This window comes from Phoca vitulina, unplaced genomic scaffold (genome assembly GCF_004348235.1).
Source record: "Phoca vitulina isolate PV1807 unplaced genomic scaffold, GSC_HSeal_1.0 scaffold12, whole genome shotgun sequence".
Lineage (NCBI taxonomy): Eukaryota > Metazoa > Chordata > Mammalia > Carnivora > Phocidae > Phoca > Phoca vitulina.
In genome coordinates, this window is record NW_022589715.1 from 13,626,819 (window position 1) to 13,697,476 (window position 70,658).

At 50.0% G+C, this 70,658-nt stretch overlaps 3 protein-coding genes across 3 annotated transcripts in view; 1 reads left to right on the top strand and 2 right to left on the bottom strand.

The window, feature by feature from the left end:
- Nucleotides 1-25,581: 25,581 nt before the first annotated feature.
- On the bottom strand, nt 25,582-56,637 carry GNLY (granulysin). Its single transcript, XM_032410538.1, has 5 exons — nt 56,313-56,637; nt 28,442-28,545; nt 27,873-27,956; nt 26,588-26,756; nt 25,582-25,677 (listed from the first exon to the last, which is right to left on the bottom strand). The coding sequence occupies exons 2-5, from the start codon at nt 28,499-28,501 to the stop codon at nt 25,595-25,597; spliced, it is 396 nt and encodes a 131-aa protein (XP_032266429.1). The 5' UTR covers nt 28,502-28,545; nt 56,313-56,637; the 3' UTR covers nt 25,582-25,594.
- On the top strand, nt 49,134-54,968 carry SFTPB (surfactant protein B). The gene is made up of 10 exons (XM_032411189.1): nt 49,134-49,197; nt 49,540-49,667; nt 49,924-49,995; nt 50,351-50,476; nt 51,099-51,251; nt 51,495-51,584; nt 52,979-53,156; nt 53,317-53,468; nt 54,334-54,414; nt 54,906-54,968. Exons 1-10 carry the CDS (start codon nt 49,134-49,136, stop codon nt 54,966-54,968), a joined length of 1,107 nt encoding a protein of 368 aa, XP_032267080.1.
- Nucleotides 56,638-66,676: 10,039 nt separating the features above from the next.
- The window catches only part of USP39 (ubiquitin specific peptidase 39), a 30,089-nt gene continuing 26,107 nt past the window's right edge, over nt 66,677-70,658 (bottom strand). Inside the window, exons 12-13 of the mRNA XM_032410539.1 lie at nt 68,495-68,581; nt 66,677-67,193 (exon numbers count right to left, since the gene is read on the bottom strand). Coding sequence (XP_032266430.1) covers nt 67,146-67,193; nt 68,495-68,581 — 135 coding nt within the window. The 3' untranslated portion in view covers nt 66,677-67,145. The remainder of the gene's footprint in view (nt 67,194-68,494; nt 68,582-70,658) is intronic.

Here is a 70,658-nt window from a genome sequence, read left to right on the forward strand (position 1 = left end):
TCCTGTCATCCTTGGGGGTGGAGGATCGTGGTTGCTGTGGGAGGCAAGAGGTGGGCTCAAGGCTGGGTCTCTTCCCCACTGGCTTTGCTGGGTCTTGGAGCCCACGGACCTTGTCAACGGACCGCATAATAACCTCCTAACCACACTCCTCTACCTCTCTCGCCATCTTCCTGAGCCCAGGTTAGTTCCTGCTTCAACTATCCCAGCCTGCACCCTGAACAAAGGACTTAAGAGATGCGAAGTTTATGATTGGTGGAACATTTGATATTCCCTTAGCATCTAAGAGACCCAAAATCCTTCTAGACCAGAGCCTTCAGCCTCTTTCTCCACTTCAGCTCACGGGGAAGATGACTCCTGCAGGCAGGCACGCTCCCTTGGGCTCCTTCCGAGCTAAATGGCTACGTTATAATCCCACCCCTCTTTCCCCCACTTTGTGCTGCCACCAGATTTCCCATGCATACCTATTATTGCACTGTACACAGTGTACCCTGGTTATTATTTACATGACAGTCTGCCTTGGGGGCAAGACCTGTTTTGGTGTTTGGGGGGTTTTTCTCAACCCCAGCACACAGCCCAGCATCGAACATGCCATCTGCAGGAAATGTGTGTCCCTGAAGCCCTTCTCCTTACAGGCCCAGTTGGACCTGTTTGAGGAAGATGGAAAAAGTGCTCTGTGAGCAGGATTGTGAAATGAGAGGGATGACGTGAGGGACTTTCGAAACCCTGGGAAGGAGGACCCATGTGAATTACAGACCCTTGCTATTCTTGGCCCCTAGCGGTTCAGGTTTTGACTGGGGACAGCTGCTGGGAGGCGGCAGTCAGCTGGGGGCAGGGCAGCCCCGCCAGCGCCGGCCTCTGCTGCCCCCTGGTGGCCTCCCGGGCACCGGCCGAGCAGCGTCCCTAAGGACCCCAGCTTCTGCCCTCTGGGAAACTTCCGTATACCCCGTCCCCTCCAACCTGAATGAAGAGGGCCTTTTTTCCCCCATTGGAGCCACACTTTAGAGCTGTCTGGGGAATGCCGCTTTGTAACATAGCACCAGGAACAGTGAAGAACAGGGCCATGGATGTTTTTCAACTGCGAGCTTGGTCACTACGGTCTAATCTTCAGTGGCCTTCACCTACCTAAGCCTCAGTTTCCTTATCTGTAAGATGGGGATAATAATATGGATCCTACCTCCTATGGGTTTGTGCCGATTACAAGAGATAATACATGAAAATCGCTTAGCGCAGTGCCTGGCACGTAGGAAAGACCCAAAGAAGTAACAGTTGCTATTAGAGCAGAACCTTGCTGACCCTCCATCTCACTCCTCCTCCTCTCTGCCATCCCCTTTCTCCGTGAGACCCTCTCTCCATTAGTCTGTCTCCCCCATCCCCCAAACCCTGCCCGCCACCACCTCCCAGTGCTGGCAAAGAAGCTGTACCCAAGGAAATAATTATGATGCCCATGGTGGCCTCGACGTCTGCAAAACCAAATTCTGATGACAAGTGAATGCACCAAGGCTGGCCCAATAATTAAAAACTGTGTTTGTACTATGAATGTCTTTTTTTAATTTCGTTTTTCTAGTAATTTGCTTCTATTGCATTTTCAAAAACACTGGAATATGATGTTTGGAATTTTTAAAAATCTGATCCTTCAACCACAGAGAGTTTGAACTCTCCTGCTCTACACGGGAAGTTCCACGCACCCTTCAACCACATGCCCTATGAACCCCTTTGCTCTGCCTTGTCCACCGCTGCACTGAAACTCTGAAGCAGCCACAAGGATTCAGATACTTTCAGTATCGATGAGGGATGGAGAAGCAGGAGTCCTAAATATCGCTGATGAAAATGTCAACTGGTTAAAAAAAAAAAAAGTTTTGAGGAGAATATTGACAACCATGTGAAAATCGTAAATGCACATATTCTGACTTCTTTAAAAGTAATTTATCCTACATATATATTCACACATGTGCACAAAGGCACATGGATCTAAAGTAATCATTACAGCATTGTTTTACCAGCACAAGATTGAAAGCACCCAATGTAACAGGGAACAGACCAAAATAAATTATAGTACATTCATACAATAAAGTACTCTGCAGTCATTAAATAGAATACGGCGACTAGATTTGTATTGAGATGACCAATTGCCAAGTGATATTAAGAAGGAACAAACTAGGGGCGCTTGGGTGGCTCCATTGGTTAAGCGCCTGCCTTTGGCTCAGATCATGATCCCAAGGTCCTGGGATCGAGCCCCGCATTGGGATCCCTGCTCAGCAGGGAGTCTACCTCTCCCTCTCCTTCTTCCTCTCTCCCAGCTCATTCTCTCTCTCGCTCGCTCTCTCTTTCTCTCAAATAAATAAATAAAATCCTTAAAAAAAAAAAAAAAAAAGAAGGAACAAACAAGTACAGCTGAAAAGTACCTATAAGATGCAATCATTTCGGGGCGGCTGGGTGGCTCAGTCGTTAAACGTCTGCCTTCGGCTCAGGTCGTGATCCCAGGGTCCTGGGATCGAGCCCCACATCAGGCTCCCTGCTCCGCGGGAAAGCCTGCTTCTCCCTCTCCCACTCCCCCTGCTTGTGTTCCCTCTCTTGCTGTGTCTATCTCTGTCAAATAAATAAATAAAATCTTTAAAAAAAAATTTATAAAAAAAAAGATGCAATCATTTCTGTACAAAGGACACAGAAAGAGAGGCAGGGAGCATACACATATATGCCCACATTCGCACTGACAATTTCTGAAATGACACATAAAAGACAGGTGACAAGGTTTGACTCTGGGAAGGTGACATGACAGATGGGAGTTGGGGTGGGGCTAAGATGACATTTCCCCATGTATCCTTCCATGCCTTTCGGAATTTTTTTTAAACTAAATTCTGTGAGGCGTTAACTCTGTGACTTAGGCAGTGCGCCCATTCCCGGGGTCCTTGCCTCTGGGAACAGGGGTCAGGATATACTTCACTGTCCACTGAGTTGGCAACTTCTGGGGTCAGGACGCCTGCTCTCTGGGACGTGCCAGGACTCACAGGTACCCCAGGCTCTGGAAGGGCCACAGCCCCTCCGCACAGGCAATGATTCTGCACAGACGTGCAGAGTGGCCTGAAGCAACATGGTTTTGGTAATTCCTTCCCCTGGCAGCTCTTGGTTTCTATGTAAATGGTACAGCAAATACCAACTTCGACACGGGAAATTCAGATTTAACTTGATTTAGGGAGCATCTCTTACTTTCACCACCCAGTATCAACTCATTCTTCTGGAATGTGGGCCTTAATTTTCCTCTGGAATCAACCTCCTCATGAAATGTCCGGGGTCACTGACCCCACCCTTTGCTCTTAGGAGCCACGGACAGCACAAACCAGGCTGGGACAATCAGAGCCCCCGAGTCCCTGGCTCTGGGATTAGTTCAGGCAAAGAAAGAAACATGACCCAATGCAAGCAATGGTAATGCTGCTGAGAGTCCGAGGAATCTCTCTTCCTAGCTCACATGAGGGAAATGGGGCTGAAGCTGAGGCCGCCCTCTTGCCTCCTGAGGGAGGCCTGTCTGCTGAGAGCCAAGGAATGGGGAAGAAAACTAGCTCCAGGGACATCATTTGGGCCTGGAGCAAGCTGCACTTCACTCGAGTGTCCACATATGCCCTATCCACTTCCCGGCCTCCCTGCATGCATTTCTCAACCCACAAACCTGCTCATGTCCAAGCTGGGGGTGGGGGGCATTTTTCTGCCTCATCAGAAAGCACTTCTCAGCCACCTCTCCTTCTGTTAGAAACCCTGCGCTCTCTCGCTGTGTGTGGGCACAGTCCCCTGCTTCCCTCTGGTCTCTCCAGCTTCTCCCCTCCAGCTTCTCCCTTCCCCTCCCCCACTCTCTCATCCTCTCCCCAGCCTCAGGGTGTTGGAGTTCCTGGGGCTAATCCCTGCACCTTGTTATCTGCCCACACCTTTTCCTGAGGTGCGCCCTCGCCCTCCAGTCCCAAGGGCTTAGTCACTACCTATCCCGGATGACACCCAAATTTGTCTCCAGCCCAAGCCTCTTTCCTGAGCTCCTGAAAATTTGCATCATTCAATTGCTACACCTGAGTGTGTCAACTCCCAACATTTCGTCCTGTCCTCCACTCAAAACTTGTTTCACACTCCCGCTTGGCAAACGGGACCGCCAACCACCTGGATGCCTAAACCGCAAACCTGGGAATCATCTAGACTCTTCTCTCTGCTCCCCTACTCTTCACATATAACTCATCAGTAAGACCTGTCACTTTCACTTCCAAAACATATCTTAAACCCACGTACTCTCCGTCTTCACTGGCTCAGCCTGGGTGGTGGCCCAGCTTTTCTCCTCCTGGGAACATGGCAGGATGGCGCTTTCCCTGCCCCGTCTGAGGTCAGGCATGCCCATGTGACTTCCTTGGCCAATAACATGTGAGAGGAAGAGACATCTGTGGCTTCTGGTGGGGAATTTTAAAAGCCAGTACAGTTCCCTTCCTCCTGCCATGGGGATTATAGAAATCATGTTGGAATGGGGACCCTGTCAGCCTAAATCCCCGAGTGATTAAGACAAGCAGAACCCCTCTGCTGACCCACAAAAAACTGAGCATGAAGGAGAACAAAATATTTATTATATTAACCATCGAGGTTAGGGGCTGTTTGTTACTGCGGCACAGCCTAGCCCTTCCTGACTGACACACTAATGTCATCCCATCATCCCACCCAAAGCCCTACGGTAGGTAGCCCCCTGCTTCTACACTTCTCTTCCTCGACACAGTCACAGTAACCTTATTACGATGTAAACCAGACCCCATTACTCCCTCCTTGAAACCTTCTGGCAGCTCCCATTGTACCTGGAATAAAATCCAAACTCCTTCTTCTGGCCATAAGATCTGAGCCCTGCCTGTCTGTCTGAGCTGATCTCCTACCCTCCCTTCCTCGTTAAGTCCAGTCCCCCCGGACTCCTTGCCATCTCTAAGGCGCTGAGCCTTTCCTGCCTCGGAGCTTTCGTGGATGCTCTTCCCTCTGCCTGGAACGCTTTCCTGCACCAGTCACAGAGCTGGCTACTTCTCCTCCTTCAAGCCTCAGCTTGAACGACACCTCCTCTGGGAGGCCCCCTGCCACTCCACGCTGCTCCTTTCCCGATTAGCTCTTACCACAAGTCAGAATTGTATTCGATTTTCACCTTTATTTATTTGTTTATTTGCTCTAGGGGCCCTCAGCCCTCAGTAACTATTTGTGGAGTGGAGGAATGACTGAATAAGAAGGCCGTTGCAAAGGGTAACGTATTTGCAAAGGTAAATATCGCTGACCAATTCAGACTTGCCCTGCGGGCTGGCTTCTCACAGGTGGCAGGGGCTCAAATCCTCTCAAGGTCTATTCTCCTCAGGAGCTGAAGTGCCTCTGAGATACCGGGCTCCTCCAGAGGACCCAGCTGGGGCCCTGCGCTCCCTCTCAGCTCTGACAGCTCACCCAGTGACAGCCCGGCATGGAGCGGGTCCAGCAAGGGCCCACAAGCGGGCAGCCAGCCCCGTAAGGAGGCAGCCAGCGGCTGCCGTCATGGAGAGTGGCCTGGCCAGCTCTAGAAATAGCCCAAGGTCAAGGTGGGGTGCTTCCGTCCCCTACAGATGCAGAAATCTGGGAGACTCCAGTCCCAGATTTCCCTCCACCCTGCTACTGGGATCCCTGATCCTGGTCTGGAACTCCCCAATTTCCTGCTCCCCGCCCCACACACACAGGCCCCTGTGTTCATCACTGCTCACAAAGAATCCCCAGGCCTCCAACCCCCTGTCTTCCCAACACGCTTCGGAAGTGGAGAGGGTGGGCCTTCTTGCATCTCACAGATCAGGATACTGTGGCTCAGAGAAGTCAAGAGTCTCTTCCAAAGTCATATGGTGAGTTGACAGATAAACTGGAATTCAAATTCCATCTCAGAGTCCCATCTCAGACTCCATGCCTTAGCCCACCAGAACTTTCCACACAAGGGATGTGCTTAACAGGGTCCCATAGCTCTGTCCAAGGACAGATCTCATCTGTGTGTCACTTGCTCTTGAGGGCTCTTGGCCTGTGGACTCCGACCCTATTCCCTGGTCTTGGGAGAACAGTTTAGCTTCTTTGGCTGCCTGCCCTACTGACTTCCCCAGGACCCAACTCTTCTGCCTGAATCTGAAGTGTCCATTTTCACCTCCGGTCCTGGGTATTCTGCCCTCTCGTCCAGCTCAGTCCCCAGACCTCACAGCTGGTCCAGTCACCCAAACTGCTGCCCTCACCCCACAAACACTCCCTCCTCCTCTAACAAAGAAGGGTTCCAGCTGCAAGCTTCACTGGCCACTTGTTCCAAGCAGGGCTCCTGGAATCCCTTCTCCTGGAGCTTCTCAGAAGCCTAGGAGAAAGGAGCAGGGAGGTAAATCAGGCACTGGGGAGGCTGGGGAAGAGCCAATGGAGGTGAGTGGCTGTCCCTCTGAATAGGATAGGACACGGTGGGTACCGGTTAGCTTTCTACTGATCAGAGGACAGCAGGGAGAGGAGATAGAGGAACAAGTAAAGAATGAAAGGTGGAATGATGATGATGATGATGATGATTCTAGAAATATGCTTTGTCGGGGTGCCTGGGTGGCTCAGTCGTTAAGCGTCTGCCTTCGGCTCAGGTTATGATCTCAGGGTCCTGAGATCGAGCCCCACATCGGGCTCCCTGCTCGGCGGGAAGCCTGCTTCTCCCTCTCCCACTCCCCCTGCTTGTGTTCCCTCTCTCGCTGTGCCTCTCTCTGTCAAATAAATAAATAAAATCTTAAAAAAAAAAAAGAAATATGCTTTGTCTTTAAAGGACATTCAATAGGTCCAAGTAAAAGCCGGTAGAATGTCCTCAACCCCCTGAGGAACCCGAACAACCCAAACATGGAGAGCACATCAAGGTCCTATGCACATAGGTCCACAAGCACAGTACACAACTCACAACACCCAATGCAGATGCATCCCAGACCTCCAAGCACTCCCACTTTCAGGTCAGTTTCTCCCCTCACATGCCAGGGCTTTGGGCCAAGGTCTTCAAGATGCAGAATGGCTTCTGTTTCCTGGCCTACCCTGACCCTGCCTTCAGGATCTCTCTGCTGTCTGGCTCTGAACTCCAGCTTCTTCTCACCCCATAGCTTTGTGTTCCCCCGCTGACTCTCTTCTCACCCCTGGCTCAGCACTGGCCCACACAGAGAACTCAGCCCTCTTCCTGGAGCCCCCCAAGGCCAAGGCAGTGGATTTCACATGGGGCTCAGAGGTTACCAGAGGAGTTCTACCTCAACACCAACACCAAATAGGATGACATGTCAAGCACAGTGATTCTTAAAAGTTGCTCTGTCTGTTTTTCCCACCCCTACTCAGTCTCAGGCCTGCTTTGGGAGCTCTGTTAAAACAAAGGTCATCTATTCTAGCTTGTAAGCATCAACAGAACGAAGACCTGCCCCACACCTTGAAGTTCACACTTCCTTTCTCCACCCGCCACCGGCCTCTATAGATAAAAAGATTCGTATAGAGAGTGGTTTTCCCACCACCCAGGCATCATCCTCCCTTAGAAGGAAAATGCTGGTATACTCTGTATGTCTTTAATTCTTTTATCCCACTCCACTAAAGTTGGTGCTTGAATTGGATATAACTGGCTCTGAAAAATATTTTAGGGTGGGTGTGTGTATTTGTTATCAATTGCTGTGTAATCAATCATCCCAAACTTAGCTGCTTAAAACAATGAATGTCTTATCTCACTGTCTCTGTGGGTCAGGAATTAAGGAGTGACTTTGTTGGATGGTTCTGGCTCAGGGATTCCCAAGAGGTTGCAATCAGGATGTCGGCAGGGACTATGATCATCCAAGGGCATGCCTGGAGCTAGAGAATCTGCTTCTGAGATGGCACCCTCAGAAAGCTGCTGGCAGGATGCCTCAGGCCTCAGAGTCACCGCATGGCCTTTCCCTAAGGCTGCCTAAGTGTCCTCATGGACATGTCACCTAACTTGCCCCAGAGCAAGTGATCCAAAAGACAGAGCATTTATGATCTAGTTTCAAAAGTCACAACTGTCAGTTCCCTCATATTCTACTCATTAGAGATGAGTCACTAAGTCCAGCCCACACCCAAGGGGAAGGGAACTAAGCTTCCCCTTTCAGAGAGAGGAATATCAAGGAATTTGTGGGTGTATTTTTAAATCACCAAAATGTGAAAAGAGTACAGGATGAGGAGTCAAAATGCTTATGTTCTCATTTTACTTCTAAATGCTGAGGGACTTAGGGGCACCTGGGTGGCTCAGTGGGTTAAGCGTCTGACTCCTGGTTTTGGCTCAGGTCATGATCTCTCAAGGTTATGGGATTGAGCCCTGCGTCGGGCTCCATGCTCAGTGGGGAGCCTGCTTGAGATTCTCTTCCTCTGCCCCTCTTCTCTCTCTCTTCTCTCTCTCTCTCTCTCTCTCACACACACACACACACACATATAAATAAATCTTTAAATGCTGAGGGACTGAGGCACATCCCTTCACCTTTCTGGATCTGTTTCCCCATCTGCAAAACAAGAAGAATGACCTCGATGACCACTAAGGTCTCATTTTCAGTTAGTATGTGTCTCAGTGTTCCAGCACTCAAGACCCTGGCCTTGACCCCAGACCTCAGGCAGTCTCCACCTCCTCCCAGCAAGCCTCCATGGCCCTGGTCCCAGATGCAGGTGCCACCCATCAGCTCCCAAGCCACTCCTGAGTTCATCAGCATCTGTAGGGTGGGAGCCAGGCATCAATAGGCTTTACGGTTCCCCAGTGATTCCATGTGCACAGACATGGTTGGGAACCTCTGCTCTAATTTGAGGGGCCCCTCACATAGAGAATCTTTTCAACAAATAAAATAACATTGCACTTGACTAATCCATGATCTGCCCATTCCTTTGATGTCTATGTAGTTTGAGGGTCTTACATAGTCCAGAGTACAGGTATTTCCTTCTCATTACTTGTATTTGGGGTCTGATTTCTCTAAGAAACTGTTTTGCTCTGTGTTGCTTCAGAGAAATAGTTAGAGAAGTTTAGAAAATTAGAGAAGTTTAGAGGAATTTTTCACGGCCAGGATAGGACTCTTTAGAGTTGTTTCCCTTGCTCAGAGTTTCTAATCATGGTATTGTTTCTGTGGGAAAATCGATCCAATTTTTATCTTTTTTACTTACACCACCTTTTCCTAGAATATAACCTGCTATAAGTTTAAACAATGCCTGCCTCTCTTTTTTTTTTTCGCTTGTGTATGTGCATGTGTGGGTGTGAGAAAAGTCAACATTCTCCAAGACAGGGCAGAGCCTGGTGCTGAGAGACAAGCAGGACTTGGAACACCCTGGTAAGAGACACCTCTAGAAGGCTGTGGGTGCGGGGCTTGGGGGGGTGCTGGAAGCAGTCAGCCGGGCTCTTCTGATCCTTGACTTAGTGTCTTCCCCCACATGTGCTCCACCTCATGTAAGCTGCTGAGCAACATGGCCATCTGTCCCAGTTTGCCCAGGACTGAGGAGTTTCCTGGGATGCATGACTTTCAGTACTAAAACTGGGAAAGTTCCAGAAAACCAGGACAGTTGGTCACCTTACAAGGGCTGTAGACCTATGAGCACCACCTCCACCTTTCAGTACTGCCAGAAGCTTCTGATGCGCAAGATGCTCCAAAGGCCTCCCAACTTGGTGAACGCCTACCAACGACCTGAATGCCTAGTGGAGATGGCTTCAGAGCTGCCCTGATCAGAGGCTAGGTGGCTTCACTGACAGAAATGAGGGTGGCAACAGCACCCCTCTGCCCCACGAGGCCCTTAGATGCCAGGTTGCAGAGCCCAAGGTCCAGGTAGTGGAGCAAGATCTGTCACATTGACTTCCATTAGCCATCTTCAAATATCTGAGTGCCTGTCATGGAGAAAAGGGGGTGACCTGTTGTCTGTCCTGAGACTCTGGATGCACATGGGAATCACCTGGGGAGTTTATATCCCATCCCCAGAGATTCTGATTTTAGCAGTCTGGGGTTGGGCCCAGGTTCACACACACACATACACATTTCTTGACCTTTCCCCACTGGTTTCTTTCTGGGCAGGAAATTCCTCTCCTGGCCAAGAAAAATGTATTGCTCTTAAACTTCTCTAATTCTGTCTCTGAGGTTCTCTTGAGCAAAATATGCCTTCTAGAGAGATCAGACCTTTTTGCTATATCAATGGCAATCAGATTACAGATTCTCTTCAAGGGAAATTCTGACTTATAAAGTTCAAACGTCAAAGACGTCTTCATCGTCTGTGAGGAAATTGTCCAGCTCACGGGTATGGATGCATGGTCTGGATTCCCATTTCTTCCCAGCTCTGTGATGGGCTTCTACTCACCTGGAGCCCCAGTCAGGAAGTTTCCTTGGCCCCTGTCCTCCACCTCCAGTCCTGACCGACCTCCTGGTCCCCATATCTCCCTTGTTTCTGTTGTTTACCCCTCTGGATGCAAGCACTCTCCCCTGCCACGGTTCCTCAGAAATGGAGGACTTCCACATCATTCTTCTGAACCTGCCTCACCTGGCCAACCCTAGGGGACGACTGTGAATCTCTGGCCAGCCTCATCCAAGTACTCTCTCTCTCCCTAGAATCTGGGGCTTACCCACAGGGTCTCTGGGGAGCTGACTTCCTGTGCTCTATCTGGAAGGTCAAGAGCCTCAGGGTCTGTGGTTGCCATATGGGGAAAGATCATTTGAGGCTGCAAGCGGCAATGATCACACTGGGATCAGGTCTGCAGACATACAACAAAAACCCAGACAGCCCAGGGGAGGAGGGCTGAGGCACTGACCTGGAGTCTGACTTTGTTCCACTAGTTTCCTGGTTCCCATTCTCGTCCTCCTGCTACCCTCAGTTTCCATGAGATCTTTCCCCTAATTTCCTCTTTAGCTAAATCAGCATTAATAGATGTCTATCACTTGCCACCAACCAACCCCTGGGAGACTCATCAACGTCTCCTGCCCCCCCATAGGCACCTTCTTGATACATCAATCTGGGCCTTTCCTGCTCCAGACAAGATCCCCTGAGCCCATTACTTTTCTGGCTCCCTTTTGACTCCACAGGAGGCTGGCTCCCACTTCCCCTGAGGGGCCTTTTCCCCCCCGGGGAGTTAGAGGAGCGTCGGCCTCTTCACGAATCCAGGCTTTCTCACCGAGGCTCCCGCAGAGCCCCACATCTCCAGTTCCCATGGTTCAGGCCTCAGCCCCCCCATTGTCCTCTACCTTAGACACATTTTAGAACACACTTCAGTGGCACACTCTTGAAAACCGAGTAAACAGTGGTTTCCTCATGTTCCTGTCAGCCTTTGTTGTCCAAGACTGAAGAGTCTTAAACTGGAGAGCTCCCCTACTTCCCCACACTGCATTCCCAGGCTCTCGGCTCTACCTGGACCTTGAGGGTGTGGGGGATGCTGCTCACGATTGCTGGGCTAGGCTTTCAGTGTCCGCTTCCGCTGTCCCCTCAGCCCTACTCCCACCCTGGAGTGAGAATCCAAGTCGAGCGACAGGCCAGGGCCCTCAGAGTCCCGGGCAGAGCAGAGTGGCCTTGACGCTGGGCACACTCCTACCCACTGCTCGGCCCGGCCTCCTCCTGCCCACAGCCCCAGTCAGACGCCCAGGGCCACAGCCTCAGCTCCGCCACGACTTTGTCCCAACGAGGTCCCAGGGACCTGGCTTCTCTTCTAGGATGTGGTGTGGGCCCCAGGGGAGAGCGAGAACAATGCAGGGCCCCTTATCAACAGCTAATCCCATCCTGGCCGGCTCCGGGACTTCCCTTCTCAGAAATGCCAACTCTTATTTTAACACATGGCGTGTTCACTTCTGAGTCACCTCAGCCCTAATTGTGTGTAGCCAGAGCAGCGACAATCCCTCCCCAACACCTCAGCCAAGCTCTTCGGCGGGACGAAAAGCAAACACCTTCAAGTCCATCCGGAACAGGCCTGGCTTCCTTCTGCCCAGTCACGAGCTCCTGGCGCCACGAAACGCAAGAGCCGGAAGAGACCCTAGAAACCACCAGGTCCCACTCTCTTGTTCACATCTAGGTTCACCAAAGCCCAGGGACAGAGTCCTGCTCAAGGTCACACAGCAAGGTCGCGACTCCTGGTCTATTCCCTTACTTCATAGCATACACTTCTCAGAAGACACGAGGAAGGAAAATGTCGGGGAGGCTGTGGCTTATTCAGGTTTGTTTCTACTCTATACTTGCTCAGAAGGAAGCCCTGTTCCACCTCAGGGGTCAGCACTGGGGCCCCATTTGGCAACAGGAACAGCCTCAAGCAGCCCAAGTATCAAGGACGACTTTGCCCAGAAGGGGGACTATCAGGAACCCCCATGAGTCAGAACCTCCAAGTGTCCCAACTGTGGCACTTAACAGCAGAAAGTGCTACATGGCTAGAAAAATGGCTAATAATCAAAGAGTTGGGATCATGGGGAAGTCCACGCCCCTCCCAACTCTATCTACAGAATGAGAGCCAAGTCCAGAATGACCTCCCAGGGGCCCTGCGGGGGCTCTATCATCACTGATCTTCTGTTCTGAGACTCGGTGAGAAGGATTTATACCAAACCCAAGAGGGATGGGGGGCTAACCCCCAGTAAACCTTGCATTTAGTGCCCCACAACTCAGCCTCTCACCCCTTGCACATTCTCCTTCATCAGGACGTGGGCTCTGGAGGCAATCTGGAGGCAATCTGCCTGGGTCCGTAATAACAGACCCTCCCGGGGTTGGTTTAAGCATTAAGGCATTTGGAACACTGCCTGGCATGTGATCACTTAGCTACATTATCATCATCATTACTCTTTCAAGCCCTCAGCAGATAGGATCTGCTTCCTCTAGCCTCTTAAGTGTTAACACCTAAGGGCCAGCATTGTGAAAGCAGGAAGTTTAAGTCCTGTGGTCCTCAGGATCACGCTAGGTGCAGCTCTGGGGATGTCTGTGAAATGTGGGAACATAAGCCAAAAGCTGTGGTCAGGATATACCAGAACTGGAATGGAGGCTTTGGCCCATCTGATGTGTGTTCTGTAATTTAGCTAAAACAGCTAATGAACATTTATGTGTGTGTTCCTCAGTATTTGCCCAAATATGTCCCTTCTTTCTACTTCTGGGCTGTGATAAACATAGAAGTCAAACGAGATTTTCATCTGATAGACTAAGAGACCGGAAACCAGAGAATTTGGGCTCTGGCCTGGGGGGTTTCAAACTTTTGGTAAGCAGAAAACTGATACACTTTGTAATGCTTTTTTAAAAGCATTTTTAAAGCTATATATATTTTATTGCACACTTATTTTTAATTTTTCGTTTTGAGATAATGTTAGACTTAAAAGACATTGCAAATATAGTACAAAAATTCATGTATACTCTTCACCTAGCTTCCCCAACGGCATCTTATATAACTACAGTATCATGATCAACACCAGGATACGAACACTGATACAACACTGTTAACTTCCTTTCAGCCCTCATTCCAACTTTTTCCACTGTCCCACCAACATACCTTCTTCTGCTCTGAGACAGTCCAACCTAGGATCTCGCACTTTGTAGATCATGTCTCCTTAGTCTCCTCCAGTCTTTGTCTTTCATGATTGCAATACTTTTGACCCATTGTTCTGTAAAATATTCTTCATTTTGGGTGCACCTGGTGTTTTTCCATGATGAGACTGAGGTTCTGTGTTTTGGGCACAAACACCACAGAAGGGACGTTGTGTCCTCCCATCCTCCGTGAATCAGGCCAGGGTCACATGAAGTTCGTACATCTCATTCCTCGTGATACAAATTTTGACCACTTGGATGCGGTGGTGCCTATCAGATTTATCCACTGCAAATTTACTATTTTTCCTTTGGCAATGAATATAAGTATCTTGTGGGGAGGTGGGGAGATAGCTTGACACTCTGAACATGTCCTGTTTCTTGTCATACTTTTACCCACGAATTTGAGCAGTCTTCCATTGTTCTTGCCTGAAACAGTTATTACCGTAATGTTAGCCAAATGGCGGTTTCCTGTTTCCAGCATTCTTTCTGCCTTTATTAATTGGAATTCTGCTGTAAGGAAGAGCTTTCCCTTCTTATTTATTTATTTATTTATGCGATAACTCATTTCTACCAACATGATCTTTGGTCATGGATATTTGCTTCATTCTGAGAGTTGTAATATACTACTACCGTTATTTATTTTGTCACTAAAGTTGTCTCAGATTTGGCCATGGGGAGCCCCTTTCAGTGTGGCTCTTATGTCCTTTTGTAATGTCCTCAACGTTTCTGGGCACCTTTTCTAGCACTGCAAAGTCTTCCAAGCGCCTTTATATTTTGCCTGCTCCAGCCCTAGAATTACCCATTTCTCCAAGGATCCCTGATTCCTCATTTCAGAGAATGGTACTTAGAAACCAAGATCTAGGGGCTAGTATGCTCACAGCTACTGTCACGTCATTATTTCCAGTCCCTCTCACAGGACAAAGCGAGGACATAGACGTCCGTATGCACGCACACACGTATACACCTGTATCTAGTTCTAGTTCTGTGTCTTAGCCTCTGTGTGTATAAAGCCGTGAGTGGACACCAATTTCTCTGCCTCTGATCCAACACACAGGGTGCATGCTAACCTCCCTCCTTTCTATTTTAGTTACTCCTTTCCAACAGTGAAAAACCTGGCTCTCACTATCCATCCTATATTTACTTCTTTGCCTGATGGTGGAATACACTTGAAATATTTTCAGGATTTGTAATGCCTTTTCTTTCGAGTTTGTGTGTTTTCAGTCAAATCATGAAATGCCCGTGATGCAATGTTATGGGCAAAGGGGAAGCAACGCAGTCTAATGTTTAATTGAGCGAGCTCTGGAAGTAGGCAATTATTTATTTCTCTGAATCTCACCCACCTTATGTATAAACTAAAGATAATAACAATATCTAGCTCACAGGATTGCATTGAGAATAAAAGAGTTAATGTTTATGAAGTGCTTAGCACCTAGAAAGCCCTGGATAAATAGTAATTTTTATTAGCTATTAATTGGGAAATAAATAAAATTTTCTATTGATATCTAATAGTTTTTATGAAAGGTTGACCCATAATACCAACTGATATGAGGAAAACAAAAAAGAGGTTGGAAACTTTGTGGTTTGTCGAAATATTTCTCTTTTCATACAGTTGTGATGAAAGTTAATTTTCCTCCAATAGGTGGCAGCACTTGAACCATCGTCTTTGAGCGGGGTCTCGGTAATAAAGTCCTCACAGTGCTCATCACAACACGTGCCCTCCTTAATACCCATCACCCGGCTACCCCATCCCCCCAACCCCCTCCCTTCTGAAACCCTCAGTTTGTTTCCCGGAGTCCAGAGTCTCTCATGGTTTTTTATAAGCAACTAATGAATTGTTGAACACTACATCAAAAACTAATGATGTACTACTATAGGTTGGCTAACTGAACACAATAAATAAATAAATAAATAAATAAAATTAAATGTGTACAATTGGTAAGAAAAAAAAGTCATCGCAGTAAATCGCCCGAGCTGCTGAAGACAGGAAGCAAGCTCTGAATTGGAAACTTCAGACAAAATGTGAAAAATAATCCACAACTTTTTAAAAAGCTAATTAGGGGACCCTGGTGGCTCAGTCGGTTAAGCGTCTGCCTTCAGCTCAGGTCCTGATCCCAGGGTCCTGGGATCGAGCCCCGCATCGGGCTCCCTGCTCAGCGGGGAGTCTGCTTCTCCCTCTCCCTCTGCCCCTCCCCACTCCATGCCCACACTCCCTTTCACTCACTCTCACTGTCAAATAAATAAACAAAATCTTTAAAAAAATAAAAAGCAAATTAAAAATGCCCCACATCTTAGCACACCTGTGAAGGGCCTGCAGGGAATTCAAACAAGTTTGTCCAAACCTGCTATGGGCCACAGGGCACCTCCTCGCCCAGGTGGGTGCCCCCCAGGTCCCCCAGGCCTCCAAAGGCCATCTCTGGAGTAAAGTTGAGGGTGGGGGGCAAATTGGACCGGACTTATTGAAGGTCCTGCAGCCTGGAGAGAAGGTGGAACAGATTCTCAGGACCCTGACCCTGTCTGGGGTCCCAGGGGCTTATAAAGGGATGTGAACCCTCGTGTGCACCCTCACTGCCTGGGGCTAGAGAAACAAGAGTCTGGATCTGAGGCAAGAAACAGAGATGTGCTCGACCTAGCTGAAGAAGAACTGGAGGAGGACAACGGGGCCCCACAGTAGAACCCCACAGTAGAACGCGGGGCTGTCCAACCACAGAAGACATTTGGACTCAGGAAATCAAAGTGGCTACATGGAGTCACCATCTCCTGTCACTAACATGACCAATCCCGCTCCCTTGAGTGGCAGGAGAGGGCAAGACATGGCCTGGGCTCTAACTCCAGAGCTGCCAATTCCCAGCTGTGGGCCTTGACCAAGTTGTTTACCCCCTCTGGGCCTCAGTTTTCTTATCTGGAAACCTCACAGTGCTTTCGGGTTTTCATGAGGACTACATGAGAGAGTATTGTAAAGTATCTAGAATGGAGCCCAGCAGATAGAGACCACGTAACAAAAGTTAGCTTTTATTTTTATTACCACAAATATTATTGTCATTATTTACATGTTCATTAACCGTGTTATTATGGTGTCTGGTCCTCCATAACTCCTGCTCGCTTATAGACATTATGGCTGCCCCAGTCCCAAGACTAACTTTTGGCAGTCTCCTCCCTCTGGGTCTGTTAGGTCCAATTCCAGAGCCAGCCCTCTGATGGGTCCAGCACACGACTGCGCCCCAGGCCACTGGCTAGGCTCCACTCATGTGGGTAGACCCCCTCCCTGGTCCAATCAGATTTGGCTGAGGAGGTTGGAAGTCCCAAGGCCATTGAGGGCAACCAGCACCCTGACAAGGGGCTCCTCCCAAAGAGTAGACCGGCAGACTAAAGTCTTAACCTACATATGAAACATTTTCCCGTGACATGTACATGCCATTGTGAATAAAATATAAATTCATTTAAAGGTGTTATTGAACATAGTAACTTTCTTAATTATTAGTATTACTAATAATATCATTTGTTTTATACAATATTATTTTATTAATATTTTACCTAATATTTACTATTATAATAAATATGAAGTAATTAATATAACTAAAGGTGTAAAATTTACCATGTGATCTCCATAAAATGCTTTGATTGTAAAAAGTGTCCTCCTCTTCAAAAATTTGAGATACAATCTCCCTATAGTACATTGGGCTACTTCAAGTCCACTTTCAAAGCAGCTGACTGAGCCTCAGATCCCTGGACCTGCCCCCTCGCCTGGGGTCCCACCCACCAGGAGTCCATACCCTTCCATGCCCTTGGCCTCTGCACATGAGCACCCACCTTGTAGTGCCTGGATTGAGCTGAGGAGAGAGCCACCGCCTGGGTGCTCTCCTGGAGCATCACCTCCACTCTCACCGAAAGCATCTCCTTGGGTGGGAATGACCCGGCGGTAGAGGAGAGGCATCCAACAATTCTGAGGACACAGAGAGTAGCTGGTCCTCAGGAGGACACCAGGAGGAGTCATGGCATGAGCATGTGGGATGAATCTTGTTCTGCAGGACAGGAGCCCCCCTCTGTGCTCGGGGTTCCAGGAATGGGGGAACAGGGTCGTAGCCCAGCTGCAGCGAGGCAAGCCGAAGGCTCCAGCTTCTCCCCGGGGTACAGGCTGCAGACGAGAACTGTCCTCTGAACTATAGACAATTACAGTTCTGATCACCTCATCATCGGCCTGAAATGTTTCACCGGCTCCCCAGAGCCTTATGGGCAATGCCCCGCCCTCTCAGCACAAATCGAGGCACACCTGTGGTTTATCTTGTCAGGGCATCACAGGCGTCTCTAAGGCAAGACCATTGGTTGCCTGTGTCGGGTGAGGAAGCCAGAAGCAGAGCCGCAGCCGAATGTAACCCATGCCCGTCTGGGGCCTTGAGCTGTGCCCCGGGCCGCAGGCTGGGGCTCGAGCCATTCGGATGGACCCCCCACCCCGGGCCAACACTGGACCTGAGGAAGCCTGAGAACTTTAGTGGGGCTCTGTCCCCTGAGGGGTGTTGCTGGAGAGGAAGATGGGCCCCACAGACAGTGTTTCTGCTTCTGGGAGAAGGTTCTCTCGGAGGCTTGGTTACTAACTACCGAGTGGCAGGAGGGAAGTGACTCTCTGGGGGGTAGAATTATTCTATGCTTGATAGGGATGGTGGGTACTTGGTACAGACAACTGTCAAAAGTCACCTAACAGAGCACTTAAGATCTGTGCATTTCATTGTATGTAAATTGTTTCAATTAAAAAAAAATATTGGGGGGAAAAACTTGATTCACAGGATGCTGGACTAGGGTCCTGAGCACCTTGGCTCCCCAGGGGTTAGATGACTGGGCTCCCTGAGCCTTTCTTTTCCCAGCTGGTAGTTCCAGGCAGGTAAGCAGAGAATTCTTTACTCTGGGAGTCCTTCGGGGTAGGTGGTCGATCCTGGAGAGGCGCAATCTTTATTCCCTACAAAATGCCTTCCTTCATCAAATGAAGCTGGTACATACGGAAGAGGGTGGGTCCAGGGCTTTAATGTCTATAAAATGGAAACAGTATCCATCCCACTCAGCCACATGACCATGATGTTCACAAGCCCAACACATCTCTGAGGATATGCCCAGCATTTCCGGCAGCACGCTTCACCTTTCTTTCCACTCAACACATCATATCATATACAGTGTCATATTTTAGAGTTAACCTTTAAGCTTTTTTTAAAAAATTTAGTTTCTTTTTATTTATTTAAAAAATAATCTCTATGCCCAACATGGGGCTTGAACTCACAACCCTGAGATCAAGAGTCCTGTGCTCCACCAAATGAGCCAGCCAGGCACCCCAAAGCTTTTTTTTTTTCTAATAAATAATCCACAAATTCTGGGACCTCAGCTCTAAGTAGTAACACATCCGTGGGTCCCTCAACTGAAACCTTCACTCACATTGTGCCCTAAAGTCAAGGTTGAGAGCACTGCCCCCAGGATGAGAACCATCTCCTGGGACGCCTGGATGGCTCAGTCATTAAGCGTCTGCTTTGGGCTCAGGTCATGATTTCCGGGTCCTGGGATCGAGCCCCGCATCGGGCTCCCTGCTCCGCGGGAAGCCTGCTTCTCCCTCTCCCACTCCCCCTGCTGTGTTCCCTCTCTCGCTGTGTCTCTCTGTCAGATAAATAAATAAAATCTTAAAAAAAAAAAAAAAAGAACCATCTCCTGCTGGTTCACAGGCAGCACTCTGGATGTCTGTTGAGTAAACTCCAAGGTTCTAGCCAGAGTATATAGGAAAGCACATCTTACTTAAGGGCAGCCAAGCCCCCCAGAACCAGGAATCTGCGGTATTTGACTCTCATTAGTGACACGTCTTTCTATTTGGCAGGACCACAGGGACAGCACCCACCTGTCATCACAAGGTAGGCTGGACCTTTGACACGGTTTGGCCATACAGCATCTACTCCTCTTTCTGACATAACTCCAATTTCCTTTGGGGAATTATCTGGCACCTACTGTGTACAGTCTTGGTGGACAGTAATCCACCCAGGGATCCATCCCCCCCACTTCATTAGCCAAAAAGTTCCTTCAAATCTCCTGCTGCTGACTTCTTTTTCATCACCTCAGAACAACCAAAGGCAGGTGTCTGATCCAAGCTTGGCCAATTGGACTCTCTTTCCTAGGAATTTGGCTTTGCAGCAAAAAACCCGAGGGCAGAGGAATGGAAGTTCGTTCTTCCCAGTGACTGCACCTGGGCAAGACCATGGTGCTGCTCCTACTTCCAAGATCCTCTGAGCTGCGTGGCTCCTGTCTTCAAGCTCAGTTTCAGGCCTTCCCTCCCGCCCTGTGGCACCCGTGGTTGTCCCATCACTTCCCAGTTCTTAAATTAGCCTGAATCAGTTTCAATTGCTTACCATTAATGAACTCGGTTGATACACCAGCTCATCCTAAAGAATTCCCATTTCTCCTCCCTAGGGAAGTCCAACATGGGATCCAAGGCCACATGTGATCCTTCTACCCCAGGGGAAGGAACTTCCCAAGATTCTTAACAGAGAAGAGGGAGGAGGAGGAGGAAGGGGAGGAGGAGGAAGAAGGGGGGGGGGAAGTCGTTTATATAATTAGCTAAACCTAGCCATCTGCCAGGTGGCAACTTCTGATGAGAACATGGAAAACCTGAGTTTACCTGACAAAGTTACGCCACCTGTTATGAAAGGGAGGGGAGCGGTGGAATTTCAAGTGTTTATTCAACTCACAAGAAAAGCCTAATGGTTACCTCCTCTCTATTGTATCATTCCTCAGATTTGTGTTGGCAGCAGGGCAGGGTCAAGCTCACTGCATCAGAGGAGGGAGGAAATGATCGACTCGGTCCACTTTGTTTTCCTGTCCCTGACCATTTGCAGTTGTATGCAGAGCCTTCCAGTTTTGCTGTCCCTGAAGGATGTGTGCCCTGCTTACCTACTATGATTGACATTTACCCCAAGTTATAAGGTGTGAAAAAACAAAATTCAACCAAGTAAATATGAAAGATCTTGCTGGCTTTCCCAAAATATGGAAAGAGCCCAGATGGCCATCGGCAGATGAATGGATAAAGAATATGTGGTATGTATATGCAGTGGAATATTACACAGCCATCCAAAAGAATGAAATCTTGCCATTTGCAATGACATGGAGGGAACTAGAGTGTATTATGCTAAGCGAAATAAGTCAGTCAGAGAAAGACAAACACCATATGATTTCACTCATATTTGGAATTTAAGAAACAAAACAGATGAACATAGGGAAAGAGGGAAAAAAATAAGACAAAATCAGAGAGGGAGACAAACCATAAGAGACTCTTAACTCTAGGGAAAAAACAGGGTTGCCGGAAGGGAGGTGGGTGGGGGGATGGGGTAACTGGGTGACGGACATTAAGGAGGGCACTTGATGTAATGAGCACTGGGTGTTCTATGCAACTGATGAATCACTAAATTCTACCTCTGCAACTATTAAAAAAAAAAAAGATCTTGATTTTATTCAACAATTCATGAATCAGCATCCCATCTAGCAGACAGAAAGGAGCTCCAAAGAGGTGTACGAAATAAAAGACTTTTACAGGTAGAAGGGGGCAGGACAAAGAAGTCACTAGCAAAGAGTGGATTACTTTAGGCGAGGTCACTTTCCTTTGGGCGATGGCAGGCGTCTCTCAGGCAGACGCCCTCAGTAGTGCTGACCAGCCAATTCCAGATTGACTGGTTTAAGTTTCCACTCCTGGGAGAGGTTAAAACTGGAATTAAATGAGGCAGTAAATCTTGGTTGGTGACGTGGGCCTGCTGTCTCTTTTTTAACAAATGGAACTCAAACCCCTATCCCTTGGAGAAAGGCAGGATTGTGTGGACATACAGAAGCAAGTGCCTAGCTTCAAATCCCAAATCTGTCAAGGCTATTGGACCTCCCACATATCCTTTCATCTCTCTGTGCTTCAGCCTCCACATTTGTAAAACTGGCTTCCAGGTCAATATGTGGGAAGCACCTAGAATTGGAAACGTAGTTCCCCCACATTGCCGTGACCCTGACTTGCCATTGTACGGCAAAAGCCAACCTTGTGCTCTGGAGCCGAAATAGCGAAGCAAAGACAGAGTTTAGGATAAAGAGGAACAATAGCTATATTGCTTTGCCAGGCAAAGGAGGCTGCAGCAGGCTGTGGCCTTCGAAACTGCAAGCCCACCTGAAGGAAAGGGGCTGGGGGGGGGGGGGGGGCGGAGTTAATGGGGAAATACAGGATCTAGCTGGTTTTGACAGGAATCGTGTGCTTGCCGCCAGCCTGGTTCATCATGTCTTCAGGGTGGTACCAGGTTCCTGAAACAAAAGGCTAAGAAGGGAGGAGGGGAGGTTTGCAAAAGAGGAAAAAGGTGACTTAGTTTAAAATCCAGCTTCCCTGAAGCATTAGTGCAGCCATTTTGATTTTTGTTCAACTTTATGCTTTTATGTGGTTTCGATTGCATCAGGCCACTAAACACTAAACAACCAACTCGGGTTCGAAGTTGTACAGTCAACACACATTCGAAGCTGTATGACCAGGCTTCTCTGGTTTCTCTGAAGTTACACTTGTCAAAAGAAAACATCAAGCAGGTCCACATCTGGCGTAACAGTATGGGATGCTCCGTGGACCCATGACCCAGTGGAACCGGTGAAAATTGTTTTTAAAACAACCATCCAAATTCTCTGGAATCTGACTAAGTGCATAGAGCAAACAAAGAAAGATTTATTCAAGAAAATCTACTAAAACTCCGGAAGAACTACATGGAGTCTGTGGTATTTGAACAAAGACCTACCTTCTCGCTCCCCTCGCAGCTCAGATGGAAACTCTACTCCTGTCTGGTACAGACAAGAACCCAGGCCTCTCTCTCCTCCCAGAGCCCAGCCATCAGGCTATCTTCCTGGCAGAGACAAACACAAGCACTTGCCGTTCTGCCCCCAGCTACCTGTTGCTGAGACCAAGCCTCAGGCAAGGGCACCTAAGACGTGGGGGCTGTCTTCTGCTCAGACCCTTCAGGTGGGACTGATGCTCTGCATGGAGCGTGGCAGGGCCGAGAATACTGAACCCATTTCCTCGTGGGAAGCTCATGGGCAAGGAATTCCCACCAGGATAGGCAAGCCTAGGAGGCCTGGGCCGCCGCCTCCAGATGCACTGAGCACTCAGCTACCGGAGCGGGGGTGTCACTCAGAGAGAAGGGCATCATTGTGAGACAGGGAAACTGAAGGGACCCCGTGAAAGGCTCTTGCTGCCTCTGTTCTTGCTAGGACCTAAACTGCTGCCCTATACACGCCTATAGTGCAGGTAATGTGTGTCCTCCTTATAAAGGTCAAGGACTTAATGATTTCTTTATAGAGTCTTCTAGCACAATAGCTAACATCTAAGAAGGGATGGGGGTGGGGGGCTGTCGGAGAACACCTAAACACTCCTCTTTGTTTTGACCAGTTCCTGGATGCCTAGGAAGACAGTACACCAGACCACCATCCGCAATAAAAACCCCAGATCCCAAGCAAAGACAAGACTCATGTTCCTTTCTTTCTGAGTCTCCAAGATGCTCTGTCTTCAATAAACTCTGTGCCTACTTCCTCTCCGCTTGAGATTGATTTCCATCCTGCCTGAAGCCGAGGACTCTCTTGGCTGTTCCTGCAGGACCTGTTCTGGGTCCTCGGACCCAGCCAGCCTGCATCCGTTGTCCCCACCTCAGCCCAGAGCCTTGGCTCTAAGATTCCCCCGAGAAGGAGAAGCAGGCCACCAACAGAGCGCTCCGCTCCTCCCTAAAAGAACTGACTCCTTTTGCAACAGACTGTAGGGAGCTGCAAGCTTCCGGGAGCTCTCAAAAACAGTGGAGGTCATAGTGAAAGACATTTGTTAGGAGACTGATAGATTCCTTAAAAATATAGGCTAAACCGTAGGCAGGCTAATTTGCTGGAGAGAAATGGGGAAAGAGGCAACAGTAAAGGTCCTCCTGGTCAAAACACATCTCTAACACTGACCTCAGGCACTGTCCTTACAAAGACACTTTGATTTGATTGAATTCCACCATAAAGAATTTATTCCCTGAGGCATGTTGGAAACAATACAGTAAGCAGACGGTGCCTGGGACTTACTGGCGGGTGTTAGAGAACCAGACAGAGAGCCCCGCCCAAACACCTGTCTACACAGGGTAGTTGTGGGCAAGCTCAAGGCCACTCCCCTGGACAGCCACCATCAGAGGCCTCCCCTGAGAGGCAGTGATGGGCTGCCACTCAAATTAACTCTGCAGGCACTAAACAAGTAAACTGGCCAATAGCAACGGCAAGGTGGGGGTGCGGTGACCGATAGCCAGATTTGCCACAATATTATCTAAAATATTTCCCCCAAAAAATTGCAAGATACAAATGAATAAGAAAGAATGATCCATTAGAAGGGAAAGAAAAAACAGAAAAGAGAACTGCCTATGAAAGAGAGCAGGTGCCCCCCAAAGTCTGTGTTATGACATCGGGGCACTCAGGCCCCCTCCTGACAGGTGACCAGAGCCGGCTTGGCCTCTGTCCTTTGTTGGCTTCTACCCCTAGGCTGAGGCCACCTTCTTATGCTCCCACCTTTAGAAGTCCCTGCATTGTGCCCCAGACCCATCCTCTCCCTTCTCAAGGCCTCCCCTGAGGCTGTTCCTCGGTTCTGTCCTGCACCATCAGCCTCTCTCCTCTGCTGGGACCACTCTCATGCGCATGTACACACCTGAAACACACACCCACCTCTAACTTCACATGGCCTCCAGCTCGGCCCCACTTCTCTCCAGTTCTTTACTGTCCATACCTGCTGAATTCACACATATCAAGTGAGTCCATATTCCGTGGGAAAATATTTTGCAGCTATGTCTACTTGTATTAGTTGGCATCTACAGTAAGGTAAAGCTTTCCTTTGCTTGAAAATTATTTTTTATTATTAATATCTCTATAAATTCACGGATTCTAATTTACTCAGTGGGTTATAATCTGATATTGTCTTTATCGACTTTGAAACTCAAATGGCTCCAGATTTCACCACTGGGAGTCCTTGAATTGTTTTTATAATTGAGCCTGGACCAGTGAACCAGTGCTCCTTGTGATGGCCGGCGTGCCTTTCTCTCTCCCAGAACGATCTCCACCCAGGTATTCATATCCATTCTCACCCAAGTCATTGGGAACTTTAAACCCTTCCTCAACTGGAGGGCTATGCCTGGCTTGGCTCATGCTAATCAGTGTAGCCCATGCCCCTGGAACATACTGCTCGGTTCCAGATGGCGCCTGCTCTTTTTGGGCTACTGAGAACACAGGAGATGTCTGAGCGGACTTCTAGGCACGAAGCTTCCACCCTCTTCCAAAGGATCCACCGGAGAGAGGCTACCAAAGACCTCTCTTTCCCTCTTGATCACGTAGTACAAAACGGAAAGGGTGGACCTGATGTGCTCATTGCTGCTGTCCGGAAGGAGGCTAGCCTGAGGTCAACCTCCATATACGGCGGTGGGAGAAACTAGGAGAAAGACTGAGCTGCAGGACTGGAGCTCTGGTGACCCCACAAATTGCGGGATCATTCTATGCCTAGTGCTATCTATGGACTGCTTAATTTTTTCAGCCAATAAATTGCCTTTTTTAATTTAAACCAGATAAGGTAATATTCCTGTTGCTCACAACCAAAAGAACCCTAAGTAATACATTCCCCCAAAACAGAAAAAAGAAGGGCCCCCTGCAGAGAGAAACAAAAGATGGGTTTCTGTTCCTGATGACCAAAGGCCCTCCTGACTACAACCCTGCTGCTCCCCGCTCCGCAGGTCTGAGAGCTTCTGGGGGTATATTCACTGTGTACCCCAGGCTCTTAGAGGAGTGTGTGTCTCTAGTGAGGGCTTCGTAAGTATTTCATGACCATCTGTGTAAGAGCTGCTAACATTGTCTGGTTCACCACGAAATCCCTAGCCTCTAGAACAGAGCGGGACAAAAACAATAAACATTTCCTGAATGAGTGCGTGAGTCCCCCCAGCATGCCTCCGAGGCCCTCCCCTCAAATCCACCAAAGGAACAGAAGCTGTGCCTACAAGCTTGCATGACATTTTATTCTCCGCCAGGGGAAGGCGCTGCAAAGGGTTCCCTGAGGGAAACTGGAGGGTCCGCGCTGGATTTAGGAAGGTGGGAACTGGCGATGGTTGCTGAAGAGTCTGTGCTTCTTCCCAGGGTGGGGTAAGGCCCCGGAGGCCCCGAGACCTGGAGTGGAGAGAAGAGTCTGCTGTGGGCAGGTGTGTGGGGTCTCCGGGGGACATGGGGACTCAGAGCCACCTGCCCCTACTGAACACGCCCAGAGTTACATCCTGGAACCCAGTCAGGAGCCTGAGCGGGTTGTGGGGCTTTGGAGATGAAAACCACAGGCTGCGTGACAGGAAATGGTGGGGAGCTCACTGTACGGGGTGAGTCAGATCGGCCAGCATCGAGTCCCAAAGCCTCAGCCAAGGCTAGACGAGCTGCCAGAGCAACTCAGGGAGCCCTTCCCTGCCCCATGGCCTGCAGCCCTGGCCTGACTGTGGGCACGTCCTGAGCAGCCCTGGAGGAAGAGACGGCAGAGCCCTCCTGCCAGGGGGTTCCTGAGCCCAGCTCTCAGGCCCCGAATGTCCTGGGCAAAGATGGTGCCTGGCCCCTGGCCCCCGGAGCCCGTGCTGGGCTGGGGGAGGGAGATCACTCAGGGCTCCGAGGTCTATGAGTATCCTGGTCTGAGACCACTTCCCTGGTGTCAACCTCCTTACGCATAATCATCCCATTCAATCCTTATTCGAAATAGGAAATAGGGATTGTTATGAGCACTGGTATTATATAAGACTGATGAATCACAGACCGGTACCCCTGAAAAAAAGTATACATTATATGTTAATTAATTGAATTTAAATTTAAAAAAAGACAAATGATTCCTAAAAAAAAGAGAAGAAGAAGAAATAGGGATTATCATCCGTTCACAGGTAATCAAACTCAGGCTCCCAGAGGTGAAGCTACTTGTTCAAGTGCCCGGCTGACCACGGACGGAGACCTGCTGTCACCCCAGGATGGCCTGCGAGAAAAGCAGCATGTGCGGGGACGTGACCTGGGCCCTCCACCAAGGAGTCCCTGCTGCCCCCTCTGCACTCACCTATTTCTGGTCTGCACAACTTGATTTTCACACAGATTTCATGGGGGGATTTGTCATTCAGGAGACCCTGGGTGATGGCACGAAGATATTTAGTGACTATTTCATCACATAACGTCTTGGGCATAAGTGTCTTCCGGCACACCCTGGACATAACCTGTTTGATGGCTTCCTGCAGTAAAGCACCAGAGAAAGACATAGGAGTCAGGTGAGCTCTGCCCAGGTCAGCCCCCCGCAGACCCCGGCAGCTCGAGGCTCTGGGCACCTCCGACCTCGGGCATGCCGGGAGTAGCACCTGGTGCCAGGTGGCCACGGAAGCAGAAGCTGGAGAGACCGGGATTGACCCTCATGCCCAGGCTCCAGCCCAAGCCTGGTCACGAGGAGCTGTTGAGAGAAAGACAGTTGGCCCTGTCGTGTCTCAGTCCCCTGCACATCATCACCCCAGCCCCCTGCCTTCCGTGTGGAGAACAGGGCCCTTGGCTGCTAGACGCACGTTGAAGGTTCTGCCTGCCAAGCTTCCTGGGTCCCAGGCCTGGCGGGGCTCATGCTCAGGGCTGTGTCAGGAAGGTTAGGGTAGCAGAGAGCGTGGAGCCTTGGCGTGCTTGATGTTGAAGTATCTTCTACTACCATCCCAATGGAGAAGGACACAGCTGAGCACCCAGGGCTGAGGGTGGGCTGAGCAGGATCAGGGAACAAAGGCGGGGAGGGAGGGTGAAAAAGCCTTCTCAGTAGTAACACATCCCCTTGTTCAGCACTCGCTCAGGGCCTGACAGGGAGCTAAGCACATCCCACACCCGCAGCTCCTTTAAAAGGCTTAGGCAACTTGCAAGATCGGGATTATTATCCATCTCATTCTTCAGGGAGGAAATTGAGGCTCAGAAAGCATGAGGACTGGGCCCAGCCATGCAGCTAGGAAGTGGCAGATCTGGGGTTGATCAGTCCTGACCCAGGGCCCCCTGGAACCTGCCTCACAAAGCTCTGCCGAGGACACACGCAGTGGGGCCACAGGGGAAAGCTTTCTACCTTCTCTGGGGACGAGTTTCCTTTAACAGTGGAAGGGAAACCAGGCACATTCTTCTTCCCACATTCACGTGCCCAGAGCTTCACCATTTTAGGGGATTCTCTGAAGTCAGTCCCCAGGCACAGGAGGGGGTCCCACAGATCCCCTGCTGAGAAGCTCTGGCCCAACCAGGGATCAGCCCCTCCCTCAGCGCTGCCCCCACCCTCTGAATCCCCACTCATGCCCTTGACCACCCTGCAGATTGCTCCCCAAACCATAAGGCCTCACCTGCGTGATATTGTGTCCCAGGATTTTTCTCAGCTTCTTGATTATAAACTTGCAAGGCTTACAGGTGAAGATCATCTGGTCCCCCTGTCAGAAAATGATGCCCCCTGAGGTGATCTCTCAGACACCCCCAACAGCCCTTGGCAGGACCCCAGGAAGAGGCTCTTGCGTGCCTCCTAAGCCAGCAGGATCATCTATGATCTTTCTGCCCTTTAGGGCCTGAAGCAGGCTGGCTGGCCCCTGCCACCCGCCTGCTAGTCTTGCTGGGGCTGACACACCCCAGACCCTGCCCCACACCCACGGCCCCTTACCCAGCTCAGCACCTGCCCCTCTTCTGTTGTCGGGTCAGACCCTGGAGGACCCTGCTGGGGAGAGCCCAGCCAGACCAACATGGCCCCCACCCAGGCAGGGGTGTGCACAAAATCAGCATCTTCAGCCCACAGCCCTGCCTCGTCTCCCACCAGCATAGAAGAGCTGCCCTGCCTGGTGCTCCCAGGGAGGAGACCCAGGTGGAGAGGCGACAGGGGCGGCGGGGGCTGCTGTGGGAGGTGAGCAAGGAGCGAGCTGCCAACCTTGGAGGCCTCCTTGGCCAGGATCTCGAAGAACTGCTCCTCCTCATACATGTCAGCCATGGACAGGTCATGGTCCTCAGGGGACAGACCAGAAAAGGTCAGCCCTGGGGAAGAAACAACATCAGCATCCCTCCACAGGTGGAAGGAGAGGGTAAGTCAGATCTCCTGGCTGGTGGGGAGCCCAGGAGGTGGCGAGAGCCCAGGACAGGGGTAGGGCTTTGCGAGGAGTCCAGAAAGCCCGTCCTCACACTCTGCACTGGCACTGCTCTGACCCAGTCTCTGTGCCAAAGACATGCTCTCTAGTTCTTTCTGGAAAACAGGAGGAAAAAGATTATACCTCCCCCCACCATCATCCATGAACCCCTTTTCTGTCTCTGTTTCTGTGTGTCTCTATTCTCTCTCTCCCTCTCCCAAACACACACACACACACACACAACACAGATTAGACCTAAAAGGAACCTTCCCTCGTCTCCTCTCTGAGGTCTTTCTTTTTCCTTTTTCTCTTGCCTTCCCCAGAGAATACCAGTCAGGTGGTCCAGTCCAGCCCACTCTCTAGAACTGTCCCTGCCCTCAGCTAAGGAGGAGTTGCCAGGATCTCCATGGGGAATGTCCTTACCTGGGGTGGCCAGGAGCACCGAGGCGAGGAGCAGGAGGGCCCAGGCGGTCATGGTGGGGCAGCTGCTGAGACACCCTCCACACCCCCTTTATGCAGGCTGGCGACCTCACATCGTGACCTTGCTGGGTCCTGCTCCTCGTGTAGGCCACCTCCCCAGGTCACTGGGTTTACCGCAAACCCCAACACCAGTTTGTGGAGAGGTATGGGAGGAGGGGTTCCTCTGAGGTTCCACACTGTCTTCCACCTCCCCCCACACACATTGCTAGAACTTTCTGAGCTGAGTGATGGGGAGTAACTAGAGGGCAGGAGCCACCATGATGCCCCCACCCTGCCCGGGATGTGCTAATGGAAGAGCAATCCCTGCACCTCAGGGCTCAGGTAGGGCCCTTGGCCATGGAGCATCCCACCCCCTCCCCCTTCTCTCCCCCCTCTCCCAGGTGGCTAAGCTGGGGTCCCTCCACCAGCCATCTCCCGGATCCCTGCTCCCCCCCCAGCCATTGCAGCCCAAGGAGCACTATCAGATTCCACCGGATTTCGAGCCAGGTGGCTCAGCATGGAAGCTGATGGCTCCTTCCAGCCCTGCTACCTCGGGGCGGTGAACCCCAAGCATGAGCACTGCCGACTCCCTGGGTCCCCAGCACCTCACCAGCCTTCTGGCCATCACCATGGAGGCGGGCTTTTCCTTCAGAGCCAGGTTCAGCCCAGCCTGTCAGTGACCTGGTCCACAGGGAGAGATAGCCCGTGGGAAGGAAGGGAGCCCTGGCCAGGGATCTAGTCCCAGCTCCCCGGGGCTCTGACTCCTCATCTGTGCATGAAGGTCACTGGCCCTCATCTGTAATAGACATACAGGCTGCCCAGTTAGCATCCAGGGTCAGATAAATCAGGAAGAATTGTTTCGTGTAAGTAGGTCCCAAACACTGCATGGAATATACTCATACTAAACTGTGTGCACGGTTTACCTGACACTCACATTACCCTGCGTATCCCATCTTTTGTCTGGCACCCTTCACCCTCCCCCTTCACACTCAGAGGAGGAGACTGGGTGCAGAGAGCAGGGGGCCTGACCTCAGCCCCATGGGCTGCTGGCCGCACTGCCGGGCCTAGAACTCGCCTCCCACCTCCTTTGCGGTCTTTCACCCCCAGCTGCTGAGACGGCAGAGCCACCCAGGCAGGGCCAGCTGGCACGGTCCCCTCAGCACCTCCCAGGCCTCCATCCCCCCTCAGTGTTCACTCTAACTACTCTACCCCCTCCCACGGCCTGGGAATCCCATCATGGGCTGAGGGCCAAGGGTCAGCCCAGCCTTTTTCTCTAAATTATTCTATCTTTCCTGAGCCCATTCATAGCCCTGCTCTCCACTCAGCCTCTGCTGAGAAGGAAAGAGGGTGGGGTCCTAGGCAAGCAGGCCTCTGACAAGCTGGGGGCACCTGAGCAAGATTCCCCATCTCTTGGAGCCTCGGTTCTCTTATCTGTGAAATGGGCGTAGTGTCGCCTGCTCATCGGGCTCCCATGTGGCCTGTCTTTGTGTCTGAGGAAGCTTCCAGCCTGCGCTGTGCTGGCCAAGGTAGGCTGGCGTCTGGGTCAGCACCGCCCAAACTGGCTTCGGTGAGCACTGCTACTGTGGGAGGGTAGCAGGTGCTGTGGAGGGGACTGGGAGGGGGTTCCTGTCCTCAGGAGGAAATGCCCTGCTAGGAAGGTGCCGCAGGCCTCCTCCCCACGGGACTTCTCAGCACCCTTGACATGCCAGCATCTCTGGTGTATCCCCAATTTCTCAGCCTTTCCAAACATCATTGGCCACAAAGCCTTTTGGCCCAGGAGCTCTGAGAGGGCTTCGGAGACACTAGCTGACCTGGTCACCGTCTCAGGATGTGTGAGCAGGAGGACTGTTGGCTCAGTAGCCAACACAGCCTGAGGGGTAGCTGTCATGGAGACTAAAAAGCAGAAGGACAGACAGCCAGGCCCTTCCCCACACGGTCAGACTGAGGTCCTCCTCACTCTCACTTCCTTTCCTGCTCCAAGGTGGGCAGAGTGGAGAGCGGGCCAAGCAGGTTTGCTGCCCCCCGGGATGGATCAGACTGAGTTGAGAAACGTGGGGAGCCCTGAATCCTTCTGGCTCTTCTCTCCAACTCCGGCAGGGCAGACACACCCACACGCTCACTCACATCACGTGCTTTACACACTCACAGTGACTCACACTAAGTGTCAGACCACACACTCACACACATTGACCGCACACACACACACACACACACACACATACACACACACACCCCATCTTTATTCCCGCCCATTGTGGACACACCGATGCCAGACTGAGGAGCATGGAATTCCAGCATTTTAAGTACTTTCTGTCTCTCATTTTTATTTCTTATTGAAAGACAACTTAGATAAGTAAGAGAAAATGAAATGAAAGTACTTATTAGCTCATCAAACAGATATGATAAGCCTGGATATTATAAGAATATCCACTTACACTTTTAAATGTAAATATTTATAAATAAGTATATGTTTGTGTATAATTATATGCCATAAAAGACTTTTAAAACAGCTTCTTAAGCACTGAGGAAGAAGAAGCCAGACAAACTACATTCTGTATGACACCATGTGTATGAAGTTCTAGAACAGGCAAAAATCATCCGTGGCATCAACAAGCAGAACAAGGGGAGGAGGCTAGAGGAGGGGGCGGGCAACCTGGGGAAGGGGGGGGCGCATTCCCAGGTGATGACAATGTTTATATCTCGATGGGCTGGGAATTGCCTGGGGGTGTGCATCTAGCAAATCTCTTCCAACTCTACAGTTAATGACTTATGCATTTCCCTCTATGGAAGCCATACCCAATAAAATTACCTAACAAATCCTCCAGTTACAAACAATTTCATGGCTCCTAATGAACATGATCAAATACTTTCCAAATGGATGGTATCAGTTCACACCCCCGCCAATACCAGTTCCCTGTGCTCTCACCAGCATTAAATATTATCAGTCTTTATTTTCAAATGTAATGAAAGAAAATAGCAACTATCTTTAATTTTCACTTATAACTGCAAATTAAATTTAATATTTTCCCATATGTTTGTTTACTATTAAATTCATTTTGGGGGAATTGTCTTTTTGTTTCCTTTCTCCAATATCTATCAGACTCTACTGTTTTTTTCAATATGTAGAAATTCCTTATGGAATAAATATTTTGTCACTTCTTGGTTGACCTTTAAACTATGGTAAGTTTTTCTTATGTTTAGAAAATTTTTAATTTCTAGAGTCAAATGTGTATCTTTCTTCATGAAATCTTTCTTCAGTTTAGAAAGTTATCATTACCCCCTTTTCCGTGAAAAAAAATAATTTTTTTCTAATTTTTGCAGTTACCTATTTTTTAAGGTGACACTTTCATCTTCTGGACATATTTTAAAAATTAAAGGGGGATCAAAATTTATTCTTTTCAAAATGCTATTCAGTTCATCTAAAACTGTTCACTGTGTAATATTTTCCCCTCTGTCCTGCAGATTTGAAAGGATTCTTTCATCGTATCTTAAGTTATATGTAATAAGATCAAATTCTGTGCTATGTATTCTGTCTCATTGACCTGAATAGCTTGTGTTCTATTAACAACATATTATTCGATCACTATGGCTTTCCTTTTCAGATTGTCCTTTGACATTACTTTATTTTAAAATTATACTTAAGAACGGTACTTATACTTAAGAAGTTATTTGCAAATGATATATCCGACATTGAGTTAATATCCGAAATATACAAAGAAGTTCTACAACTCAACACCCAAAATAATAATAATAATAATAATAATAATCCAATTTAAAAATGGGCGGAAGGGGTGCCTGGGTGGCTCAGTTGGTTAAGCGTCTGCCCTCAGCTCAGGTCGTGATACCAGGGTCCTGGGATCGCGTCCCACATCAGGCTCCCTACTCAATAGGGAGTCTGCTTCTTCTTCTCCCTCTGTCCCTCCCCCTTGCTTGTGCTCTCTCTCTTACTCTCTCTCTATCTCTCTCTCTCTGTCTCAAATAAATAAATGAAAATCTTTTTTTAAATGGGCAGAAAACCTGAATAGACATTTCTCCAAAGAAGACATACAGAGGGCCAACAGACACATGAAAAGATGCTCAACAGCACTCATCATCAGAGAAATGCAAGTCAAAACTACAATGAGCTATCACCTCACACCTGTCAGAATGGCTAGAATCAAAAAGACAAGAAATAACAAGTGTTGGTGAGGATGTGTGGAAAAGGAAATTTTTTCCACCCAGGCACCCCTTCTGCCCATTTTTAAATTGGATTATTATTATTATTATTTTGGGTGTTGAGTTGTATAACTTCTTTGTATATTTCAGATATTAACTCAATGTCGGATATATCATTTGCAAATAACTTCTTAAGTATAGGTACTGTTCTTAAGTATAATTTTAAAATAAAGTAATATCAAAGAACAATCTGAAAAGAAAGCCACCGTTGGTGAGAATGTGAATTGGTGCAGCCACTGTGGAAAACAGTATGGAGATTGTTCCAAAAAATTAGAAATAGAAATACCATATGATTGAATAATTTTTTTAAAAGATTTTATTTATTTATTTGACAGAACGAGAGAGCAGGAGAGCACTAGCGGTGGAAGGGGCAGAGGGAGAGGGAGAAGAAGGCCCCTTGCCGAGCAGGGAGCCCGATGTGGGGCTCGATCCCAGGACCCTGGGATCATGACCTGAGCCGAAGGCAGTCGCTTAACCAACTGAGCCACCCAGGCGCCCCTGATTGAATAATTTCAATACTGGGTATTTACCCAAAGAAAATGAAAATTCTATTGGAAAAGATACATGCACCTCTATGTTTACTGCAGCATTATTTACAATAGCCAAGATGTGGAAACAGCCCAAGTATCCATCAATAGATGAATGGATAGAGAAGATGGAGTATATATGTACAATGGAATTTTACTCAGCCGTAAAAATGAATGAGATCTTCTCATTTGGGACAACGCCAACCAAGAGGGTATTATGCGAAGTGAAATAAGTTAGGCAGAGAACTACAAATACCGTATGATTTCACTTAAATGTGGAATCTTAAAAATAGAACATATCTATAAAGAAGCAAACGAAAAGCAGAAAGAGACCTATAAATACAGAGAACAGATGCTTGCCAGAGTGGCAGGTTAACCGGATGGGCAAAATGGGTGATGCAAGTGGGAGGTACAGGCTTCTGGTTATGGAATGAATAAATCACAAGGAAGGGGAGGCATGGGGAATGTAGCCGATGGTATTAATGCGTAATAGCATTGCATGGTGATAGATCATACTCACACTTGTGATCTTAGCATAACATATAGACTTGTCCAATCACATACAGTACACCCGAAATGTAAAATTACGTGTCAACTATACTCAAAAATAAATAAATAAAAATAAAATAGAATTACACTTCAGATATTTTATTACTGTAATACTTTATATATCAAAAGTACATATAAAGTATATTTATATACTAAGTACATACTAGATACTAAAGATAATACTTTAGAGATTATTTTAATAAATATATTACGGGCGCCTGGGTGGCTCAGATGGTTAAGCGTCTGCCTTCGGCTCAGGTCATGATCTCAGGGTCCTGGGATCGAGTCCCACATCGGGCTCCCTGCTCCTTGGGAGCCTGCTTCTCCCTCTGCTTCTCTCTCTCTGTCTCTAATGAATAAATAAATAAAATCTTTAAAAAAATAAATAAATAAATAAATAAATATATTACGACACTACCATTCTCATTTTAAATTCTATTAGAATGAAAAATCCATGGGAAAAACATTCATGTATTTATAGTCGCTTTTCCAACCATGAGCATAACATGACCTTCTCTTTTTCCAGGTCATCTATTGTATCTCTCAAAAATGTTACAGGAAGAACTCTTTTTTTTTTTTATTGTAATTCCAGTGTAGTTAACATAAAGTGTTATTTTACTTCCAGGTGTACAGTGGAGTGATTCAACAGTTCCATTTATTCTGAGACCAAGCTCAAGCAGCGTGGCCTGGGGAGGTGACCCCAGGACCTGCCCCCGGCGTCTCCCAGGGGAGGCCACAGAACAGACCTGCCTTCCAAGGCTCCCGCCCACACGGGGGCCCAGGATTGGAGCTTACTCATGGGGCAGGTGGCTCTAACAAAACCAAGGCAGGGAACCAGAAGTGAGATCATTAAAGGCAGTAAAAAGGACGTAAAGTCAGAAGATGGTCACCAGAAAGACCCAGCCCAGAAGGCAGAGGATGCAAGAGAGGGGGACGCAGGGTTCAAGCGTGAGGTGTTCCAGCTGGCCGCCCCAAACTTCCCTGCACAAGCTCTGTGGTTTCTTCCCAGAACTGTGCTGTTCAGCCCCGTGAACCAGCCCCTCCGTTAACTCTGCTGTTCTTGACTCTACCTGGGGAAACACAATATCCTCACACTCAGACTGAGAACAAAAACGCCTATCACGGTGTTATGGGACGTGTTGACATGTCTCGAGCATTCATCCACTTTGCCTTTCAGCGACCACTCACTGTGTCCACCTCCGGGATTTGGGACTTCCGGGCAGCAGCTTACTAAGCACCACACCTGTGTATTTACTCCAATCATCTCCCGGACTCACAACTGTTTGCATCATCCAGCTGTCCTGGTGGCTGGGGCACATTACCCCCTTGGACTGTTCTAAAATCACCAAGTTCCCACTTAGGTGTCAAATTTATTTTCTCTACAGTAATTTTAATTTGGATTTCAGTCCTTGCTGATGCTTTGAGAGCCGCGGCTCCTGATCAAAGCCCGAGGCACAGAATGTTGCTTCTTCCCGTCCTCCTTTCTATGAGAGCATTCAGGATTCCTGCCACCAGTTTCCGTGGTGATGATTCTCTTTCTGGCTTTTGTAACCTCTGGCCAGAAGTTAGGACCTTAATACAGGCTGTTGGGGTAACTTCCTCTATGAGTGAGACTATCCTCTATTTTCCCTTTTCATCCCATCCAATTATATATAATGTGAGCTCTAGAAAATACTTCCATCCAACTGATTGCCGGCTCTCTTGCTACCTGAGCACCATCTATACTACTTCCAGCAATCATCCTTTTACTTAACGTGCACACTCCAGTGTATTTTGGCAAGACCAATCCTTGGTTTACTTAATCAATAGTTTCCTCATTGCAACAGTGTTAAGACACATCAAAATACTTAAGGTTCCGGGGCATGTGGGTGGCTCAGTCGGTTAAGCGTCTGCCTTCAGCTCAGGGTCATGATCTCAGGGTCCTGGGATCGAGCCCCGCATCGGGCTCCCTGCCCAGTGGGGAGCCTGCTTCTCGCTCTCCCTCTGCCTGCCGCTCCCCCTGCTTATGCTCTCTCTCTCACTATCTCTGTCTCTGTGTCAAATAAAAATAAATAAAATCTTTAAAAAAAATATTTGAGGTTCCATTTGTCAACTGGAAATGCTTTGTTCCACTTACAGTTCATGATCTTGAGCAAATTGAAAAGTCTTTATCAATAATAATTTGTGAATGATTTGACAAATCAGTTTTAACCTTAACACTGATCAAAACTTACAACTACAGTAAGAATCCATTTTAAAATTGGGGGAGAATGATGACTTGGGACATATAAAAAATGAATTGAACTAAAAGTTTCCATCCCCCGCCCCTAAATTTTATACTTTTTCATAATGTATCCTTTGGGGCTATAATACTATTTCTTTAAATAGTGTTTTCTTTTACAAACAAAACAATTCCAGGAAAAGTGTTTAGAACACTGTATATTACCAGTGTTAATTTGATATTAACACATCAGTGAAATGAGTTAACATTTAGCCATACTGATGTTTGTGTTACCCAACAAACTGTTCTATGCAAGCTTTATGTAAATATGAGATATTCACTGTGAACTCAAAGATACAAACTTAAATAAACACTTTTATCAAAAAAACAAAAACAAAAAATGAGAACTTTCAACTGCAGCTCACCACCTAAAATATAAGTGAAAGAGAAGAAAGCAAAACAACAAGACGTTCAGGTGGCTGATGTGGTTAGACCCACTCACCCTTCGTGTTTCCTCCTCCTAGCCGGAAAGGTTGAAAAGTTGCACTCACACTTCCCAGAATTCATTGCAACTTGGGTCTCGAAGAAATCAGACTCTGCAATAGATGCAACCCCGTGGGGTTGGGAGGCTGACCGTAAGGCCATCTCTCTGTCCCCTTCTCCCTGTTTTGGCTGGTAAGCAAGGTCCTGGAAATGTAAGATTTGGGAGCAGGAGCCATTCCAGGGTCAAAAGACTTCTTAAGCTGGGCTTTCCAATCCCCCCATGGCAGCTTTGGATGTGCGTCCTTGAACTCTGAGTTTCAGAGACAACCATGTGGGCAAGTTCTTACTGCTCTCCGACTATTCCTTGAGGCCCAATCAGAACCAGCTCCTTCAGTCCCACTTACAGTTTTTGAGGACTTACTTCCTTCTTTTAAGTCCCTTGCTCTTGAATTCCCTGGGGTTTTCCTGTTTTCTGCACTGAGCACTGACTGAGACAGCTTTCATGATCCCTGTCTTCCTCCTGTAAAAGCCAGGAGAAGTGGCAGGGGGTCTAATTCACTCTACCAAAGACAAGCATCTCTGTCCTTGCACTGTGGCCTCTGTATCTTTGGGGTACCTTTGGAGTCCGGTGAACACACACACATACACACATGCACAAGTCGTTCTTTCTGTTAACCCGATGGTTGCAACTGTCAGGGCTGTGGTCAGCAAGATGTGGCTGTACCTTGGAAGAGTAGATCAGTGTTCAAGGTGACTCAGATTATACGAGGAGGCCAAATGCCAGTCTTTCCCGCCGCTCCCCATATCCAATTGGGAGTTGGGTCAATAATGCAGCTTCTCAGTGTCTTTTAGGAATTTCTCTCCATTTTATTCCCAGAAGCCCCTGACCCATGAAGTGTTGTCTCCGAGGACCCCCTTAGGTAATAGGGTGAGGAATCACTTCTATTGCCCATGTCAGTCCATGGCTATATTAATTTTCTCTTGTTGCTGTAGCAATGACCATAAACATAGTGGCTTAACACAACCCCCATTTAGTGCCTGACAGTTCTGTAGGTCCGAAGTCTGGCTGGGCTCCCCCTGTTCCTCTGCGCTGGGTCTCACGAGGCCAAATCAAGGTGGTGGCTGCTCGGGCTCTTATCTGGGAAGACCCTACTTCCAAGGTCACTCAGGCTGTTGGCATAATTCGGTGTCACGTGCTTATAGGACTGATGCTCCCCTTTGCTTACTGGCTGCCAGCTGAAGGTCAATCTCAGCTTCTAGAGGCTGCTGGCATTCCCTGGCTCATGACCCCCTTCATCTTCAAAGCCAGCAATAGTAAATCAAGTCTCTCTTTGCTTTGCATCTCTCTGAAGTCCCCTCTGCCTCCTCTTCCTGTGTCCCACTCCACACACACATACTCACAAATATCCACAAGCCATCCTTCTGGTTCTTTCTTCTACTCTCCTTGGATCCCCACTTTACCTCCTGCAGCTGGAGAACCCCTTCTCTGCTCTATCATCAATGAATTTATGATTTAAAATTTTGACTTCTATTTATGAATAGCATGAGGAAATTCTTTAAATTGTTTTACTTACAAAAAGCACAAGAAAAACAAATATAATGGTCCCCTCATGTCCTCCCTCCCCCAAATTCCCCACTATTCCATAGTCTCTCTCCTCAGGGGAAACTATTGTTGAAACTTTCTTTTTTATCTTTCCATACAAGCACAGTATATATGCATTGCTCCATTCTTAATTACAAAATGTAAAACATATTCAGGAAAGTGCACAAAACAAAATGGACAGCTCCATTGGTCCCTATGAAGGAAACATCTGGTAACCACCACCCAGGCCAAGAACCCTGCCAGCACCCCAGAAGTCCCCTCTTACCTCCCCCTCCCCTCCCCTGAAGTAACACTACCCTGACCTTAATGATACTCATGTCCTTGCTGGTCTCTCTGGTAATCATCTGAGCACATGCTCTTAAACACCATAGTCCCATTTCCTCTAGTAGAAATGTATGTAAATGGAATGATACATTATGCATTCTGTTGTGTCTGGCTTATTATGATTAGCATGAATGTGTGAGAGATTCACGCACGTTGTTGTGCACAGGAGGTGTTTGTTCTTTTCTCTTGCTGGGCACTATGCCATTGTGGAAATATTCATAATTTATCCATTCTCCTGTTGATGGATGTTTTGAGTTGGTGTCAGTTTTGACCTTCTGATACACACTAATTACATTTCTTTTTTCCAACTTTATTGAGATATAAAGTACACTCACCTTCATGCATTTATAGTGTGCACCTTATCTGTTTTGATATGTCTACACCTATGAAACTATTGTAGCAGTTAAGACGGTGAACATGTCCATCACTTCCTTGCGTCTTTTTGGATAAATGAATTGATGGAGAGATGGATGGATGGATCGATGGAAGGATGGATGATGGGTGGGTGGATGGATGGATGGTGGATGGGTGGTTGGATGGATGGATGAAGTTGGTCTGGAATGAAGAAGTAAAGGAAGGAGATCTGAATGATACATGGGTTGGATGCATGGATGGATGGGTAACTGGAAAGAGTTCCACATGGTGTAAGTTCCTCTCACATTTTGGATGCACTTCCCTGGATACCTTCTAAACTACATGTTACAGACACAGCTTATGCATCAACTGACTCAAGGGGCTCATTCTGGTACATGGGCGGCCTGCTAACCCTGGAAACCTGACTGGTGGTTGAGAAATGACAGGCATACCTGCTTTGTGTTTTGGACAGAAGCTACTGAATGCACCACTCTGGCCAACTAGACAGATCCGATGGGGAGGGCTGACTCACGAACCTCTCATTAGGTTTCCTGATCAAAGCTCAGGTCACACTCCTGACCACATGGCCAACAGCATTTGAGTGACACCTCAGAGTATGACACAAAAAGAGATTAGGAGCTTCTCATAGAGTTAGCAAACCTCACTGGAACCACCCAAGACCAGTTTCTCAAGTTCCCAGGCCACAAGAGGGGCCCAGCTCCACCTAGGCTTCTGCTCTCAGAAGTTAATGCTTTTACATCACCTTTTCTCCCTTGTGTCCACCTTCTGCTCATAACTTCACAAACTTTTCATAATCTCCCATCCTAGACTCATCGCTACATGGGTCCCTGCCTTGGAGAAGCCCCAAAGTCACTGGCAACTTCCATCTCTGGCTTCTAGGGTTGATGGGACCTTGGATCCAGAGACCTTTAAAATGGGCTTCTTATACCCACTCTGAGCCCTGTCCTGCCCCCTCCCACCCTCACCCACCAGCTGCATCCCAGAATCACCCAAATGACTCCAGCTTCCCCTGTGGCCTCACTTAGATGTTGGCTTTTGCCACTGGGTACCCTGATACCTGCCCCTGCCTCACCCACTGCCCTGCCACAGTGCCTTTACCCGAGCTTTCTAAGGAAGCCACCTGTCCCATAGAAATGGCAGCTGGAATGCTTCCAGTCAGAATCAGCTTCTCTTCCCTCTGTTGAAGCTGCCATCACCCTCCCCTGTCCTGAGGCAGTTCAAACAGCAAGGCTCCCTGGGCCTACTCTCCTCCTCCAGCTGCCTCAGGGGCTACTTCCCTGGACCCACCTCCTTCCTCAAGATGCCAACCTCAAGCTCCACATTTTCCCCACACTACTTTACATAGGTCCCAGGCATAGCCATCCTGGCACCCCTGGGACTCCACCTGCATCACTCCTACCTGCACAAAGGAGACCCAAACACCTCTGAGAGGCCTCTCAGGACTCTTCTCTCCTTAAGCATGAGCAACTGGAGGCTGGGCCAGAAAAGCAGAAAAGAACCTCACTAACCAAGGACAGAAGTTCCCTCCAAACCAATGGCAGCCACACCATACAGGTGCCATTTTAGGGACATTTAAAAGATTTGCAATCCCATTTTAAAAATGTGCTATCTATACACAATGGAACAGTATTCCATTATTCCTTGAGAAGGAGGAAACCCTGGCGCACGGATGAACCTTGAGGACACGATGCTCAGTGAAATCAGCCAGACACAAAACAACAAATACTGTGTGACTCCACTCATAGGAGGCACGGAGAGTCATAGTTGCCTGGGGCTGGGAGAATAGGGAGTTATCTGGGTTTCTTTTTCCTTTCTTTCTTTCTTTTTTTTTTTTGATTGGAAGTTTTTATTTAAATTCTACTTAGCTAACATATATGGCAAAATTGGTTTCCAGGGAGGTATTTATTTTTAATGAATACAGACTTTATTTTGCAAGACCAACAAGTTCTTGCGGTGCGTGCTCATGATGGTTGCACAACAAGGTGATTGTACTTAACAGCCCTGAACTGTGCACTTAAGAATGGTCATGATGGGAAACTTTCTTATGTGCATTTTACAATTCAGAAAGAAAGATTCACAATTCCAGGGAGAAGAAAGGCACCCCCTCCCCCATGGGAGCAAAGGTCAACGGGACATCTTTGAAGAGCTATTGGCAAAGCTCAGTAAAGTGCAAATATGCTGGTCTTCCGGCCAGTCTTAGATTGAGCCTAGCTGAAGACACCCCAACAAGCCCACAAACACACATGTGAAGGGGATTCTTTGGGACGTTGTCCCTAATCCTGAACACCTGAAAATAATCCATCCCTGGGGGAATGAGTACATAGACTACGGTAGAGTTCATAAAATGAAACATTATGCAGGTGGGGAAGAGAGGGAAAGCTCTGTTCTCTAACTTGAAAAATGTTCAAGATGAACCAAGTAGGGATCCAGTTAAGAAAGCAGGCATAGGACAATCTCTTTTTAGGAAAAGAATGGCTCCCTATTTCATTAGCATTCCCTTGCTGTAAACCAGACCCCACACTCACTGGCTGGGAATAACACCCATTTAGGACCTCACAGTTCCAGTGGCCTGAAGCCTGCATGGGCCATAAGGCCAAAATCAAGGGGTGGGCCAGCCTGGACTCTCCTCTGGAGGCTGAGAAGAAGCCACTCCCAAGTTAGCAGAGCCCTCTCTGAAATTCGGGTCCCGGGGGGTGGTTCCCCCTCTCGCTTGCCCACTGCTCACGGGCGGGTATCCCACAGTGACTGCAGCACACAGTTCTCCTGTTTCCTCCCGCTCCCCGCTCCCCCTTCCGTGTGTGCTGCTGCCCTGGCACAGTCATGGGCTCAGGGATGGGTCCGCACCCCGATTTGACCAATGAGATGTGAGATGTGTGCTGTGGCTTCAGGGAAGAAAGGCTCCCTCCAATCATCGATCATCGATCATCGGTAGGGCTGCCCAGAGGAGCCCCCCTCCTGCCTTGACAGCGCGGGGCAAAGCTGGGACATCTGCAATGGCTACCACGTTTCACCCCATGAGGGGAGAGAGAGAGCGGCAGGACGACCCCGCAGAAAGCAGAGGACAGGCACAGAGAGAAGCCAGGTCTTGGTGACAGGATGGGAGCCTATGGACCAAGCTTTGCCTACAACTACTTGATCTATGTCTGGACTTTCCTTTCTGGAAGAAGTCGTTTGAATCAATTTCGCTCTTGTTTGTAACAAAAAAAATCCTGATACACATATTTTTGGAAACAGAAATTCATTGATGAACACAAAAATCACAGAAATGGTCCCCCGAAGTCAAACTTTCTCTTGCTAGCGTTAAGAAAGCCTGCACGTTGATTTTACTCTGTCCTCTGCCCTCAGATACTTTTACAAAATACAAAGGGCTGATTGGGGAGAGCTACACCACCCTGAGCGGGATTAATCCAGCAGGACTACTCGATTCAGAAAATATGTTTGCACACCCACCCAGACAGAGCCCCATCAGGGTGGCCTGAGAGCCACAGACAGGAATTAAACAGGATGACTGACCCTGGGGCCCACGGGTCAAGGAGAGAGACATCTGCCCCCAAAACAGCACCCAGGAGGAGGGAAGCCCCCAGAGGGCCAGAGTATTAGCAGGTTTGTTGACTGTATCTCCAGGGAACGTGGGCTTAAACGTGAGCTTAAAAATGGAGTCAATGTGGGGTGCCTGGGTGGCTTAGTTGTTAAGCAATCAACTCTTGGTTTCTGCTTAGGTCATGCATGATCTGAAGGTTCTTGAAATTGAGCTTTGCCTCAGGCTCTGTGCTCAGCAGGAAGTCTGCTTGAGGATTCTCTCCCTCTCCCTCTTCCCCACCTCCCAAATAAATACATAAAATTTTTTAAAAATGGAGTCATTGCCAGAGTAAAAACTGGAACGTGTAGGGCCCCTCCCTTCCAGCCATGTGAGAACTCCATCTCCTACTGTCTCCTCCTTTCCCAAGCATTTCTGGGCATCGCAGGGCACATCCTGGTGTCAATATTCCGGGAAGTACCTATTTCTGCTTTTCTTGGGCGTATGCTCTACCTAACCGCCTTACGTCCTAGGCTCTCCCAAAGCTGTTAGTGGGACATGTCTCCCCTCTCTTCTCTCCTAGAACCCAGGCCTTCGTCGAGGAGGCAGGGCTGGGCTGGGGAGTGACCAATGCCATGAGAGACTCAGGTCCCCACCTCTCTTCAGGTGTCTGAGGCTTTGTCAGAGGGACAAGTCTGGCCGGCTGACTCCCTTGTCCCTCAGGGAGAGGGTTCTCCGGAGAGGCTCCCCAGTACCCCCTGCTTCTGTTCACCCCAGGGCTACCATCCCAGGACGTGGGCAGAATACACTGTGTGTAGACCCCAGCAGGGGTCATTCTGAGGCTCCCGCCGTGGCCTCCAAGCCGAAGTTCATGCAAGTCTGCCAGCGCTGAGAGATGTCACAAAGGAGAGGTGGTCCGTGGGGGCAGGAGGAGGGGAGATGGACTCCAGTGGGGGCACACTGGGAGACCTCCTTGGAGGAGATGGAATTTAATCTGCATAGAAAGAATGGAAAAAATCCACTGACTTCCCTCTTCCCCTGCTTCCTCCCTAGGTCTTTCATCCCTTCCTTCTGCCTTGGGTTAAGATGACTTGGGCCACACACAGGAAAATATCTGACTAGAAACTGTATAAGCAGAACAGAAAAGGCTCAGGAATAGTAAACTGGCAGCTCAGCCAGGTCAGGGCTCCGAACTGCTTCTCTGTGCTTCTCGTGTTTCTACCTTCTGGGACAGAATGGCTGCTATTGCTCCAGCATCACATCTTTGCATGGGAATGTCCAAAAATCTTGAAGCATTTGTCCCCAGGAGATAGAGGCATTTGTCCCCACTGGTCTCTGAACCAGGAGGATGCGTTGCTAGAAATACACCCACCCCGAAGCCCCCAGCAGATTTCTGCTGGACCGGAACCTGAACACATGTTTACTCCAAAGTCATTACTGGCCAAGGGGACTGGCTTGGCTGACTCGTGGAGCATCCACAGGGCTGGGGCATAGACTCAGCTCTCCTAACACCCAGAAACCGTGTTCTTCCCACAGGCCTCTACCACTATCAGACCCTTGGGTCACAGAAAACAAAACCACGCACAGCAACGTGGACCAGCACCAGGCCTCCATGTACCTGGCAGCTCTGAATTCAGATTTGCCAAGTATGGGCATAGCCGCTGGTGCCGGAGAGGGAGAAATGGGGCGGGTTGAGTATGGTGGGCAACAGTAGTGCTTTGTGAAAGCCCCCTTACGGAGTCCCAAAAGGAGCGGCTTCAAACAAGAAATGTATTCCCTCAGGGGCTGGAGGCTAAAAGGCTGGTCATTACCCCACACTGAGCCCCACCATTCTGAGCTCACTCTTGCGAAGGGGGCCTCAGTTGTCTCCTCCATCCAACAGGAACAAAATAACCCCAGTGCGCCCCCTCCCAGGCCTCTGCAGGAGCCATTCCCTCTGCCTGGAGCACTTCCCTATCCCACCCCCCATCTGACCAGCCCCACTCCTAGGCTTCCTGAAATCTCTACCTCGCTGTCCCGTGCCCCCCAGAGCCTCCCCTCTCCCAGGGCCTGGGCGGTGCCCCTGCTCTGCTCACCGGTCTGTGGCTCCCGAGGCACTTGAAGTCCACGAGGGCAGTGACCCCTGTGCTCCCAACTCCCAGACCATTAACCAGTCTTGGGCCAGGTGAATGCATCCGTGAGAGCCCTGGTATAAAGGCCAAGCTTCCCCACCCTACTCCCCTCCCAGGGGAAATTCCTTCTTTTGAAAGAACTGGAGGCAGAAGAAAGGAGCAGTGCTAGGAAGGGCTCCCATCAGGCCTCCCAAGCTGGCATTTGCCAGGCATTCCCTGGGTTTTACCCCCAATCCCAGAGCGGGGATGGCCATGGGCATGGGGATGGCCAGGGAGGGCAGTCTTAGGCCCTTGGGGAGCAGCCCCAGGGGCAAGTCACAGAGACGCAGCCCAGAGCCACAGAGGAGTGCCAAGGAAGCCGGTGGGCTCCTCACCTGCACCTCTCCAAGGAGACCCCAGAGATTTCCACATATAACCTGTGACGGCACTCCCTGACCCCGTCTCAGCCCCCAGTTCTCTCCACCCAGACTTCTGGCCTTTTCCACAGTCAGAGAAACAAGTCTGCCGACTATACTGCGGTAAAAAGTGAATTCATTTACAAAGGAAAAAAAAGAAAAACAAAACAAACTTGGCTCCACCCCAGCTGGCTTCCTTCTCCCTCTGTCTGTCTGTCTTCTTCCTGCCCTCAATGTTTCAAAATTGCTGTAAAATATACACAAACAAAATCGACCATTCTTACCATTTGTAAGTATATCATGCAGTGGCACTGAGTACACTGACGACTTGTGGAAGAACGGATTTGCCCAGGCTGCTCACCCAGCAACCGTGCCTTTTCACATTCCCACCAGGAATGAGCTGGGGTTCCCCTTCTCCACATCCCCACCGACACTTGGCATGGCCTGCTTTTCAATAAGAGCCATCGTAGGGGCGTCTGGGTGGCTCAGTCGGTTAAGCGTCTGCCTTTGGCTCAGGTCATGACTCCAGGGTCCTGGGATTGAGTCCCGCATCCGGCTCCCTGCTCAGCGGGAAGCCTGCTTCTCCCTCACCCTCTGCCTGCCGCTCCCCCCTGCTTGTGCTCTCTCTCTCTCTCTAATAAATAAATAAAATCTTTAAAAAATAATAATAACAGCCATCCTAGAGGGTGTGAAGGGTTTGCTCCAGGCCACTGGGCCTTCAGTAGCCCAGGACCCTCTGCATGCACCATCAATTTGACTGGAGTGTTTACATCTTCGCTTCTCCGCTGTTCCACCACCAGTGACCCAGCTCTGATCTCCCAATTCAAAGTCCAGTTGGCTCCGCCAAGCCCGTGGATTGACCCTCTTTGGGGCAGGTGTCTAGCCCTGGTGCAGCTGGCTCTGGGGGTGTGGGGGGGTAGAGGGAGGCGGTCCACGGGCCTTCCAATTCCAGGAGTGTGGTGAGGCCACCTTTCTTTCTTTCTTTCTTCCTTCCTTCCTTCCTTCTTTCTTTTTCTCTCTCTTTCTTCCTTCCTTCCTTTCTTCCTCTCCTTGTTAACGTCTTTTTCTCTCTTTTTTAAGATTTCATTTATTTATTTGAGAGAGAGAGAGAGAGAGCAACTGGGGGGAGGGGCAGAGAGAGAGTGAGAGGGAGAAGCAGACTCCTTGCTCAGCGGGGAACTTGACTCAGGGCTCCATCCCAGGACCCCAAGACCCTGATCTGAGCTGAAGTCAGATGCTTAACTGACTGAGCTGCCCGGGTGCCCCACGAAGCCACTTTCTTGCTGCGGGCAGGCGCAGTGGGGACCGAGGCCAGCTGTGGACACAGTGCTGCACAGGAAGCCTGAGTGGAAACAGTGTGTTCACCAGAGACTGGCCCGCAGAAATGACAACTGTCCACACCCCGGGGGGAGCCATCCTTATCAACAAACTATAGTTCATGAGCTCCCAGACCCTGGGATGGCTAATAGTGTTTGGGTTTGTTTGTTTGTATATTTGTTTTTCCCAGAATGATTTTCTTTTCATTGACAGTGAGAAATAGATGGGCCAGGAGGACAGGGGATAGATCTGTGCAGGCTCTCCTACATCCACGCCCCACGAAAAGCCAAACTTTGATCAGAAACTGTGCCGACAGTGGTGTTGGGGCAAGGGGAACCAGAGACCCATCCCGGGACCATGATCAGGGCACCTCCTTCCCCTCCAGGGCCGGGCTCTCTGCGATGGCTGGCTTTCTGTGTATCTTTTATTTTATGCTCATGGATGACAATTCGCAGCAGTGGGGAGAAGCCACAGACCTGCTATCCAGGAAACCTCACGAACCACTCAGTTCTGTGTTCACTGGGCTGGTTGTGAGACGAAGCTGTGTGTCCGACTCCATTCCCCTGTGCCCTGGGTGCTCGGACACGTTGCATCTGCCAGCCTGCCGTGTGGTTCAGCAGGAACCTGTGCCTGAGTTCTGGACATGATCTGAGGGCAGATGATGGATAGCCCTCCTCAGTCCGGCCTCGAACCTCCCTCATGTCTTCCGGGCTTCCTCTCTGTGCCCTGCTGGCCAGAGGCAGAGGATCCAGGGGAGGACTCCCAGCCCTGGGGGATGGCGGCCAGGCAGACGGAGGAGCCCGGGCCCCTGAACGACCTTGTGAACCAGATCCTCCCCCTCACCCAAGACAACCTGCTCTGTCCTGGGATGGGAGTGAGAAACAAGCATGTGTCCTGGGAAGCCACTGGCCTCGAGGGCTCTGTGTTACCTCTGTGACACTACGCTGACCAGCGCACCCTGGAGACAGCCGTCCCCAAATCCTGCTCTGCTGCTTGGTCAGTCCTGACTGCACCCAAACCGGCTGCGTCCAGCTCGGCTGTTCCCCACTTAGTGACCCACTAGCACATTCCGGTCCCACCTTCGTGGCTCGTGCCCAAGTCACCCTGCTCCTGATCTGTGGTCGCACATTCTCTTACTCACAAGGGCTTGAGCCAACAAACTGCACGGATCGCTGGGTGACCTCCAGCGTGTCACTTGACCATCCCGTGTGCAGTGGCACTAACTCCAGCCCCCCAACGCCATGAGGATCGGGGCGCCTCCTGGAGCTCAGAGCCCGGGAGCCTCCGCAGCAGAGGGCGCCTCCGTCACCAATGCACTCATCACCAGCTGGTGACAAGGAGCTAAGGCTCTACTCCTTGCACTCACAGAAGTGTCCTCCCCTGGGCAGGTGGCGAGCTCGTCCCCGGGCATGCCCTGCCAGTGGGGCCTGACCCTGGAGCCCCTACCCCTGCCAAGGACACTTCCTTCCTCCTGGACCTCCAGCGGTGGCCCGCCCCGGCCCGGGAGGGGCCCCCAGGGGACAAGTGGGCTGCTCAGGAGCCACTCTGGAAATCTTGTCCCCACATCCTTGTCTCACACTCCTGGGGCACTTGGGGGTTTTGTTTGTTGGTTTCATGTAAATGCTCCTCTGAGAAATGACAATCCTGTGTCCACAGAACCAGAGGAGTCTTCTGGGGAAGGATTAGGAGAGGGTGGGAGGTAGGTGGCCTTGGAGGGTCCCAGGTTTGCCCCTCCAGGGCTTGCCCTGGGTCAAGAGCTAGGCAGAGGGGCGCCTGGGTGGCGCAGTCGGTTAAGTGACCAACTCTTGGTTTTGGCTGAGGTCCTGAGGTCTCAGGGTCATGAGATCAAGCCCTACATTGGGCTCCATGCTCAGTGCAGAGTCTGCTTGGGTTTCACTCTCCCTTCCCCTCTGCCCCTCCCCCTGCTCCCTCTCTCTCACTCTCTCTAAAATAAATAAAAAATCTTTAAAAAAAAAAAAAGAGAGAGAGAGAGAGCCAGGCAGGAAGCTCTTGAGAGTATTGCTCAAGAATAAAGGAGGCCTGAGGGGCTGGGAAGTAATGGGGCTCATTCTGGCTGCCCTGCCCTGCCTCTGTTTCCCCCCCCCATAGCCCAGAGAGATGGGACAGATGTGGACACTCAAAAGCCCCCTGCTTGCAGGGTCCTAGGAGTCCAGGCCCATGGGACTTAGGGCAGGAGGAGAGAGGGAGCAGGAACCAGGCATCAGGCAGGAAATGGGGCGGGGCGGGGGGCAGCTGGTAGAGTGTCACTGCTCAGAAGACGCAGGGATCAAAGCACCTGGAGGGCTCTCCAGGACAAAGGCAAACACTGAGGTCCCTGCTGCCCCCACAGAGCCCCGCACCCCCCGCCCCCGGCCAGGTATAAGGGCCCCCGGCCCAGCAGGGGATCCAGGCTGTGGAGGTGCCATGGCCAAGTCCCAGCGGCTGCTGTGGCTACTGCTGCTGTCCACGCTGTGCGGCGCAGGCGCCGGTGAGTCTCCCCAGCCTCTCCTCAGCTCCCTCTCCCCCGGGGCCAGGTGTGGAGGAGGCTTCCCGTCCGCCTCCAGCGCACCGAGCTCCGGCCCTGAGCCAGGCGTTAGCCCTAGTCCGTAGGAGCTGAGGAAGCTGAGGCTCTGAGCTCTAACCGCGCTTGTCCAAGGTTACACACCCTGGGGTGGGGGTGGGGTGCATAGAGCAGGTGGGACCCTGCTCCATCTGACTCCAGCACGTTTAAGGGCCAAGCGCTCCTGGTAAAATTAGGGTTGGAGGTTGGGTGAAGTCAGAGTGCCAGGTGTGGCCTAAATCCCAAGGTTGCTCTGGCCCCAACCTGCAGCTGACTGGACCGCCTCGCCCCCGGCTTGTGCCTGGGGCCCCGAGTTCTGGTGCCAAAGCCTGGAGCAAGCGCTGCAGTGCAGAGCCCTGGGGCACTGCCTACAGGAAGTCTGGGGCCACGCAAAAGCTGTGAGTACCTCCCGCGGGTGCGCCGGGACTGGAGGTCTGGCACAGAGCGTGCTGGGTGGCCTCTGCGTGGGCCTGAGGGGATTCAGGCGCCCGCCAGGGGATGGCATAGGTTGGGATAGGACGGGATAAGATGCTATGGATGGGCTGGGATGGGGGGTAGTTGCCTGTGCCTTGGAGCGCTCTGTCAGCCTCACACACCTGAGCTGGGAGCATGGCCCACCCACTCAAATGCCCCACCTTGGGGCCCCCTCCCCAGGATGACCTGTGCCAGGAATGTGAGGACATCGTACGCAGTCTCACCAAGATGACCAAGGAGGCCATTTTCCAGGTAATGAGGCCCAGATCCTGGATGAAGCTTGGGGGCCAAGAGATGGGGGACAGAACAGGGCACAGAGGTTAGCCCCCTAAAGAGGCCATCTCCAGGCCGAGAGTGAGACGTGGGTTTGCCTGGGGACTCCAGGAACCTCCTGGCCAGGAGAGGGTCTTGGGAGTGAGCCAGAGATGGTATCTCCTAAGGGGGAGGATCCTCCCTGTAGCCAACTACTTAACCCCTCGGCACTCTCTCAACTCTGGTGCCCTGGGAGAGGGTGGCCGGCCTGCCTGGTGGCGGTCCTGCCTCCAGGGACTCGGGCGGGCACAGACCTCAAAGAGACCAGCCTGACTGTCTCCTCCCTGCCTCCCAGGACACGATGCGGAAGTTCCTGGAGCAAGACTGTGACGTTCTGCCCTTCAAGCTTCTCGTGCCCCAGTGCCATCACCTGCTTGACACCTACTTCCCAGTGGTCATCGACTACTTCCAGAGCCAGATCGTGAGGGCCCGGCAACCTTGCCTCCAGCCTGCCTCCCTGACAGCCCCATGTCCAGCCACACGCAGAGTTACCCACACACACTATGCCCCAGCCCCACGCACATACACACACACCCTACCCGTGACCAGTCCAGGAGACACAGTGGCCCACAGCCACATGGCCCAGATCACAGCCCTACCTGCTCAGCTGTACTGAGTGGGTCCACACAACGGGTTTACAAAACCCCCACTACACACCCTCACACCCTTCACACTCACATACACTCATTCATACACTCATACCACACACTCAGTCATGCAGAACCCTCACCATCACATACTCACACATACAAACACACTCTCACACCCATGCTTGCACTTACCCATTCTCACAAACACACATGCTTGTGCTCATTCACACATATCCCCAGACACCCGCCCGAAGACCCCACACAGCCCCACCTCTGCCTTTTGGCTTCCCCCACCCTCACCACAGAACCCTAAGCCACAGCCCCCGTCCAGCCTGCTGCCCCTCATTCCAGGGCCAAAGCCAGGGGTCTTAGTGCAAGCCCTTGAGCCAGGCTGGGCAGGAGTGGGTCCCCTCCTACACCCTGACCACTCCCTCACCCTGCATTGTGCCCTAGAACCCGAAGGTCATCTGCAAGCACCTGGGCCTGTGCAAACCTGGGAGTCCAGGGCCAGGGCAGGAGTCAGGGCTGTCAGACCTGCTGCCGGAGAAGCTGATCCTCCCCAGGCTGCCAGGACCCCTCCAGGTGAGGGCTGGGCCTCACACCCAGGTGACAGAGGGCCCTTGCACTGCTGGCCCCTCATACAGATAGGTGGGATTCCAGACAGCGATGCCACAGCCAAGGCCCATAAGCACTTGCCCTGGAGAGAGCAGAGCCAGCAAGGGGACAAGAAGCTCTAAGCAGGGCCTAAGGCAGGGAAAAGGGGAAGAGAAGGCAGGGGAGGTAGGGCCTGGAGGACGCCTTCTCCCAGGGCCCAGCCCGGCCTCACCTGGGGGTGATTCCCTCCCCCAGGATCTCTCTGAGCCGCGGCTGCCCATCCCCCTCCCCTACTGCTGGCTCTGCAGGACTCTGATCAAACGGATCCAAGTTGTGATTCCCAAGGTGAGACATCCAGGAATATGAGGAGCTCAGCAGGGCCCTCCACAGCTCCACCCTCCCCTCCCCTTCCTCATACCCCTGTCAGGGGCCACACAAGGGACCCCGGAGCTCAGGCTTAGGCCCCGTGGGGGCCAGGTCTAGAGTTCATTCAACAATTGTAAAGCCCCCGCTATTACATGCCAGGCATTGTGCCAGGCGTCAAAGAATAAAAATGAACAAGACCTCGGTCTTGTCCACCAGCAGCTCATCACTGGATGGCGAAGAATCCCAGTTTGTTTGTTTGTTTAGAGAGAGTGCACACAAGGGAAGGGGGGGTTGCGGGGGTCGGGGGAGGGCGAGGGAGAGAATCTTAAGCAGGCTCCATGCTCAGCGGGGCACCCAACGCGGGGCTTCCATCTCACCACCCTGAAATCAAGACCTGAGCCAAAATCAAGAGTTGGACACTCAACCAACTGAGCCCCCCAGGCGCCCGGACGAGTGCGGCTTTTAGCGACAAAAGCCATCTTGGCACGTTTGTGTGCCGATGGGACTGGCCAGCAGATGGGAGAAGCAGTGAGGTGGGGAGAAAGGACAATGCAGGGTAACGTACTTGGGGGGGTGGGGGCGGGGGTCCAGGGCACGAGTCGATGGGCTGGCCTTGGGCAGAGCAACGACCGTTCCTCTGTCAGCGAAGTGGGGAGGTTAGGCGAGTGTAGGTTCTGACACAAGCAGGTGACATGCACAAGCATTTGGTGAAAAGTACCCGTTTGGAAGGTAGCGCACCCCAGAGACATACAATTCACTGTGTCGTGCGCCCACCTCCACCTCCCCAGCAATGGGGGACGGGGCGGCCGCCAGCCGCGGCAGACCCAAGGCCAGCCGGCGCCGTGCAGGTTCTTGACACGTGCTGGTTGAATGAATGAAGAAAGGAGGGAATGAGCCAGAGTGCTTGTCACCTCTGCCTCTCTCCTTGCCCTTCAGCTGGGAGGTGGAGTTTGGAATGGGGGTGGGCTGGGGAACCTCCTCGCTTCCCCCAGGTGTTCCAGGAGCCACAGATGAAAGCTGCTGCCGCTGCAGGGAAATGTAGCAAGCCCCGCGTGTGCAGGGGGAAGCCCCAGGTCCGATCACTGTGTGGCCCGGTGGACGGCCACCCGTCTCGGCTGGCCACGCTCCTTCCCACAGCCCCAGAGCCCGTGGAGGCCGAGCTGGGATGGCGGCCTGGCCCCTGCACTCACTTAGTGACTCTGGCGGGGCCCCTCGGACTCTCGGATGCCCAGCATCCTTATCTGTAAACAGCGTACTCATTCCCCCTCCCAGAAGGGCGCAGGGTCAAACTACGAGATGCCCGCAGGTGCCGGGCACGGCGTAGACCTTGCCGGGGCAGGTCCCATCGTTCCCTGTCTCTGCCCCCGCCCCAGGGTGTGCTGGCCATGGCTGTGGGCCAGGTGTGCCGTGTCGTACCCCTGGTGGTGGGTGGCATCTGCCAGTGTCTGGCCGAGCGTTACACCGTCCTGCTGCTGGACGCGCTGCTGGGCCGCGTGCTGCCCCAGATGGTGTGCGGCCTGGTCCTCCGGTGCTCCGAAGGCGCTGGCCCCGGTGAGCCTGCGGCCCCCGCCCCTCCCCAGCGCCCACCCTCCTCTTCCCTGCCCCGCCCCCCCACCCCCGCCCCCGGTGCCCCCTGCACTGCGCCAGTCGGGACTAGAACTGAGCACCTCTGCAGGGCAGGCTTGACGGTTCTCTCTCCCAGGCCTCACAGCTCTGGAGTCCCTGCCCGGAGAATGGTTACCTCAAGAGTCCGAGTGCCACGTCTGCATGTTCGTGAGCACGCAGGCCGGGAACAGCAGCGAGCAGGCCATGCCGCAGGCAATACGCCAGGCCTGCCTCAGCTCCTGGCTGGACAGGCAAAAGGTGAGGGACGGGCACGCGGGGGGCTTGGGGCCCTGGGCCTGCCCCCAGTAGAGGGGGGAGCCCAGGAAAGGCTTCCCCGTCAGAGACACACAGAGTCGTCCGACCCCTGCTCTCGAGGAGCTCAAACAGGCAGGACGTGGGCCCAAAAACCGTGGAAAAAATAACACAGGGCAAAACCTGCCAAAGTCAGGGGTCGCCTTTGGACAAAGGGCATGGGCCCCAGAGGACCTGCAGGCCTCCCTCACGGACGAAGACTAAGGCCCGGTTATCACACCATGCCCACGGGAGCAGGAGAGGGCCTGGCCTTCTCTGCAGGGTCCCCGTCCTGTCCTGCCCCATCCCTCTCTCAGTGTGACTCACCGGGGACACACCCACCCTCGGAGAGGGCTGGGCTTGAAGGCTCTAGAGTCCCAGGACTCAGAGTCCCTACGGTGAATTCCCTTCACAAAGTCAAGTCCTGAGGCAAGCCTACTGATGCCCTGCCAGGGAGGCAGCGTTCTGCATGGCACTCCCCTGCTCCAGGATGTGCAGGGCTCCCCACTGCCCACCACGTCAGGTTGCCAAGCCCAGAGGAGCTTGAAGATTTCTAGACCTGAAATTTGGGGGGATGGGAAGGTGGTGGCTACGACGCAGGCCCCGCGCGTGAGCGGCGAGCCCCTCCATCTCCAGTGTCCCTGGCTTTCCCAACAGAAACCCTCCATTTCAGCCCACACCAGCCTGTTCACAGCCGGAGCTGCTCGCTGGGGGCGATGGCTGGAGCGCCACCGGGTCAGGAGGGAGCGCTGGAGTGACACAGATAAGGGGAGAGTCCTGCAACGGGCCCAGTCCCCCCCACACACACACCTGTTTCTTTCTCCTTCCTCAGTGCGAGCAGTTTGTGGAGAGGCACACACCCCAGCTGCACACCCTCGTGGCCGGGGGCTGGGGTGCCCACGCCACCTGCCAGGTACTCTCACCCTCCCGGCTGGTGCCAGGACTCTCCTCAGCTCCCAGAGCCCCCACCCTCTCCGGTCCCTGATCGGCAGAGGCCCCGCTCCTCTGGGGCCAGGGCAACGCCAGGAGTGCAGGCCCAGGACGCTATTTTAACGTGGGTCAAGGAAAAGCCACAAAAGAATGGACAAGGAGACATAGGAAAGGAGGGGGCAGCCATAAGGAGTGTGGTCTGATGCACATTAGGGAATGGGGGGTGTTCGCTGAGCGGTGTGTGCTCGGCAGGAGCTGCCAAGTGGGTGTTCTGGGGCAAGCATCCTACCTCCTCAGGCTCCAAACCCAGAAGGCCCGTGGCTCAGGCGGTCTACAAGGTCACACCACGAACACCCACCAGATGGCAGGCAAAGTGAAAGCTGCCCCTTCCTGTAGGAGCTTCCCATCCCCCTCAGAGCTGGGAAAGGGGAACAGGGTCCAAGGCCTCTGGCCCTAACTCTGTCCCTACGGCAGGCCCTGGGCGCGTGTAAGACCACGTTCAGTCCTCTCCAGTGTATGCACATTCCTCACTTCTGACGAGAACTCAGAGCCATGCCAGGTGAGTCTGGGCTCCCAGTTGAGGGGAAGAAGAGGTAGATGGGTCGTGCACCCATCTGGACAGGGGGCCCTGTGTTCCCCAAGCAGGAAGAGGTAGTCACTGCTGCTGGTTGCCCCATCCTCCCCTTCATAGGCAACAACTCAAGGCTCCTGAGGGCCCCTCACAGCATCATCTCAAGAATGGCCTCTCTCAGTCCCTCTCCTCAGAATCCTGCCACCCCTGGGGCTAGGCCCAGCTCCCACCTCCCTCACCTTGTCCCAGGCCTCAGGAGGAGCTGCAGCTCACCCTCTGCACTCACTGATCTTCAGTATTTGACGTACCAAGGCCAACCTTTCCTGAAGTTCAGGGGAAATCACGCTGTGCTGCACAAAGATGTTGTCCCCTTAGAAGCCAGGAACTCTACCATCATCTGACTCCTCCTTCCTGAGACACATTTCTCTCTTCCTGACTGTCATTGTCTAAGTCAGAGGTAGCACCTTAGGATGGAGGGGTAAGTCAGATGCAGCCCCTATGACCAGGGCCCTCAGGGCAGGGAAATGACCCTGAGAGGGACAGACATAGCAACTGTGGGCTAGAAGTGTCCCTGAGAGCAAACTTGGCCCACTTCACCATTCTGCTCGGAGCCAGACCCTAACACCCCATGTGTTAGGTGTGTTCACTCATTTTTTAAAAAAATGTAGTGGGTGCCTATGGCCAGAGTGCGCTTTAGGGGCAAGGTCTACAGCTGTGAAGAAAACGATGAACCCCATGCCCTCCTGGCGCTCAGGCCCCCAGGGTCCGACTCTTGCATCTGAGTGGGGCAGCCCAGGCCTGCTTCCGAATCTCTCTAGAATTATAAGCCCCTGTGGGAGGCGGTGAGGAGGAAGTGTCCCCCAACTCAGACCTATCCCACAGGGACCAAATTCATGTTTTCCCCCCACCCTGATGACAGCTGGGGGAACCTGGGGGCCGGGGAGCTGCCCAGGAGACCAGGGCAGCCTCCTTTCCCCAGCTCCTAAGGCTTCCGGCACCAGAAAGAGCCAGGCCTTCCATCCCTGTTGGAACAGGAAAAGCAATGGATTGGCCCAGGGGACCTGGGCTCTGGTCCTGACTCTGCCGTCAACTGCCCCTGGGTTCTCCAGCCAAGATACATTGCCCCCTCTCTGGCTCTCATTCTCCTCAGCAGCAAAGGGGGATCGAAGGAGGTGGTTTCTCCTCCTCAGGCTCCCTGCCCTCTGCCCACACTGGGAAGCCTTCGCTCCCACAGTCGCCTTCCCCATCTCCTTTAAGCTGATGGACCATGAGCCCGCAGCTTGTGACCTCAGTCCTGTTGTCAGTCTTACCTCTCCTGTCTCTAACCACAGCCCAAAGCAGAGCCACTTTCTTCCTCTCCGGGTGTGAGGAGCAGCCAGGGTAGCATCTGCTGGAGGAGATCTGTAAGAGGCGGCTTCCGGCCCGGGGACTTCCGGCCAGACTTCACACACCCCACTGGAGCCAGCCCAGCTCCCACAACACCCCCGGGCTGGGTCCTGGGGAACTCGTCAGCCACACACTCCTTCCCTGGCTCCAAGAGGACAGCCTGCCTCACTTTCATCTCCATGTGCATAAGATACTGGCTTTTACAGTGGTTTTGCCAATACTTTCACAAAACTCAAATTCAGAAGAATAAAAAAAAATGGGAACATCAAGTACCATAAAAGATAGATATATGAAGTCAAACTTTAAAAAAAAAAAAATCAGGAAATCCCTGACTTGTCAAGAATGGACGCGGCAGGGCTCAAGCAAGGTGGGAAGGTGATTGGACAAACTTTCATATTTGAGATGTTCTCCGGCTTAAGAGCTATCACTTTAAGACGTAAAAGGGGGTTTTCTTTTTATCTTTTTGTAAGGCAAGCTTCCTCCAAGTTTTGGTTAAAATTCCAGTGTGATTCCATTTCTGCTATGATTTATCTCCTCAAAGCTCAGTTGGGGCACGTGCTAAAAATCAGCTCCTATGTAATCCAATGCCTGTAACAATACCAATAAAGCCTACTGCTTCATACTAAAAGGAAAAAGACAGTCATTGAAAATGCCCCCAAAGCTGCAGCCTCATGCAGCTGGACTGGGCAGCAACATCACTCTCCTCCTTGAGGGAGAAGTAGGCACCCACGGGGCTACCCCCGCCCCGTAACTGCTTCCCGCCCCGCCCCCTCCCCTCTCCCGAAGAGCCCACTCATGGGGATGAGATGAGGTTGTTAGGGTACCCAAAAAATCAAAATATACAACAACAAAATTAAATAAACCTTTATCTTTAAAGACCTAAGTGCCTGGAAGTGTCCCTTTATTTATAAAAGAACTTTTGTTACTATATGTCCTATTATGAAAGAAATACATGTTTATTATAGAAAATTCAGAAACTGCAGGTCACAAAGGAGTGGAAATCACCCACAATCCTACCAATCCCAGGAGAGGATTAGAGCAGGATGTATACTTTGGCACTGAGCTACAGACATTTCCAATCCATTTTCCCCACATCTCCACCATTCAAACTCCACGAAAAAGCTTTCTATACAACGTGCTCTTGGGGGTAAGGATGTTGGACACAAATCCTTGGCCTCTGAATTTGAACTTGTAAGTGAATTTTTGTAAATCTATAGCAGACTATTGTCTTGGAAACCATTATTTCGATTGTAAGGTCAAGATCCCCGAGAGAAGAGCGTTTTAAATTTTTTAAAAGCTTGGCTGGGAAGATGACGAGACAGAGCCTGGAGGTGAGGCAAGCATGGGGATGAGCTCATGAGGATGGAAGAGAAGCTTTCACTCAACAGGAGGGCAGGAGTGGACCAGCTAGTGGGAGGAGAGAATTGCAGGAAGCGGCTACAGCTGAGACTCGGGGAGTCCCTGAGACATGCCCAGCAACCTGCCCCCCCAGAGCAGGGTGGGAAAGGAGAAGCCCCAGGAGGTGTGAGGGCCGAAGAGCAGAGAGGACTTGTTCTTCACTTTCCAGGGCATGAGAACACAAGTCCCTTAGAGAAGGCTGCCTCCAACATGACATTAGAAAGAGTGCAAAACACAGCCTTCAAGAGGGGCCTAGCAGACAGGCCTGAGGACAGCCTCAGAGGGTGCCCCCTGCATGATGCAGAAGAGCAAGCACACACCTAGGGCCCAAGAGGCCGTCAGAATCAGCTCTGCACAAAATGGGGGGCCCAAAAGAGCCTATGACTGGGGACAAAGCACTGACAGATTTCATGCACCTTGAGAGGAGCGGAAGTCAGATCCGACAGCCCATCCCAGCACAAGGAGAGGGGAACCGAGAGGACCAGGGAGAGCACAGTCCCCAGTACCTCTCCTCATGACAGGGCACTTTGTCAATCATTCCCAGAAAAAATGAAATAGGGTCCAGTCGTTAGTAATCCAAGAGGGGCTGAGTATTAAAAGAAGGGGCTGGGTGCCTGGGTGGCTCAGTCAGTTAGGCAGCTGACTCTTGATTTCAGCTCAGCTCACGATCTCAGGGTCGTGAGATTGAGCCCTGCGTGGAGCTCCGTGCTGGGTGTGGGGTCTGCTTGGGATTCCCTCTTTCTCTCTCTCATAAATAAACAAACTGTTTTTTTTAAATAAATAAAAAAAAAAAGAAGGGGCTCAATCACCTTCGAATGGAAATATTATATTCTGGGGGCTTAAGAGCCCAAATGAGTTCAATTATAAAACAATAAAGACAGTTACTTTCATGTCCTCCTGATTAATGAGTGAGATTTAAAATCCACAACACATCATTATAACATTTTATTACAGATCATTCCAAACTTTTCTCTGCACATACACAAAAATAGATGTAACAGATTTTTTTTCTTTAGATTTGATTTATTTGAGAAAGAGAGGGGCAGAGGGAGAGAGAGAAGCAGGCTCCCTGCTCAGCAGGGAGCCCGACGCAGGAGCCTGATTCCAGGACCCTGGGATCGTGACCTGAGCCAAAGGCAGCTGCTTAACTAACTGAGCCACCCAGGCGTCCCTATATATAACAGATTTACAAAAATGGAAACATCCTATATATGCTTTGTAAATTGAACAACTGCTTTGTTCATTTAAAAATAATCTTTCCAGGCGCCTGGGTGGCTCAGTTGGTTACGCAACTGCCTTCAGCTCAGGTCATGATCCTGGAGTCCCAGGATCGAGTCCCACGTCGGGCTCCCTGCTTAGCGGGGAGTCTACTTCTCCCTCTGACCCTCCCCCATCTTGTGCTCTCTCTCTCTCTCTCTCATTCTCTCTCTCAAATAAATAAATAAAATCTTTAAAAAAATAAAAATAAAAATAAAATATAATCTTGCCAGGGGCGCATGGTGGCTCAGTCGGTTGAGTGGCTGGCTCTTGGTTTCAGCTTAGGTGGTGATCTCAGGGTTCGGAGATCAAGCCTGGCCTTTCTGCGCTCAGCAGGGAGTCTGCTTAAGATTTCCTCTCTCTCTCTACCTCTGCTCCCCACCCCCAGGCAAGCTCTCCCTCTCTCTCTCTGAAATGAATAAATAAATCTTTTTTTTTAAATTAAAATAAGTAAATAATAAATAATAAAAATAAAAATAATCTTTCCAGGGATTCCTGGCTGGCTGAGTTGGTGGAGCATGCACCTCTTGATCTCAGGGTTATGAGTCTGAGCCCCAGGTTGGGTGTAGAGATTATTTAAAAATAAAATCTTAAAAAATAAAAAATAAAAATAATCTTTCCAGGTCAATAAATATAGACGTCTGTCATTACTGGTAACTGCTGCATGGTATTTTTTTCTGGATACAAACTCTTCCCTTTATCAATAGTATCAACTATCGTTATTAACAATATTGTGAAAAATAAAAATCCTGGCACTTACATCTTTGTTTACCAGTCTATTTCCTTAAAGTCAATTCCAAGACATGAAATTTGGGGACAAAAACTATGCACATCTTTACTTTTACTATAGGCTGCATTACCACACTCTCCCCCTGTACCAGCCGTACCAGCTTCTATCCCAATAACAAACACGTGCCTCTTCTCTACTCTCACCAACTCTCGGTATTAGCAATCTTTCAAATCTTTGCTAATCTAAAATATAAAAACGACCTCTCTGGTTGTTCTATTTTGCATTTCTTCAGTTACTAAGTAAACATTTTTTCACATATTTATTGGCCATTTATATTTTACCTTTTGTGAAATGCCTATTGGAGTTTTTGCCCAATTTTCCATAGGAATATTCTTTTTAAGATTTTATTTATTTGTTTGAGAGAGAGAGCTTGCACAAGAGCAGGGGGGCAGGGGCAGAGGGAGAGGGGGAAGCAGATTCCCTGCTGAGCAGGGAGCCCCACCACGACCACGCAGGTTCCATCTCAGGGCCCTGGGATCATGACCTGAGCCGAAGGCAGAGGCTTAACTGACTGAGCCACCCACCCAGGCACCCCGGGAGTATTCTTCTTCTTACCAGTAAAAATATATTAGGTATATTCATTTCCTTACTGTCCTGTATGTTGTCATGTTACCCTGTCATGTCTTTTACCTTTAGGTTATGTTTTCCATATCTGTCTTTTCCTTTGTGATTTCTGGCTAAGAAAACATGAATTCCACTTCTTTTTCATGTGTGGGTCAGACCATCCAGAGCCTGAGGGCTCCAAAAGCAGAAGCATCTGCTGAGATCATAGCCATAGAAACATGTGACCCCAGTTCAGACAGCAGGGGTGGAAGCAAGCCACATGTCACCCACAAAGGCCCTTCAGCTTTTGTACACAGGACATGACAGTCAGCTCTGAGCAGTGGTTCTAAACCTTCCAGGCAATAGTGTCTATTGTCAACATCTTGGGTGGGTTTAAAGACACAAAATCAGGGCGCATGGATGGATCAGTCAATTAAGCGTCTGCCTTCAGCTCAGGTCATGATCTCAGGGTCCTGGGATGGAGCCCCATGTCAGGCTCCCTGTTCAGCGGGGAGTCTGCTTCTCCCTCTCCCTCTGCCCCTTCCCTCATTCGTGCTCTCTCTCTCTCAAATAAATAAAATCTTAAAAAAATAGACAAAATTTTTGTCAAAAGGATAGAGAACACAGACTTAGCACTATATAATTTCCTCAATGAACATCAGCAACTGACTCTTAAGTGCCAAGCATTTTCCTAGGGCTGGGCACAAAAAAAACCCAGTTCCTGTCTGTCCTTTTGGAACTTAAGAGTCTAGTTGGGAAGACAGACATTAATCATAGAATCACAGGGAAAAAAAAAAAGGAACACTCAGGTGTGCTATGTGCTCTCACTCAGAGACACACATGGTGCTGAGGAGGTGTGAGAGGTCAGAGAGGCGAGGGCAGAGCAAGTTAAAAGGGAGACAGCATCCCCAGCAGAAGAAGCAGATGGCACAAAGGCCTGCATCTTGTGGCCCATCTGAGAAATGGAAGGAAGGACAGGGATCCTGGGATTGATGACCGGGAGAAACTTCCCAAGACCGTGAGGCTGAGAGGCTAAGGATTTCCATCTAAGAGCCAACAAAGTGTCCTCAGTGGGAGATCAGGGTGTGAGGGAGAAACAACTTGGTTAGGTGTGTGCTTTAAAGGACTGGTCTGGCCAAAGTGTGAATGAACTGGGGGAAGGGGACACGGGAAGGGGCGGAGACCTGTGAGGAGACCACTGTAAAAAGAAATTAGCAATAGCTTAGACTAGAATGACAGTGGCAGAGGGCCTGTGCAGAAGTCACACGGATGCTGGAGAATAACGTCAGACTATCATAAACGTAATCAGATGGTGACTCCAGCTGAAGCTGTCGTCCCAGATGTAGCATCTTTACAGCACAGCCCATGGTCCTTGGCATGCAGCTTTAGCTCCTTTTTCTCCATACCAATTTATAAAGATCACCAGAAACAGTTAGCTTTTACCTGGCAGGACACCTTCACAGTGTTGTCTCAGGGGAATGTCAATTCTCCCGCTCTACCATAATACCGTGCAGACATCTTGATCGTCTTGACGTCCCACAAAACATCACACTAGTCCACTACACTGATGATGCTATGATGATGCTATCCAATGAGCAGGAAGTGACAAGTACTTTATTTATTTTTAGATTTTATTTATTTGAAAGAGAAAGAGGAGAAGAGAAAGCATGAGCAAGGAGAGGAGCAGAGTGGGAGGGAGAGGGACAAGCAAACTCCTTGCTGAGTGTGGAGCTCTGTGGGGCTCAATCCCAGAACCCCGAGATCACAACCCAAGCCCAAACCAAGAGTCAGACGATCAACCAACTGAGCCACCCAGGTGCCCTGTGACAAGTACTTTAGATGTCTTGGTAAGATAAAAGCAAACAAGAGGGTGTGATTTAACCCTAAAACAATTCAGGGGCCTGCCATCTTAGAAGCCTCTGGGGGTCTACGTGTGGTCTAGAGTATGTCGAAGTATCCCCAGCTGCTGTACCTCCGATCACCTCCCTCCCGCCCCACCTGCTTGGGCAGGTCCCAAGAAAAAGGGCACAAGCGATGGTAGGCTTTCTGACTTTTGGAGACAACATATATCACATTTGAGGGTGCTACTTTAACCCACCTAGAGACAGCTATAGAGCTACTAGTTTCAAAGGGAGGCCAGGACAAGAAAAGTTTCCACAGAAGTTTAAGCAGCAGGATAGACTGCTCTAGTCCTTGCACCTTCTGATCCAGGATGGCCGCTATTTTGATGTGTCCTTGGCAAATAGCAATGCTGTATAGAGCCTCTGGCAAGAACCAACAGGAGAATCACAGTGCAGAATTTCAGGATTTTGGAACAAGTCTATGCCATCTTCCACAGGTATCTATTCTCCTTCTGAGAAATAGCTTCTGGCTAGCTTTTGGGCCCTAACAGACTGAGCGTCTAAACACGGGCTAACAGGTGACCAGGCAAACTGAATCTCCGCTCATGAACCTGCTGTTGTCTGACTCAACCAGCCATAATGCTGGTCATGCATAGCTGCAAGCTATCATTAAATGGGTGGTATATTAAACCAACCTCAGGCAGATCCAAAAGGCACAAGTAAGTTACACGAGCAGGTGGCCCACATTCCTTTGACACCAACTCCTGTTGCGTTGCCTCCTGGGGCGTTACTTACGCCCAGTTGACAAAGGAAGACAAAACTCAAGCCTGGTTTATAGATAGATTCGTACAAAACGCTGGTACAGAATGCAAGTGGACAGCTGTAGCTCTTCATCCCCACTCAGGGTGACACCGAAGGACAGTGGGGAAGGAAAAGCCTCTGCAAACAGTATATTGGGTTGCTTACTATATTTGGAGCGTGAGATGGCCAGAAGTATAGATCTCGACTAACTCATGGGCAGTTGCCGATGGTTTGGCTGGATAGCCAGGGATTCAGAATGACCAGGATTGTAAACCTGGTGAAAAGGAAGTCTGGGGAAGAGGTGTAAGGATAGACCCTGAATATACCATATACATATATATACACATACACACATACATATATTACACTATACTATATATACTATATACTATATATATACTACATATATTACTATAGTAACATAATATATATACTGTGAAAATATTTGTTTTCCATATGAATGCCCCCAAAAGGCATCTGCTGCAGAGGAGGATCTTAATAATGCGGTTTACAAAGTGACATTACCTGTGGAATATCAGCCAGCAGCCTCTTTTCTCCAGTGCTCGCTCAGTGAGCTCCTGAGCCATGGTGGCAGCAATAGAGGTTATGCGTGGGCTCAACAACCTGGACTTCCCCATCCCCTGACCTGAGTAGTGCTTCTGCTGAATATCTAATTTGCCAACAGCAGGAATTAACAGTGAGTCCCCAGTACGGCACTATTCCTGTGGACATCAGCCAGCTACCTGGTGCAGGCTGATTACATCTTCTATTATGGAGGCAGAGATCTATCCTCAGAGGAATAGAAACACATTCCGGACACGCGTTTGCCGTCCCTGCCCATGTTTCTGGCAATACCACCATGCACGGATCCTCGGAATGCCTTATCAACCATCACGGCATCCCATGCAGCATTGCATCTGACAAAGGAAGTCTTTTCACAGCAAAGGAAGTACAGCAATGGGCTCATGCCCATAGATCTCACCGGTCTTACACATACACCATCATCTGGAAGGAGCTAGCCTCATTACAAGATAGAATGGCTTACTGAAAACTCGGCTACAGTACCAGTTGGTGCTCATTTTATAGGATGCAGTATGTTTTGAACCAGAGAACATTATATGGTGCTCTTCCCCCATTACCAAAATACATGGGTCTAAAAAATAGGTGAACATTGGTGTGACTCCTCTATTACACTTAATAACTTAGCAGAATTTTTACTTCTGTTCCAGCAGCTTGAAGCTTTGCTAGTTTAGAGGTCTTGGTTCCCAAGGATGAAATGCTTCCACCCAGGAAACATGGTTTCACTCAATTAGAAGATGAGACTACCACGTGAACATTTTGGGCTCCTTATGCTACTAAACCAATGCGGGGGGGGGGGGGGGGGGGGGAGGGGGGGGAGTGTAATCCACTAGTCTACTGATCCCGATTATCATGGTGAAACTGGGTTGCTCTTACAAAATGCAGGCAAGATGGACTATATCCAGTAGTAAATGTTAATGGAAAACTAGAGCAACACAAAGGGGGTGGGGAGTCAGATGATTAAGGAGTCAGGTCTTTAGGGACTGAAGATTTGGGTCACCCTACCAGAACCCCAACTAGCTGAGGCTCTGGCTAAGGGCAGACTAGACCCAGAAAGGGCAGTGGAAGTAAGAAGCATAGACATCAACTGCAGCCTTTTGCCCTATTACAGAAATATGGACTATAGCTTTATTTTCTACTTGCTTATTGCCTTCAGGATATACATAATTATACATGATAATTTGCATATGTTAACCATTTTTTTCTCTCTTCTTCCCATTTTCATTTTATATACAACTCCTTGGAAGTTACCTTTACAACTTAGTCTTTAGATAACGGCATATTCAGTGGGACTAGGACTGGATTTGAGGAGTAACCCATACAGCCTTCAGAGGATACAGGACTCAGGACATCTCGTTTTGGGAAAGGTTGAAAACTTGTTCACTTGTAAGAAGGGTAGCAGTTTTTTGTTAGGCAGAAATAGAGTTGTTTTCTTTGTTGTCATCACTGTTGTTGTATAGAAGTTCAAATGTGTGTAAGAGTGTACACGGAAGCTGAGTCCTCAAGGGGCGGACTGTGCCTCTCAACTCCACAACTTAGTGCCTTGCGACTCCACAAATTCACCCTTGTCGCCTGCTCTGTGAAAATGGATTGGGTCCTGTAGATTGTTCCTCGCCAGCTGCCATGGATGCTCCGAGGTGCTGGAGACACACCGCAGGCAGACAGGGCTCTGCGTCCCGGAGCCGGTGCGCTCACTCAAAGGCCACACGCGCAGCTGGCGCCGGCGTCAGGTTCCCGCAGTGCCCACAGACCCTCGGGGCCGCAGCTGCACCGGGCACTCCTCTCCTCCCCAGGCAGTCGGGAAGCAGAGTGAGATGCCTCCCCATAAGCAGCGTTTCCTGACGCCCTAGACAGACCACTGATGGGCACCGGCGGTCGGACTTCCAGCCTTAGACGCTATGGCAACCCTAGGGATGGCAGATGCTCCTTACACCTGCTATTCCTGTGTTCTTTAGAGTTCTGACCCCAATCCCGTTATAGTCAATAATTCTTGAAATTGAGTTTTCCCTGATCAAATTACCGTATGGTTTCTCTCTTTTAACTGGACCTAGACTAAGCTGACTATAGTTTAGCCTGGACAGTGGAAGAGGATTAAAGTGGGGAAGATTCAAGAGACACTTACAACGTGAAATCGATAGGACTTGGTTACCGATTAGATGAGGGAAGTGGGGGGGAAGGAGAACTCCTGCATAAATTTCCAAATTATATAACTGGATGATGGAACCCTACAGCGCCATAGAAACCAGTGGAAAGGGACCAAGTTTGAGGCGAAAACTCACAAGCTCAGTTTTGAACAACGTTGGCTTTGAACTGACTTTAAGACACCTAAAATATATCAAGAGGCAGTTGGCTCTAAAGTTGAAGAACGGAGAGAAGTCTGGGATTAAGACTGGAGCCATCCCCCTTAGGGGACAGGTGAAGCCATGGACATACTTGAAATGGCCTAGGGAGAAAGCAAACTGAGGAGAGGACCCAGCACTGAGTCCTGAGGAATCTCAACTTTTAACGGCCGGAGAGAGGAAGAGGAGTCAGCAAGGGACATCCGGAAGCTGTCAAAGAGGTAAAGGCAAACAGGGACAGCGCTGACTCCCAGAAGTCAAGGTGGCAGCCACAGATGTGCAGGGCTCCTCCCTCCCTTTAAGAGACCTCGCGGTGGCTGGCTGACTGCCACCAGCGGCTGTACCTTTACATCGCCCCCATTCTCAGCTCCGTCACAGTGCTTGGGCCGATGCCACGCTTTCTCCAGGCTGGTCCTAATCAACAACTGAGCTTGAAGAAAGCCATTTCTGCTTGATTCTTTTGACTGGCAATCTTTGCTCTGGGACCCCCACCGGCCTGGCTGAGACTTTCTCAGAACTGCACTGCAGTCGAATGTCCCTCCTGCCTTCCTTCCCCCCCCTTCCCTCACACAGCCCTGCACCTCAGCCTGAAACCGCCCACCCCCACCCTTCTAGTTAAGCACAGGAATTGATTGCTTTAGTCAGATATTTTGTTACCTAGAGACAAAAATGCATCCCAAATGACACACCACCCACAAGCTGACAAGAGCCTAAGGGAAGGATATAAAACAAGAGGCTGGTTTAAAAACAGGAAAACATTTAATCCATTCCAAAATACACATCAGGAAATGAGTGAACCACAGGAAAAACACCTATGATGGAAGAAGGATATTACTGGCTTCATGCTCTTATTCCTAAAATCCTGAGGCTCTGATGTGTAAAAGACATCATCTTGCCCTTCAGATACTCCCAGATGCCCAGAAAGATATTACACACATCTGTTAAAGAGTTCTGGCCTGCTGAAACTAGAGGGGAGCTAGACAGGAAGGAGAAAGGAGCATCAATCTATAATCAACTGATCTCAGGACAGTTGGGTGACGGTGCAGACCCATCCCAGGCAGGTGGGCCCCTCTGATGCCCTGGTGTGAACCCGAACCCACAAAACGGGTTGGCTCAGGGAATGTGCCAGTCAGCCTATGGTCAGCTACAGCTTTGCTATTATTACATCTTCAGCCAAAGCCCTGGGGAGCAAAACCCTAAACTCCTCCTTCAAGCCCCCTGCTGGTTGGTTTCATCATTATCTCGCCTCTTCCAAATCTGTAAGAAATGAACACAACAGACATGTAGGAGCTGACATTCAATCCACACACATTTATCAAGTACCTGTTCTACCCTAGGCGAGGGACAGCCTGTCGCTCCACATCCTTATTTGTCTGTCCCCTGAAACTAACTCAATCCTTTCAGAAACTTCCCTTTGGCTTGATTTTTATCTTTCTACCCATCCCCCTCTCTCCTTCTTAACTTTCCATGCCAAACTCACTTTCTAAAAAGGAACTCCTAGTTAAGCCTATAACCACAAAGTCACTAAAGTGTTATCTCTAGAACGAGAAGTGTCTCCGTTCTTTTTTACGAAGCTATAGCTTCTTGACACCAGGGAACAAGGTCGTGAAAAGAGCAGGATGTGGTGTGGCGCTGCCACTTCTACTGTCTAGGATCGCCGCGCCTTTTGCAGAAGTTCCAACAGCCCTCGGTCAGGATAGAGCGGCCCGAGGCTCGCAAGCTCTGGGCTCCGGAGGAGCCCCTACGAGGAGGGCCCAGGAAAATGGCATTTACCATTTTTGGTGGAGCACAAGCGGCAGTTACTAATTATGATGATTCTGTACTCTGGATCTGGATGTCCTGCACCTTTTTTTATAGTAAGATACCAACTGCTTAAGAAATAAGGATGTTTTATTTAACCCATTAAGCAGATGTGAAAAGGAGCACTTTAAGAGGTGCAGTCTCCTTGAAAAACAGATCAAATTTGAGTTCAACATACTCGGTGTTTGTCAATAAATGTATGGTATGACAAGACAAAACAGAACAAAGCTTGGTCTCTGTCTTCCTTCTTTGCTAGGTACCAGGGCAGTTATAAAGAGAAACAGAGATACTCCGCTTCACGAGCTCTCGATCCAATAGAGAAGACGTTAAAATAATAAGGTTGGTGCTCTGGCAAAGACATGAAGAAAGCGCTGTGGGGTCATGAAGAGCACTCACTTGGCCTGGGATGCTGGGGAAAGCTTCAGAGCCGACTCCTAGTTGGGGTCCTGATTATTCTAGGCTCTTCCTCCTTGAAACCAGACTACACACCTCCGCAAAACTAACCTGGCCACACACATAATCTCCTTGCTCATCCACAAATCTTTCACACTTCCTTGCCCTTCTCTTTTCTAGCAATCACCCCTGGGCTCTCAGGGCCCTATAATCTGGGCCCACCTCACTCCTCTGTGCATTCCAACAGGTACCCAGCCTAACCGAGGCTTTGACTCAATCCCACTTTCTGCCTTCACCCACATCATTCCCCTCACTGGCCCCACACCCTATCTGTTCAGCGCGCACCAAGTCTGTGGCCAACCCACCTGAATGTAAGCCTCCGAGAGCGTGATCATCTGGGGAAGGATGTCAGTCACCTGCAGGTCTTGTAATTCATACCATTTGCCCGTCCCCTGCAAAAAGTATGAAGGGATGGGTTAGTCTGCTCCCTAAAACCAAAAGGTGTAGAAGGAAAGGATCGCAGCAAAAAGTGAGAAGAATCAGAAGAATAGCTGCTAGACCACCACTCAGCAAGAATCATAATTAAGAGGGTGCAGGACTTCTGCATGGCATCAATCAATTTAAAGAGCTTTTGGGGTGCTGATCTTGGCAAATGCGATCCCTGCCGAGGATTCCTTGAAGTACAATGGAGTCTCCCAACACTTTTAAGAAGAATTTAGGTGACAGACTAGACACACTCAGCAGGTGCAGTGTTAACCACTGGGAAAGCCTAAAAGTACACATCCCCACCCTCCATCCCAGAGAACACAGCAACAGCCAAGAGAAGTGTCCTTGGTGGACACTGTTCAAAATAGTAACCAGTTTCCTTTAGCCTATAAAACCAGTGCTGCAAATACAACAAATCTACCTTACTTCATGCTGCCATACACGAGGGGGCAAAGAGGCTTCTGGATTATGGAAGAGGCACTGCTGGAAGCTCACCTGCCTCAACCATCCAAACTTCAAAGAAATGCCAAAGGCAGATACTAAAGACTATAGATATTCAGATAATCCAACAGTTCAGAATACAGGAAACATAACAAAAGCTCAGGATCACATAATCAAGCACCCATTCCTGTTTTGAGGACTGGTTAAGAACATGGTGAAACCAGGGGAATCTGGGTGGCTCAGTCAGATGAGCAGCCAGCTCAACTTTGGCTCAGGTCATGATCTCAGAGTCCTGGGATTGGGCCCTGCGTCAGGCTCCACACTCGGAGGGGAGTCTGCTTGAGATTCTGTCTCCCTCTCCCTCTGTCCCTTCCCCCACTCATGTGTTTTCTCTCCCTCTCTCTCTCTCAAATAATAAATAAAATCTAAAAAAAAAAAAAAAGGTATTAACACCTGTCTTAGAGGTGTGTTTTAAGGATACAAATGCAGGGCGCCTGGTGGCTCAGTTGTTAGGCGTCTGCCTTCAGCTCAGATCATGATCCCAGGGTCCTGGGATGCAGCCCTATGTCGGGCTCCCTGCTCAGCAGGAAGCCTGCTTCTCTCTCCCTCTGCCTGCTGCTCCCCCTCCTTGTGTTTCCTCTCTCGCTGTCTCTCTGTCAAGTAAATAAAAATCTTTAAAAAAAAAATAATTCATTTAAAAAAATTTTTAAAAAATAATAAAGATACAAATGAGGGGCGCTTGGGTGGTACAGTTAGTTAAGTATCTGACTCTTGGTTTCCACTCAGGTCGTGAGATCAAGCCCTGTGCTGGATTCCCTGGGCACTCCTCCCCTTCTCTCAAATTAATAAATACTTTTTTTAAAAAAAGATACAAATGAGATGAACATACATTAAGCACTTGGCATATTTTCTAGCGCACAGTAAAATACTTGCTAAACAGAGTTAGTTATTACACCCACAGTCCCAGAAGACTAATCAAATTAAAACAACCTGTGCTAATAATCTGTGTGATACCAAATATATCTTAAGTACATGTTTCATCCATTTTCAGCTTGAGACAAATTCAAAACAGTTTAGCTGAAAGAAACCTTTAGACCAGTGCTTCATAAACTTTAATTACATACCAGAGGGTGCTGTTAAAACGCGGATTCTGATTCAGTAGGTTTGGGTGGGGCCTAGGATTCTGCATTTCTAGCGAGTTCTCATATGATATCAATGCTGCTAGTTCGAGGATTCCACTTCAGGTGGTAAGGCTCTAGTCTAAGACAGTGGTGCTCAACCTTGGCTGCACAATGGAATCTCCCAGATAATTTTAACACCACGCTGCCTGGTTCCCACCTCCACATAATCTAATGCAGTCTCTTAACTGACTGACATTCTGAGCCAGATAATTCTTTGTTATGGGGGCTGCCTGTGCACTACAGGATATTTAACAGCAGCCCTGGCCTCTATTCCAGGTAAAAACCAACAGGCACAAATTACACTGTTCTAATGTAACTGGCCTGGAGTGGCCCAGGCAACAGGATTTAAAAATCTCCCCAGGTGAGTGCAACGTGCAGCCAAAATTGAGAACCACTGCCCAAAACTAACCACTGACAGCTC

Coding starts and splice junctions, on each gene's coding strand:
- SFTPB (XM_032411189.1), top strand. CDS start 49,134: ATGGCCAAGTCCCAGCGGCTGCTGTGGCTACTGCTGCTGTCCACGCTG. Junction 49,198..49,539: donor GCTGTGCGGCGCAGGCGCCG/GTGAGTCTCCCC, acceptor CCCAACCTGCAG/CTGACTGGACCGCCTCGCCC. Junction 49,668..49,923: donor TCTGGGGCCACGCAAAAGCT/GTGAGTACCTCC, acceptor CCCCCTCCCCAG/GATGACCTGTGCCAGGAATG.
- GNLY (XM_032410538.1), bottom strand. CDS start 28,501: ATGGCTGACATGTATGAGGAGGAGCAGTTCTTCGAGATCCTGGCCAAG. Junction 26,757..27,872: donor TGGGACACAATATCACGCAG/GTGAGGCCTTAT, acceptor GCTTTACTGCAG/GAAGCCATCAAACAGGTTAT. Junction 25,678..26,587: donor GTTGTGCAGACCAGAAATAG/GTGAGTGCAGAG, acceptor TCTCCACTCCAG/GTCTCGGGGCCTCCGGGGCC.